Consider the following 72,089-nt stretch of genomic DNA (forward strand, 5'->3'; position numbering starts at 1 on the left):
AGTCCAGTACAGAGAGTAAGAATAATTTTCTTCAGTTCGTGCAACGTTATCCCGAGTAGGCAAGGATCTGTTTTTTAAGCCTGAAGGGGTTGGAAAACAATAAATAGCTGCTTGGAGATATTCATCGGTCATGATTCTTCATAATTCAGAAAACCGGCACGTGCACTATTTTTTGCGTTTCTTAGCGAGTATATCAAGCCTTCAACACCGTAATCATGACATAACTCTTTGGGTTGAGATTCAGTTCGTTAGTTACGATAGAAATTCGGGGCGGAAAGTCGCCTTCGAGTACTCTGGACAGTAGTCTGCGCCGTTTCTTGGTTGCGTAGCACAAACCTTCTCATTGCATTTGCACGTGAATAAACGTACGCTTCGAATATGCACCTTCTTGTACGCAGCCATACCGATAGCCAATTTCTGAAGAAGGTAGTGTATGCCTTACAGCTTGAGGAAAATATCCGCACGAACTAAACACCCCCAAACCTCCTAATAAGACGTGTGTGGCGGTGCAGAAAAATTAATGCGTTGGGCATAGAAAAAAACATTCACCTGATACAAGTCAACGCAACAACGAATGAAATAGAAGACAACCGCTTTGTTTCCTGCTTTGAGTCTTCATAAGAGCATCTCGAAAATACTTTAGGGTGGCCTACGCATTTTACGTACTTATCGAGGAAGTCTGAGCCCTGAACCTCGCAAATAAGCTAGAAAGGACGAGTCACACATGATTATCTGACCGATGCTCTGAAAAAAGTTGGTCTCGCTCTCCTCGTTCGTTGCAAACGTATTTGTGCGGTATACAGCTTGAAGTTATTAGAGTAGTCAGAAGCTGAAAAAATAACTTATTCACCGGAAGAAAAACTCTTTTTATGCCCTAACAAATCAAAGCGGGTGATTTTTTCGCTTAGGCCTTGCTGCCCCTCACAAGCAGACCACAGCGCCGCGAGTGTAGCAGCGGCGCAAGTGTAGCAGACGACAGCGGCGCGAGTCCCTAAGATGACGTCAGAGCCAGGGGGCGCCACTCAAACATTTCATTTTTTGGGAAGTGATAATTTTTGGTCATCACCTTGTAGGGGCGTGTCTTTCTCGTTGCGAACAAATCCTGCCGCGATTACGGCGACTGCTGGAGCGTTTTTACAGCCAATCTGGGCCAATCTCCCTAAGTTGGCACGCTGGGATTGACAAACGTGCAAAGGGCACGCGGGGCGGTCGGCGCGAAACGCGCACACGAATGCTCCTCAATGTCTTGGTTTTTTAACTACCGGGCGGTAGCCGCAATGTTGGCCATTTTCTTTAGCTGGGTGTAGTTGGCTTGACAAACGTGTACAGGGGACGTTTTTCGGTCGTCACGAGGCACGCACACAGGCGCACTAAGTATTTTTCCTTTTGTGTTCTCTGCAGGGCGGTCGCCGCGATGCCCAGGCCTACGAGCGCCGCTCGTAGGCCCGGTTCCGCTCAGGCGTTCCGCTCGGCAATTTCCTTGTTTTAAACTGCTGACAGGAAAAATGACGAATTGCTCAGCAGATAACTTGTGAGAAATTGTGTTACAGCAATTGCACAGTTCAGTTTCTTCTTGATAAATATCGCACGTGCATTGTGCGACACCGCTGTTACGCACACTGCTCGTTTCGATTTCGGGCCAACGCCGGCTTGTCTTCATCGACGAAGCTGTTAGCGGAATCTGTCAGATAATTTAAGCATACAAACGGATGAGTTTACTCATCTTATGAGCCGCTGTCTAATCATAAAAGCTGGCTTCGTGATATTATTAATGGTGGAGAACAATGATGAAAAATGTGTTTATTAGTGCAGATAACCGCCATAGACATCGTCCGGCCATCTTGTCCTGCAATCAGGGTACGCACGCATTGATGATGCCTGTGTGGCGCACGCGCAGTTTGGGAACTTAGTCCGCATGCTTTACTGAAAAAAAAACACGTCTTGACATTTGGCGCATTTCTTTCCTGTGATAATGGTTTGTGCAAACACGACCACATCACCGATGGTGGGCACAGCAGCTGTGACATGCTTTAGAAGCGTTACAAAGCAAGTATTTCACTCCAGTGCGTCTCTCCATGCACCTACCCCTACAAGTTTCCCTCTTCCTGCACCTGAACACCACCTACTCCCTATTCTAGGAATGCCCCTACGCGACAAACCCTCTCCCATTCCCTCTTCCTGAGTCGTGCGAGCGCGAGCTGGAGAGCTCAGGGTGCGAGTAACAGGAACGCCTCATCGCTCTCACCCAGACTGTTGCACTGTCTCGGGGCTTTCTCGACTGAGAGAGCCGCCCATTTGTAATGCGTGGCATTCTTTGCCGAGTGCCCCCATAGCCTGGACCATGCAACGCACTGCATTATCACGAAAATGCGGATTTTGCAGAAGTAACACTTTTAATCAGTACAATAGCCTAAATGGTAATGATGGGCCGAAAAAAACTTTGAAAAATAACAAAATTAGAAAAAAGAATAGTAACATTTTCCGGACCAGAATTGACAAAACTGAACATATATGCAACTTCTACATTAATCCAAAGTCGAAAATTATACGAAAAAAGTTCTCGAAACATGGTTTCACAAAAAAATTAAATGACAGCGAAAAGGGACAAACCATTTACCCCCTATTTCCACAAACATGTAGATTTTGAGATACTAACAGCTTTATCCTTACAATAATGTAAATGGAGATCATTGATAAAACATAAAGTTTAAAAACAATACAAATATTAAAAAATATTTAAAAATGATTTCACAAAGTCTAAAATATGCATAGCATACCTCTCCCGCAAAAACAAAAGGCAAAACAAAGAAATTCGCGAAAGAACATTCGAAATATATATATATATATATATATATATATATATATATATATAAAATCGCCCAAACGAACCAACACTGCATGCCGCATTGCATCATAAAAAAAACTAAATTACCAAAATAACGACCCTTCATCGCTATAATGGTATAAATATGCATGATTTCCGAAAAGAAACAAACCAAACCTAAATAGAATACAATGATCGAACACCATTCGCTACCGATACCCGTATTTGACTCGAAACAGCTCACACTTCACAAGCGGCATAAAAATGCGACGGATTAGTAGACAATACTCTGAATTTCTGCAGATTTTTTCGCTCAATAAACGTTTTACAGTCCAATTCCTGTGTAGTAAGAAAGCACAGTTAATGCAAAAATGGCGTTCGGCAAGTACTCGTTAAAATTACCCAGTATAAAGATGATGCTTGCGGGCAGAGATTGCACAAACATTCTGAAGAACTTTATTTCATAGGATTTCCCCCAAACAACCAAGAGATTACGCCAGCCAAGTTGAACTTGGGCATTTGTGCTCTGCCTACAGATTCTCGCCTGGAACGAAGACTTCTAAGTGTATTCGTAAGGTGCCAGGCCAATTGCATAGCTTGCTCACGTGTATTGTGCATTACGTAATGCTCTAGTTAAATTGTCGTATGCCATTACTAGAGTGGATTCGCCAAGCTATCAGATGTTTTGTTCTATATCTTTCGGCGCCTTTGGGGCCTGTACTGAACCGGTATGCTTGGTAAATGCGCTTTTTTGCATATTTTATGAATCTGGTGCCGCAGGTGAGTGTTTTTTTCATGAACTTTTGGTTGCATTGCGATGAACACGTTCTAGCGTAACGAACTTTATTAAATCGCATTGCTAAGTTCTGAAGGAATCCACCATTTTCGGATTTTTACAGCCCTCCTTCCCCAGCAGTTTCACTATACCTATAAACACCCACCTGATGTACGCTCCCACCCTTGGCCTCACTGAACACCAAGGAGCCCCCATCTGCCAAGCAACCGCTCTTTATAACGACGGGACGACTCCCTACGTTCGAGGCAACCCTCATAGACTTCTTGCCGTATAACCACGACAACGCGGAGGACTTTTTAATGAAAGAGCCTAGTTCCATTTAGGCACACCATTAAAACTGCTTTACCCCATAGCACATTCAGTCCCAGTAACGCATCTTATCTTTCTCTGCAGCCCAGCCCATTACACCGCACGTGGCGAGACCTCAGCCTAATCTTAGTTAGAATTTTACTTTATTAAAAACCTTGGCATGCTTTCTGCTTGTTCGTAGAAATTTTCAGAAAAAACTAAATTAGCATTTACAGTTGTTCAAAATAATGAATTCTCGAATTAGTTTATATTCCCGTCTGGCGTTCTGTTAGCGTTTCTTTCCTGTTGTTTCAGATACCAGAATTTCGGATGTTTAGCGACGCTGCACAAACTGTGTGTCCCAAGAGGGCCATTGGAATCTTGTTTCGTCTTCTTTCTTTCTACTTTATTGTCATTATGGCCCTACATTACATATCTGCTTTGAATATCCGTCTCCATATGTAATAGCCCTCGTGGGGGCCTTTGATGTATTGGGAATGAGTGAATAAATAAATAAATAAATAAATAAATAAATAAATAAATAAATTAGTAAATAAATAAATAAATAAATAAATAAATAAATAAATAAATAAATAAATAAATAAATAATTAAAAAAATAATAAATAAATAAATAAATAAATAAATAAATATTATATAAACATTTCTTACACTTGATGTTTTCAGAAAACTCTTTACATCTTCCCGGACGTTTTCTAATCAAGCATATTGTGTGACCAAGTCAACTCCACCTATTGCTCCTGGGTTCACATGCTTTTAAGAGACTGTATCGTGTTTAATTATAAAGTCTTTTTGTCCCGGAAGCAATCCACAATAACTTCAACAAAGGAAGAAGACAAACAGGAGACACGCGCCTTCCGCTCAGATCGCCATCTTGTTCGGGATTCAGAATCACCGGTATTTCTTAGTCTGGATATACCCGCGCCGACGCCTGCCTTCTAGCCTGTCGCCTGCATCACGCACAAGCGATTCACACTCCCGACCCATTGACTAACTTCTTGTCGACTACCAGCCGACCGTGCCTTCGATTACGCCTGTGGCCAACCCATGGGGCGTCGAAGGAAGGGCAAGGGCAAGGCGCACGCGGAGCGCCAGGACCCGCAGCAGACCTCCCTCTCTACTGCTGACCAGAGCACTGCCAAGCTGCAGCGTCCAGCCTCCGCCAAGAAGTCCACTTCCACCGCTGCCGCAGTCGCTCACAGTGACGTCGTTGGCGACGCCGTCACTGTTGCTCCAAGCGACACCATCGCCGCAGTTGCCAGCAGCAGCCACACGGACTCATCGCCGACCGCATCCCCAGAGAGCCCAGCTCCCCGGGTAAGCGGGAGTCTGCCTACAGCCTGTCTTCGCGGTTTCTTGTTCTTTTTAGTTGAGTGAGAAGGGAAGGTTCAAATACTGCGTTTTTATGAATGTCGCTACGTAACAGACTTGTTAATCCTTGTTGAGCGAAGCAATTTTGAAGGACAGATTATTGGCATCCTAAATTTTTTAAAGGGGCCACGAATACAACAACAAGTTTGGTTTGTTAAAAAACCTGCTGCGCGCCGACAATAATGGTACGAATTTTATCTCAAACACCCCAAACATGATCGAGATGTTAAAATGAACATGAGGCAGCGTGACTCCAGCCACATCCCGTCGACTTTTCGATGACGTACTTAATCTTCTTTGTGTAGATTCCGCACGCCGATTTCAGCCACCACCAAGAAACATGACTGGGCGATTGCAGTGCTCCCTCCAGTTAGGTTTGACCGTAGCACTCGAATGCGAACGCGCGGTTATACCACTTATGTACTGGATTTTAGCGCCGGCCCATATTGCGGCATCATGACGCAGAATTTCAGCGGTTTACAATATTACTTGCGTTTTTCTTTTTGACGAAAAATGCAAGAAATGTTTTGTAGGTGCAGTGGAAGTTAGTTAGCTCAGGAAGGCTAGTTATTCTCACTTGAAAAATACCTCTTTGTGGCCCCTTTAAGCAAACCCCGCCTGGGCTGGTGGATACAATGTACAAAGTAACGACACAGCCACTCAACCTACCCCGTCACCCAGACGATGGACTGTTTTTGTCCTAACCACACCTAACACTGAAGAAACCCTATTTAAAGGGACACTGAACTGATTTGTAAACATTGCGGGATTACTAGCTCAAATTGTAGTCCGGAGTTTATAGGCCATGTTTCGACCATTCTGAGCGCGTTTACGCGAATTTATTTAGTAGAAAAATAAATTCTAAAATGCCACCCTCCTCTCTGCACCCTCGCCCAGTTTCTGTGGCGTTTTCTGTGACGTCAGGAGGAGATGAGCTTGCGATTGGCACGGCTCGCCGACCTTCCGACAGAGGCAGTAGAGCCAGTGTTTAGTCCGCCAGCCGCCGACGGGTCGTCGCAATTCGCTCGCTCAGTCGAAACTAAGCCACTACACGTTTCTGAACGGAAGAATGTGCCTGTTTTTACTTTGTTAGTTTGTGCACTATCAAGCTCAGAGTCCGGGTCGCTCCACACAAACGCTCAAGTGCACATACGACGCTTCGCTGAATGGTACGCTAGTAGAAAAATCGAAGGCCACTTGAAGGCGGGAGAAGAGTCAGCGAAGTCAATATAGGTACGGAAGAAATAAAATTAAGTGAAACTTTTACCGCACAGCGCAAAACTAGGGAGCAGGAAGTACTTTTTTTCGCTAGGTGAACAAGCACAGCGGTCAGCAGCACGACCACACATCTGCGAACGATTTTCCGTCTAATAAATGCAATTGCTAGACGTGAGTTATTGTGGAAGTTGGAGGGACGCTTACTGCACGAGCGCTATAGAAAAAATTGTCACCTAAGGTACTTCAAAGGCTAAGAATAAAAAAAATATAAACTGGTTATACATTATATACCTTATATCATATTATTATATACCTTATATGGCGCATAACCCGGAAAATAAGCAATACAATTCTGGGGTCTGCGTTATTACTCGAGCGCACAGATCTTTGCCGCTGTTATCGCTATTCGCCCCCGCGGACTGGTTACATTTTTGACGGCTTGGAAATCTATTTTTCCCTCCCTTGCACCTACAGTCGTCTTCTAAGCCCAGCTACATAGCCATCGGGATTTATTTTCTCCGTTTTTTCCTCCATCCCCTTGAGCAGCTTGCGTTCTGGTTTGGCTGTTTCCCCCCCATCCCCCACTCAGCGGAGGGGAGACACCGACGACGCACGAGTTGTCGCTGAGCTGCAAAGTGGCAGCTCTTAAAAAAGACCTGAAAACTCGGCCTAGCGCCCCGTTTTCGGAGGGCGCCAGTCCGGAAAGAGAACAGTGGAATTGTGGCGGACCGTTTCCTTCTGCACGACCACAAAACGTCCTTTAATTGCCTCAGCTCCGGGAACGGGCCCATAAACGGGCTGTAAAATGCCTTGTTCGCACTTTCCGAACATATGGTGGGACACTCGCTTTCAATCAACGGAAACGCGATCCCTCCGAGCGTCTGGGCGTTTGCATAGTGACGGCTAGCGGCGGAAGATATATTGCCTTCTTTCCTTTGTTCTACAACCCCACTTTCGGACGCTGTTGTGCGTTTCGCGTTTCCGCCACCACTCGAATTCCTATTCAGTGCTCTTTCTTCTCCCTTTCTTCCTTTTAGATGCAGAGCATTTGATTCACTCGCCTTGTCCCTCCGGCATCGTCGTCGTTGTCGTCGGCGTTGTCCACCCCTCCCCCATTCTCCTCGCCGCGCCAGCTGCGCTCTCCGCCTCTAACCCCCCTCTCCTTTCCCATAGCGAACACTCTCTCGCGAGGGGCATTGATTGGATTGGATTGGATTGGATTGGCTTGGCTTGGCTTGGCTTGGATTTGGATTGGATTGCATTAAAGTGGATTGTTTGGATTGTGTTGCGTCATAGCCGCGGCAGACGCGCTGGGGCCGGCGCATGTGCAGTACTCTCTCTTCCGCGGTTTCCTCTCCTTCGGGCGCGCTGCGCATATAACCGGTGTGCCGTTCTCCCGCGAAGCAACATCCACGCTTTGCTCAAGCACCTAGAGTCCACGCCGCTTTACAAGTACGCCAATGTCGTCATCGACTGGGACCGGCTTACGCAGTCCCCTCAACGTTATGCGCGCTATAAGAAGCGGTCCGTTCGCCGCTCCGCCGATGCGTCGCATCTACACAGGGGTTCCCGCGAGGGGACGTTGGAGTTCCCCCCCCCCCCCCCAACTATCTTGGCGTCTCTCTCTTCGTTGTTCATTTTTAAATGCAGAACATTTCAGTAACTCACGATGTCACCCGCGTTGACGTCCTTAGTCCGCACCGCACTCCTCCCTACTATATAAAAAAATACTATCCGGCGCCCGGTTTCGATCCTTCGACCCTGCGGGTGGAACGCTATGTACATGGTGCTCTACCCACTGCGCCACAAAGCCTACACAGAATGGGACGCTACGAACGCGCCTTATATCGTTGACTCATTCAAATTACTGCTGACGAGCGCTATCTCGTCAGCAGTTGCCACAAGTGCAACAACATTAACGTAACGCAAACTACTTAACGTCGTGCGCCCCCTGAAATGCTCTGCATTTGATCGTGCCCCTCGCGAGGGGGATGTTTCACTGCGTCTTCTTTCGGTCGCGGGACCCGTGGCGCCATCTGGCGGAGGCGCGGCACAACTCGTAGCACTTTCTTTGAAAAAGCGCCTCGAAAGCGCGGCAAATAGGAAATAGGGATGACGCTCTTTTTCTTCATTCTTCTAATAAGGAAGATTCCCGCTTCGTGTTTGTGTTATTGACGTATGTTTGTGTGTGGTATCGTTGGCCATTCCTAAACCCACTTTCCACTTTCGACATATATGCTCTCTTCCGAAGCGACCGAAGCCATCATTCCCGTAGAAGACTTGTCTCGAAGTTGAAACGTCGAAATAAACCCTCCGCTGTTGCTGTTACCGAGGTTTCTTACTTTGTGTTCACCACGCCTTCGGCCCCATCGCCAGCATGCCAGTTATATCTATATATAAATTCCCGGCAACGCTGGCTCGTTGCCGAGTGGTCTGAAGCGCTGGGAATAGTGTTTTTCAAGTCGCAAGTTCGAATCCCTGAGGGCACATGCTTTTTTTATAAGTGTATTTTTTTGTTTGCGGCCGGTGTGTTCTAAACTGAGCTCTATATTTTTGGCCGTAACGTTCACTGCTCCCCGAGCGAGTTCGCAGAACGCGCGCATGACTGACACTGACGCGCTAGCTAGTTCTCGTTGGCGTGCTGTTGCCACTAGCACCGACTACTTGCGGGCAGTGGGCACAGGCCAAAATTAGGAGACCTTTGGCCTGGTGCGAACACGCTTTTTACGATGCAGCATGAGTGAGGCGTGCTCCGAATATGCGGGAAAAGCGCATGGCATTTGAGCGCCTGCGGTGACTCGGAGGACGTTCATGCTCTGCGTAGGCCTCGGCTAGTGATTGCAACGATTTCAAGCTGTCCTGGGCGGCTTATCTTAGGCATTTTTACAGCCAAAATTATGGCAGAAGCACGGTACGACGATTACTGAGATATCGATAATGCCAATCCAACGATGCCGTCGAATGTCAATCATGTTGTTTTGCGGAACCGAAACCAAAACTTGTTTGAATGCCAACCTTGGACACCATCCAATCAAGGTGCAGCTCTTCCTGTCATGACAGCCTTTAATTGGTGCGGCCGCCACAGACCGAGCATGGTAGTTTTTCTTTCACGCTTTATAATGTAATTACCCACTTGTAATTACCCACTTATCAACCCGATAAACGATGAAAAGCCTGCTAATTTGAGCCAGTCTACGCAGTGCAAGAAAACCCGGGAGCTTGACCAATTCACACAGTGAATTTAGCTATGTAGCGATGTAGTAGGGATGTAGTAAGGTGGGGTTAGCAAAAAATACCAACTAGGGCTGAATCGCATGCGAGCGAAAAAACAATACTAAGCTTGTCACACATAATGAATACTAAATAAACGATACAGATAGGATGAGCGGGGGGGGGGGGGGGGGACTCCACGCAACCCTCGACCTAGTTGTCAAAAAAAAGCAACATATAACAGTGCAGCGCAGAGCAGCGGCGTTGAGCTGTATTTGATCATCAGTGTGTAATGAAGCCAGTTGCCTCAACAGAACTACACAGCGTCGTACTTGGCTCCATCTAGGCGAAATTCTGATGGCGGTTTTGGTTCTTTCTATACTTCCTCTGTCGAAATTTTCTGAAAATTATGTCAAATAGTGTTTAAAAAATTCCAAAAAAGAAGCTAACCATTCAATAGGCTGACTATCCCTGCGCAGGGGATTTATTTAAAAGCAGAAAATATATAAACGCAATATTACTGCGAGTGCGGACTGCGCATAAGGCAACAAGAAACGAAATAGCACAATTATCGCGGCATGGTGCTCCACAAAGTACATCGTAAACCGCTACGGTGTGGCACCACAAGACTAACGTGGGTTCGAAATAAAATGAGGGCGGTTTGTTTAGATACGCTGCCACCGCAATCCGAGGAGGAAAACCTTCGCATCTGGAGCATGCTGCGATGTTTTTATAGATAGCGTATGACTTCAATATAATCCACGATCGAGCGACCTGATTATTATTCAAGAGCGTTGCAGTGCCTGGTTGACGGCCGGGATGCGCCCACCAAACAGACAGTGCAGGCGTATAAGTGGCTGCATGATGAGCATAGACTATGCGCACAGTACCTGAGACGGCGTTTAAGATAACGGCCAGTATGGACGATGTATGGAAGCTCGCACAACGGCAGTTTTCTGGACGACTACACCACCTTCTTATCGCATGACGTGCATCTTCCATATTTCGTCCTGGGGTGCCTGCGAATTGGTCTTCTTGAAGAGTGTGGTCAACGTGCTGGGAACAGAAAATGGGGCACAGATGGTAGCATTCTCGTTCACGTTTTTGATCCTCTGTGGCAGACCGCGCAAGTATACGCCCACTTAACGGCATGACAGCCGCATGTGCACGAGGAGGTACGCAGGCTGAGAGCAATGCTCGAGTAAATAGAGAAAGGCCGCTAGGGGGCCAAGCGATGCATACGCGTGTGACATCGGCTCCGTGTTCGACCCTTCTGTTCAGCGGCTAAAACTATCTACCGCTGGCCTGACCAGCGCCACGGGATCCGCGACGTTCCAGGGAACCTCGCGATACCACCTTCATCGGTTTTGGCGCACCGCAAGGTCAGTTACCAATCGTTGAACGTTTCCCCCCGCCGAACACTTGGCTAAGCCTACCTAGGCTTGCCACGCCGGCGATCACCCGCCGGCGGCAGACCAGCACGTGCTCCTCTCGCCGGTTGCAAGACTGCACGTGACCGCGCGCTGGCTCTGGCGCACCGCTCTGGATAATACCCCGACATGGAGTACGCCGTTCAAGGAGAGGAAATTTCTCCCGAAGAATTGCAAGAACCCGGATGGGCCGCCGTTCGACGACGACAAGCCGCTCTGCACGCCACCACTGGATCAGCCGAACCTGCCGGCTCACTGAATCGGAAAAAAAGTCAACGCCCCTTCCACCGGCAACCACCTGCCCTTCCGTTGCCAAGCACTGACATCAAGATCGTTCTTCGCCCTCATGGCGGACTCGACCTCAAGTCTGTCTCCCAAGTTACTCTGGCCGACACCGTGATGCATCAAGCGGGCATTGCGCCAAACCCCATGGACCAAATCCGCATTCATCACGTATCGAACTATGTTCTGGTAAGCACCCCTTCGGAAGAACGAGCCCACAAGTACGCTGCAATTAATTTCCTTGAGCTCTGAGGGAAGCGCTACGAAGTAGCAGCCCACGTTTCAGCGCCTGCCAACACGGTCACAGGCGTAATATTCAATATTCCGGAAGAAGACACGCCCGAGCAAATATTCGACAGTGTCCACAACTACAACCCCGACTTGAAGATCCTCAGTGCTAAACGCCTAAACACTTCAAACATCGTGCAAATCTTGTTTGATGGCCAGAAAGTTCCTTTTTGGGTCCGCTATCGTTCTGCCGTATACCGATGCAAGCCTTTCCGTCGTAAAACAGAAGCGTGCTCCCTCTGTTGGCAAGCCGGCCACAGGCCGGATGTGTGTCCCAGTGCCCAGTCAACCACCCGGTGTTCCACGTGCGGTACTGTGAACCCGCCAGATCCCCACGAGTGTTTCCCTCGCTGCATTGTGTGTGAGGGTCCGCACCTGACGGGCTCAGCAGACTGTCCTCGCCGTTTCCAACCGCGCAAACGGAATCCCACCTACGCCCAGATGGAAGCAAAAGACCAGGGCCACGGACCCCCCGGCAGCAGCAAACCCGCTACCCCTCAGAACTCCCGACAAGAGGGGCTCGCAAACACCCCTCGATCACAACCCCGAGAGGTTCGGGACTCGACCTACAGCCCGCCTGGGAGCTCCAAGGTCCGGAAGCAGCCACCACCAGAGCAAGCGAACTCCGACAAAGAACTCAAGAAGGTGAGCTACTCTAGCGCACTCTCTCAGAGCTCGTCACAATCAGCCTTCCCGCCCCTTGCCCCCTCTACCGATATACTAAAGGAACTTGCTGCCATACGAGCAGAAATCACCATACTCCGCCAGGAAAACGCGGCGCTTCGCCGAGAAAATGCATCCCTCCGACTTAAGCTCGACACTAACGCCGCTGAATCCTCAATCAGTAACCCACCGCCGCCGAAACGCAAGGCGACAACGGAAGAATCCCATTCCGCCCCTGCGATCCCTCGCCAAGACGAGCAAATAGATGCTCGATTTGAAGCTATCGAGAATTCTTGCAGAGCGGCGTTACTCGAGCAAAAAACTGAGTATACCAATATCTGTCAAACCCTCCAGACCAGCTTCTCGACGCTGCAGGCGAACATCGAAGAAATGCGCTCGTACATTCGCGGGATGGTCACTGGAGTTAATAATCCAATTCCGTATGCCCCCGTTGTCGCCCAGCAGTATGACGAGACCCTTCAATAACACCACAGAGTCCCTACGCGTCTGGCAGTGGAACTGCAGGGGCTATAAACAAAAGCGCAGTACCTTGCAAATGCATTCCCAAACGCTAGAGAAACCCCCAGAAATCATAGCATTGCAGGAAACCGGCACGAACGTTAAACTCCCCGGTTACAAAGCTTTTCAAAGCTCTCATGACCCTAAAACGGCAGTTTTAATTCAACGAAATATCCCAGCCGAAAGGCTTGAATTCGAGAGTATTAATATCCCTCATGATTTTGTTGTTCTGTACCCCACTAAGCGGTCCGCAACCAGAGTTTACATACTGAACGTATACAGCAATCCTAAGGCCCACAGCCACAATTTTAATCTCCTATTTTCCCTTGCTAAAAAAGAATCTCAAAAACATATGCTCCTAATCGTGGGTGATTTCAACGCGCCTCATACTGCATGGGGATACTCGCACTGCACCAAGAAAGGCCGCCTCTTGTGGGATCAAGTACAAGCGCATCGTCTCACTCTAGAAACGGATCCCCTCGTCCCGACCAGGGTCGGAAACAGCGTCCAACGCGATTCCACTCCTGACCTCACCTTCACTCATCACGTCACCAATGTTAATTGGCACTGCACGGACCATTCGCTTGGTAGTGATCATTATATCATTCAGATTGAGCTCACTCTCGCTCAGCGTATGAAGCCGCACCCCAAGCAGTCATACATCACCGACTGGGATGAATTCAGGCATATTCGCACTCAAGATGAGAATACCGTACTTGAAATAGATACTAACGACCTCGAAGGCTGGGTTCACCAGTTACTGACGGACGCGCGCAATGCCAGCAAACAGGTGGATCCTGACCTTCCATCAGACGCTGTGGACTCCCGTCTGCAACACTTGTGGGCGGCATACGGAAGCATACAGCGCCGGTGGAAAGCAAGAAAGCACAATCGCAAACTTCGCCGCAAATTGGCAGAATTAGATATCAAAATCCGCGATCACGCTGACCGTCTCGCCCGCGATCAGTGGGGACAAGTATGTGACCAAATGAGAGGGAACCTAGGCATGAAGAGAACATGGGCGCTACTTAAACACCTCCTTGACCCCGGTCGTTCTAAAACAGAACAAAATCACCGCCTCACCACAATCATCCACAACTTTCCCGGCACGGATGAGGAACTCGTAGACAAAATTTGTTCCCTATACGTACCTACCGGTGAAAAACAGCCCCTACCAGAGTATAAAGGTCTCATCAATGACAGTCTGGACTCTGATATTACTGAGTCGGAGGTGCGGGGGGCTCTCCTCCAACTCAGACCCGGCTCGGCACCGGGGCCGGACTGTATCACTAATAAAATGCTTCGCAACCTTGACGATAGTTCAATTTCGGCCCTTACAGTGTACTTTAATCATTGCTGGAAGCAGGGAACCCTGCCTCGGGATTGGAAGCATGCTAAAATCACCCTCATCCCCAAGCCAGGAAAGCCACTTTCCATCGAACATCTCCGGCCCATTTCCCTTACCTCCTGTTTGGGAAAAGTCCTCGAACACGTCATCCTCACGCGTCTCACCAATCATCTCACTTCCACAGACGCGCTTCCGCATTCTATGATTGGCTTTCGCCCCGGCTTATCCCCACAGGACGTCCTCTTTCAGCTATCCCGCGAGGTGATAACTCCCCCCAGTAGGCTCGATTCGGCCGCCATCCTGGCCTTGGATCTCACTAAGGCTTTTGATAGAGTTTCGCACACCGCCATTCTGCGCGGATTAGAATCTGTAAACCCGGGACAGCGCACATACAACTACGTTCGCAGCTTTCTCACGGAACGCACGGCAATCCTCCAAATCGGACACATCACATCAGACACCTTCAATTTGCCATCGATAGGTACGCCGCAAGGGGCTGTGTTATCACCCATGCTCTTTAATCTGGCCTTGCTAAATATCCCCAAAGAATTACAGAAAGTTCCCCGTCTACGCTTCAGTATGTACGCCGATGACATCACTCTCTGGGTGACAGGTGGCAGTGATGCGCACATTGAAGAGACCTTACAAATAGGTGCAAATATTGTAGTTAAACAAGCAGAGTTAGCAGGCCTTACATGTTCTCCTAACAAGTCCGAGCTGCTCGTTCTGCCACCCAAAAGAGCAGCCCGCATAACGTCAGATATCTCTATCTCTATTAGTGGTTATTCGGTCCCGGAAGTTCAAACACTAAAAGTTCTCGGGCTCCTTATACAACGGAATCGATCCAATACACAATTCGTTACCCAGTTAACTAAGCATGTTGTCCAAACAATTGGTCTCATAAAAAGGATTGCCAATCGCCGGCATGGGCTCTGTGAGAGTGAGAGATCGCGACTCATTCAGGCCTTCGTGATCAGCAGAATAACATACTCCCTCCCCTACCTTCATGCCAGTGCTGCTGAGTTTCAAAAAATCAATTGCCTTATCAGAAAAGCCTACAAAGCGGCACTTCAAATACCCCTGTACTCTTCCACTGCCAGATTAGACCGTCTGGGTATCCATAATAATGCCGAGGAGCTTGTGGAGGCGCACCTGACAGGACAAATAGCCCGCCTATCCACTACCTCAACCGGTCTGCACATCCTAGACCGACTCGGGATTCGTGCCCCTACTTTGCCCGCTCATAAATACCCCATTCCTCGCGCTATTCACGCTCGACTTGTAGTCCGTCCTGTACCACGCAACATGCACCCTGTGTATCATGCGGGACGCAGAATGCAACGAGCGCAGGCTCTTCAGCGACGTCTACCTGTAAGACCAGATATTTTATACGTGGACGCGGCAGAATACCGTCACCGCGATGCTTATGCTCTGGCCATTGTGAATCGGCCTGACGACCCCCCGTTATGCTCCCTCACAGTTCGCACCCCTTGCCCTGCCACTGCGGAGGAGGCGGCAATTGCACTCGCCCTGTCACAAAGGCCGACCCCCACGATCGTAATCTCTGATTCAAAGACGGCCGTTCAAAATTTCGCACGTGGTCTCATTTCGCCACTGGCACTCAAAATTATCTCTCAAAATCCTCCAACTTCCCCGGTAGAACTGCTATGGACCCCGGCGCACTCGGGACTCGGGGGGAACGAGGCGGCCCATGACGCGGCTCGAGGATTCACAATCCGAGCGGGAGCCAGCCTAGTTCCTTACCACGGGGCCCGATCCGCCAGAGACCGCCTAATTGCGTATCATGACATACTCACACATTACCGCCTCGCCCGCCGAAAATACCCCCCGGCGCATCCCCAGCTCAGCAATGAGCAAGCGCGTACCTGGCGACTTCTGCAGGTTCAATCCTTTCCCTGCAGGGCGGTGCTCCATCACATCCACCCTTCCCTCTACCCCTCACCTCATTGCCCCGCGTGTGGCCAGCGCGCCACACTTCCCCACTCTATGTGGGCCTGTCCATCCAATCCCTTCCCTTTAATCACCCGTGACGAGCAATGGGAGGGTGCGCTGGGTAGCTCCGACCCGGGCGTTCAGATCGCCTTGGTGGAACGAGCTGCCATCGTCGCCGCCGGCCTCCAACCGGCGGCCACCACGCTTCCCTAACCCCAGTCGCTCAATAAAAGTTTTTCTCTCTCTCTCTCTCGAGTAAATAGACGTTGTTCGCCATCCCCTTTCTACACCCCTTGAGCTGGACATACTCCACAAGACCTAATCGCTGCATGGAAGCGCATGGAATAAATAAGACACGCTTTTAAGTGCAATGCACTTCTTAAGCGACCCTGAACCTGCGTCCACCGGCGATGTCCGCGCACGTGGAGATGGGCGCGCGCAGCCTGGCCGCTGACATAGCACATACCCACTTGGGGGATTGGCCAGGAATCTCCTCGTCTTCCTTGGCAACGGGGGCAGATGGGCGCGCGCTGCCTGGCCGCTGACATGGCACATACCCACGTGGGGGATTGGCCAAGAATCGGGCGTGAGAAGGGCTAATGCACCTGCTTAAAGGAGTACTGACACGAAATTTCAAAGCTGAGATCCGCTCTAGCAATCAAGTACAACGACAACACAAATAGGTGTCTGTGAATATATGCATCTTTCTTTCTTTGTAGCTGTGTGTGTGTGTGTGATCTCTCTTTCGCGAACATTACCGAACCGCGCAAATTCAACTCGTGCATTCGCACTTTCACATTCTTCCCCTCGGGGAAATGCGGGGAATTTTTTATGGAGTCCTTCAATCTGTGTGTCAATTAATCAATATATCAAATCAACCGTTTCACCTCGGATGCCGACCGCATATTATAGTGAGGAATGGTTTAATTATGGCCCCAGCGGAGCTGGCATTTTTTGGCTTTTTTACCTCTTCTATTCTCGGCCTCCAGAAAAAAAACTCCATGCTGAAAGCATTGGCCACTTTAGATATACGTAAAAAAACCGAGGTGTTTTAATGGTTTGCATAGCTTTGTTCCGGGTCAACGCACGCTTATTTCAACAGTCATGCCGTGTTATGTCATTAGTGAATCTGCTAGTTTTATTGTGGCGCCCGCCATGGTTCAAAACCACAGCGTCAGGTTTAAAATTTCGGGAAAATCTTGCACAAGCGGTGTAAATTCTAAATTTTCCGCACACGTGGTTCTTTCTCCGCTTATATGCCGCTGGATGTTTTAAAATTAATACACAAGGGTTGCAGCCATCTACTCATGAACACTCGTTTCCTCAGCAAATGACCAGATACCGCTACTTCTCGCGGCCGCATTGTGAATGGAAACTTAAAAACGGGCAACAGATTTCTCCCGAAGAGGGAGTCACAGAGCCGCGATTCGCCCAAGGAATAGCGTCGCTTGATTTGCAAAGAAGAAAACAGTATTCGGAAACAAGACCGATTGAAATCTACGCCAACAACCTGAATGCTATTCAAGGAACCCTGATAATTGCTTCCGAGGCTTTCAGATTTTGCGTTTAATGCGCCAAAGCTATACCTGGGCTGTTCGGTGCACCGGTGCCAGGACCACTTAAAAATTTTTAACGTGAGCGGAAATCTCACTAAACAGGCGTTTTTGCTTTTCGCCTCCATCTGAAAATTAACCACCGCCTCCGGGAGATAACCTGAGTCCTTGATCACATCATTTGTGGTGGTCTGGAAGTGTTCTTTTAACGAAACCTGGTCGCACGCATTAAATAAATTCATTATATTTCCCATACCAACTTAATACCCTATGCCCACTTCAGACAGTTATTCGTGGCGTTGTCCTTCTCTCCAGTTATCAAACATATTCTTTTCAATCTTTTATCGTGCGGGTTCGCGTTGCCTCTCAGATGCGAACGCATTTCATTCACTCGCCTTGTCCCTGCATCCATCCGGCGTTGTCGGCGTTGTCGGCGTCCACCCCTCCCCAATTCTCCTCGCCGCGGCAGCTGCGCTCTCCGCTGCTCACCCCCTCTCCTCTCCGATAGCGAACACTCTCTCGCGAGGGGCATTGGATTGGATTGGATTGGATTTGGTTTGGATTAGATTAAAGTGGATTGTGTTGGATTGTGTTGCGTTATAGCCGCGGCAGACGCACTGGCGCCGGCGCGTCCCCTCACCGTTATGCGCGCTATAAAACGCGGTGCCTGCGCCGCTCCACTCCATCGTTCCAGCGCCGTTCCTCCGCTGTCCAACGCTGCAACGTGAACCCCCTATGCATTGCATCTACACAGGGGTTCCCGCGATGGGAGGTGGGAGTTTTTTACTACTTGTTTTGCACGTAATCCGCACCTTATTTCAGTTACCATTTTTGGTATGTTTGCAGATGGATATTCAGGGCCCTTGAGGCATGTTCAGAGAAAGAAAATTTGTTTCCTCTCCGTGACACTGCCAATACAATGCTACAAAAGATAATACAAATCCGCCTAATACAGGACGTCAATGAAAAACAGTAGTACGTAGGGTAACCTCAAGTGACGACAATTGCTCATTTTTAACTTTATACCGGGAGTTTTACATTTACCGGAAGTTCGAAAGCATTACTGGCACACAAAAAAAGTCACATTGAAGAAAGTAAAAATAACACAACCCTTTCGGATAGGACGGGCGTTGACCCGCCGCGGTGGCTCAGTGGCTAAGGCGTTGCGCTGCTGAGCACGAGGTCGCGGGTTCGATTCCCGGCCGCGGCGGTCGCTTTTCTGATGGAGGCGAAAAGCAAAAACGCCCGTGTGTACGAGATTTCGGCGCACGATAAAGATCCCCAGGTGGTCAAAATTAATCCGGAGCCCTCCACTACGGCGCGCCTCATCGCCTGCGTTGCGTCGGCGCGTTAAAACCCCGCAATCAATCAATCAATCAGGACGGGCGTTGCATGCCGCGCACACTGCCATGTCCGTACCAGTTGCCCCTTCGGCCATCCTTCAAACCGATTTCTGGTAGTGATCCACCCAGCGTGCACTGCTTATAGACACGTAAAACACCCTCGCCCCATGTTCGTAGTTGGGTTCAAGTGTCTTCATGAATCTACCTGGCACTAGGCCTGAGGCCGCTTCATAGGACCGAAGAAGTCACTTATTCCAAGTGCGAAATGCTTGTCACTTGAGGAGACGTCACCGATTACTGTCTTTACAGAACCAACCAAGGACGAAGCGAAGCCAGGCAGTGCGGTTCTATTCTTCCGCCGGATATGCCGCTGAAGGAAAATAAATACTGCACTTGATGGGACCGCAATGGTAGTGTGGTGACACTTCTGTGCTATCATTCTCCTTCGTCTCCTTCCTTGAGCCACAATATTTATTGACCTTACGTTGCAACATCGTTGTGTTTTTCTCAATTGCGCGAAGTGTGAATCCCAATTTAATAAGGCACAAAAACGCTTATTGCCCCTTTTGAGAATCGTGCAGACGCCGGAGTTCCCGGCGGTGGAGAATACCGGGTCACCCCAACCGAGCATCCCTGCGGCTGCCCCTGAAGCTTCCCCGCCGTTGAAACATGCGTCGCGCTGGGACGCCGCCATTCCAGACACCGACCCCGCCACGCCATCTGCCGTCCGCGAGCCCGGATTGCAGCATGACAGCGGATCTCCGGCGCGAGCTGCAACGTCGACTTGCACGGCTGGCGCGTCTCCGACTCGCGAGGCAGACGGCAGAAATACCGGGGCGGTGCCGAACACGGGTGGTCCACTACGCAACGAGCCGTTTGGGAGGACTTACGGGGGCACGTCTGCAGGCCATGGTTTTCTGGAGCCTACGCGCACAGGAAACGAAAGAGAATCGAGTGGCGGGTCGGTTGCCCACCGCAGTGACTTAAGCAGCGAATTCAGGGGTCAACTCGAAGCACTCGGAGCCATCGAGCCGACCGGTGCGTGACCCTTCATTTAACGAACCAAACACAGATGAGGGGAGCGACCCTTTGTTAGAGGGTGTTTGTGAATTTTGTTGCACCCTGATTCCCTATGGTAGAGTGTGGCGACTTGGCTGCACTTGGGTCACAGCTTCGGTATTGTGTTTGTGTAAACAGGAGAGTTGAGGGAAAGGGTTAGTTTATATTGAAGAGAGTGCTGTTTGATTCTGTATGTGTAATTTTGGATGAGGATGTGAGAATTTATTTCGGGATGCTTTCGGGTAGTTTAGAATGTCACAATATATGGGCATATCAGGAATAATAAATTCTGTTTGAGGGCTCTAAGCTCGAGGAAGGGAGGGGCGAGCCCAGGCGTCAGCCTGTTGATTGCCCTCTAGACTTTAATCGCCAGGGGCTTGCTTGTATGATTTTGATTGGATTAATTTATTTGTAGCCGATTCCTTGTAGCCGCAGTGACTTAAGCAGCGAATTCAGGGGTCAACTCGAAGCACTCGGAGCCATCGAGCCGACCGGTGCGTGAGGCTGCGTATAACGAACCAAACACAAATGAGAGGAGCGACCCTTTGTTAGAGGGTGTTTGTGAATTTTGTTGCACCCTGCTTCCCTATGGTAGAGTGTGGCTACGTGGCTGCACTTGGGTCATAGCGTCGGGTCTTGGGTTACATATAGTTTGTGTAGACGGGAGAGGTGAGGGAAAGGGTTCGTTTATAGTGAACAGAGTGCTGTTTGATCCTGTGTTTGTAATTTTGGATGAGGATGTGAGAATTTATTTCGGGATGCTTTCTGGTAGCTTAGAATTTCAGAATATATGGGCATATAAGGAACAGGAAACTCGGGGGGCTGTAAGCTCGGGGAAGGAGAAGCGAGCCCGGGCGTCAGCGTGTGATTGCCCTCTAGATTTTAATGGCCAGGGCCTATATGATTTTGATTGAATTAATTGATTTGTAGGCGATTTCTAATCTGTGGGCTGTCTTGCCAATCTTCCCTCTCGCCCATTGCCTTCAGGCGTTTTGAGAGTCAGAAATAATGTTCATTCGTGCATCCTGTTGACCTGAAATGATATCCAGAGCTATCGCCGCTTCTTTTGCTTCAAGAGGTGATGTCCGCACGCTAGCAGTTATGGTACGTTGCTGTATTGGGTTGTGCGCCCAGATGGCGGCTATGCCACCGGTACTCGTAATGGTAGTAGCTGTGTGGAACGTGTACGATGAATTCCCGTATATTCTGTTGATATTACGGCATCTGTACAAACTTTTGCGGTGGTGGACTCAAAGGTTCATGTTGTTAGGTATGGGTGTTACTTTGAGGGTGATGGATATGCAATCAGCAATCTCCTGGGTGGTTGCGTGCATGGTGTCATGTATACGGTAGCCCAGTCGCTTTAAGGTATCCCTGGCAGTATGGCTAGTTTTTAACCTCTCAAACTGGCCGCTTCTACGTGCCTCGAGTATTTCTTCAACGGTATTCCTGATTCCGAGTTCATTTAAGTTTTGTGTCGGCGTCCATTGAGGTAATCCAGGAGCCATTTTGATTGCCTTTCTAAGTGCTGCGTTGAGTGTTTTGATGCTACCGGCTGTCAAAATGCTACCGGCTGTTTGTTTCATTAAATGGTGTAGGGCTGTTCCGCAGCCGTTGACCTACTGTAGTATCATCGCCAGCATATTTAGTGTCTTTACTGTTGGGATAGGTCTCCCGTCTAGGTTGGTTGTCATTGGAGTGAGTGTTACGTATGTTGTTCCCGGTGTTCTTTTTATGATTTGGGGTAACTCTGATTTTTGCAACGAACATTGTAGTCCAAACATTTCGGAGATAACAGAAAGCCGACCTCGCTGGCGTCCACGAAAATTCTGCAAAGCAGCTTAGGTTCGGAATGCGCGCAACGCCATTTATATAGTGCGCATTTCATAGTGGTTGTGTAAAAACGTCACTCACCAAGACGAGTGCTTGCATAGCAAATCTCTTCCGCACTCTCGGTCAGTCAGTCTTAAGATTTTATATAGGCAGCGACGCAGCAGGACAGATGGATGGTGCTCCTGAAACAAGCCGTCACAATTACTTCTATCTTGAGGTTGTAGGCTAGGGCGAGATCATAGATTTGTCGAACATAACCAACGTAAACGTTGCCGTCGTCTCGTCTAAAAAATATGCTGTTTTCTCCGAAAAATTGTTTGTCCGATGTTGAATCCTGACGAATGTGGCCTCGCTAAATAGGTGGACCCTGCAAAATGTGCCGAGAATAGCTTTCACTGTTTCTTTCGCGCCTAGATGCACTCACAAAGCTACAGTTATCGTCAGCACAAACTCGTAATTCGAGCTTTGATTGCTGCAGAACCTGTCTTTTCTATCCTCTTTGTTTTCTCCGCGTTGTTATCAAAAATGGCTACATAATTCCTTCACTGCTGTCAACGAGAGTAAGGCAGCAGAAAGCAAGGAAGCCACTCAATACCGCACTTAGCGCCCACAATTTGCAGAACAGTAATATTAATTATTTGATTGATTGATCGATTGATTGAATACTTCATTGAATAATTGATTGATTGATTGATGAATTGATCAATAGATTCCCTGACTGACTTGCTCACTGATTGATTGATTGAGTGATTGTTTTATTGAATAATTGATTGATTTGAAGTGATCAATCGATTGACTGACCAACTGGCTCACTGATTGATGTATTGATTGATTGATTACTTTATTAATTGAATAATTGATTGATTGATTGATTGATTGATTATTAATTATTTCAATGAGTCTTTATTATTAGACTTTTCGCAATTCTGGCCGGCTTTCCTCATAACATTCAGCCATGTCCATAAGGCACCCACGGCACCCTGCTCGCTAGCCAGAGCTAGACTCCCAGGTATGGTTTCGACAGCAGGGCTTTTCATAGTGGTTCAGGTTATGGTAGCGGCCACGGAACGAGTCTGGCCTTAGCAAGTTTCTAAGTCTTCTGAAGTGTCTAGAGTAGCAATATTTGCCTAGGATATATCACGGTTGCCAAATCTATGCATTGGAAGCCCTTGTTTCGGTCGCTCTAAAAGCATTTCGAACCCGAAACAAGTCTGAAAACTGTCCCACAGGTCCTTAAAGCAAAACTCCAGCCATGTCTTCTTTTGTCGTAGTCAACCCGGCTAACAGTGCTCGCTTTCGCAGGCCCGACGGAACGTCAGGGTCCGGCCAGCGGACATCTCGAGCGTCTGCGCTCCGTCCTGGGCTGGGCGACGTGGGCTATGGTTCACGCATACACCGGCTGGATCGCCTGGCGCTTCTGGGTGCAGCACGAGAACCTGTCGCTGGGAAGTGGCTCGTGCACTGACCCCGTCCTTCTCGTCATCATGCTGGTCGCCATTCATTCGTACTCGGCATTCCTCGTGCTGCGAATAACTGGCCTCTGGGCGCCCCTCGTGGACACTCTCGTCAGAGTGGGCAACGTCATCGGCGACGTCATGAACAGATACGCGTTCATCAAGCCGTGAGCTCTTTTTCCCCTTTATGAACTTCCCAACCCACTTGGTATTGGAATTTTGTGTGCTGAAAGACAGTAACTTAAGCGCCGATGCGTGCATTATTGGAGAACCACAAATTAATTTTAACTGCTTGGGAATCATAACATTGACTGGAATCACACTGATGCAGATGTTCGGCCTGCACCCTTATGCAAATCCTTAATGGGGCCTTGAAGACAAAATGCCATTTTAATTTGAAAGGTGTAGGGTAAGTGCCTCACACAGCTTCACTCCAGCCTTCTCTCGTGCACAAAATAAGCTTAAAAAAAAACCGGAAGAACTATTTAAACAATTTCAAATTTCGCGATTCATTACCGTGTTAAGGGTAGAAGTGACGTCATATGTGTCAGCACTAAAGCGTGATCTTCAGTGGGCGAACTCCACGTTAGCATTCAAGGGACGCGATCGAGCGTAATTAGAGGCCCCACTGCAACCGTAATGTCACGTGGCTTAGCGATGGTTTCGGCGGCAGCCAATCGCTGAAACAAGATTCTGTGGCGTCATAGAGAGCTTGCCGGAAAGTGGCTAGAGCATCGCCACTGGGCTTCCTAGAGTTACCAGTCTTCGATGGTCCAGGGGTAGTCCGAGGACTGCGTCAGGACCGGAAGCCCCATAGAAATGCACGGGAAAATCGAGCGCCGGATCGCATCTCGGGAAGCCCACAGACTATCCGGGACTGGTAATCGAGGTGGCCTACTGTTTCACATCTTTTCATGTCTTCATTATATGTTTGAAGTTTGCGATATAATCGCTATTACTGTTATAGGGGCAATGCAGGCGTATGAACCAAACTTGCAAGTTGTCTTCACGGCACCTTCAATGATGAGAATTGAATCCGCGATTTATGCTAAGCAGCAAAATGGTGTAGCCACTCAGCCACTTCAGAGGGCCCGTTCTAACTCTTGATAACTTCTGATTGATGGTAGGGTTTAACGCGCCGACGCAACGCCGGCGATGACGCGCCATAGTGGATGGCTCCGGATTAATTTTGACCACCTGGGGATCTTTAATAACGTGCGCCGAAATCTCGTACACACGGGCGTTTTTGCTTTTCGCCTCCATCAGAAAAGCGGCCGCCGCTGCCGGGAAGCAAACCCGCGACTCCGTGCTCAGTAGCAGAACGCCTTAGCCACTGAGCCACCGCGGCTGGTTCTTAAGAACTACTGATGGCGAAGCACGCCAAATTCGTTTCCTACATCGTTTGGGTCGCCCTTCAGAATATGGCGGCCCATACGCCACAACGCTTTACCTTTAGATGCAGCGAGGTTGGGAAATTCAACTTGCATGCACTGTTCTTAGAGACATGGACAAGCGATAAGGAGAAGGACATATGGGCAACCACCCTGAAACTTTTGTGCAAGTTTGCAGTCTGTACTTGTGAACATCACGATTTGTAGTTGGGCGTGTTACTACGTGTCAGAACTGAACATAGCAACAGTGGTTGTCGGATGTTTTTCGTGGTGGACCACTTATTAAACCACTGGCTTGCGCGATAGTGCTGCAACGTGATAAGGACCAGTAGACTAAACAAGCGTGGCCTTAATTGCAAACCCAGTTGCGACGTACGGAAGGCCACGAAGAACCGGTGATAGTGCTTGCTACCAGGTCAAGCAAGAGGGCATATGACCCGGCTTTGTCGGCTTCTCTCAGGCATAGCCGATAGTGCACGAGATGGGGACGTGGCAGATATCCTCGAGGTGTGTTCACGGCTGGGAATAGGGCGTCGGGACAAAGCTTGCGTTACCTTGATGATTGCGCCCCGGTCGATTCCATCTGATGAAATGGGACAGTCTGACAGCCGGAACCCCGGAATATCGTGCGGGAGGACATTTTTTTGCAAGAAAGTTTTCACCACTGCCACCATCAAGGTTTACTTCCTCCTCTGGCCCAGCATATACCGCGGGAGCCAGCATCAGAAACACGCGCTGGAATTCAATCCAATGCTTCGCGAACGGGTTACGTTCGCCAGGCGTAGCATATACTCGGAAAGGCAAATCGCAGCCGAGGAACCTGGACGCCGGCTCCGGCAGCGGTCGGTTCTTTCCCATTGAAAATGAGAAACTTTATCCCCACAGAGCACAAATCCATGTTGTAAGACAGCGCACTTAAGTATGACGATCACATTCGCCTGCTGAAACTTGTCAACAAGCGCTTGGGCTTACGTAAATTTATTCGTGCTTCGTGCATGTATTTATTGTACTACACATACGCTTGACTTCAATTCTACTTTAATATTTCCGTCATAAACGTACCGCAAGCTAAAACAACTCCGTTGCGACTCGGGCCGCAAATAATTCCTCTCCCGGCTGGTATTCTGACTGCAGTACACAAGGACGCCTTCCCACATGTTCTGCTACGCCTTCTTTGCTAAGAACGGGATCTCGCGATTGTGTTCTCAATACGCGCAACCTGTTGGCCAACAAAAAACACCTGTGTTGTTTTTGTTTTTTAATCGACAATGCAACTGTGGCGCCCAAAAGGTGCATTTAAAAAGATCCTGTGACACTTTATCAACGTTTTCCAACCCACCAAATTTCTGTGTTGGCTGACCACTTTCTGAAACCATTTGAGTGCCATCAGAAAGTGGTCTGCCAACACATAAAGCACTTAAAATAGCGGATCACAAAGTACCAAAGCAAAACTTACTGCTTAATACCTATCAGATCACTTAGAAACTTGGCAAGAGATTTCGCTCTCCTTCCCGGTCTTTGTGCTCTTGGGCCGCTCGGGTTACGTCATTACCGAGGTGTCTGCCTCGCAAGCAGCTGCGCCATTTTTGATATCTGTTGGTTCAGGGCACCATTTATATGGCGAAAGAAGCCACGCTTATCACGGCCTCGGCTTGTAACGTTGAATTTACTTAAGTGTCGGCGCCCTGTCTCAGATACCAAACGCTGGGATTATCACTAATCGAGCACTGACGCCTGCATAAAGAAGGTATTTAGAGTAACGTAATATAAGAAATACCGAGACGAAAGAACAGTTTCAGTGGGGCAAACGAAAAGACGTTACCCTTCGAAACTGCCGCCCGACCAATTAAATTGGAGATAATTAAAAAGGCCGGGAGGAGCCGAACCATTTACTACGGCTGTCTTTCCTTACGCCATGTCTCGTTGGCCCCGTGGGTCGCCGGAACGCCACACTGCGGGCAGTGGTGCTAACTGGTCTAGAAATCGCCCCTCCTTTTCAATGCGCAAGCGTGCGCAACGTGCAATTTTATTGTGGGAAAATGCTGCGCTCACAGCCGCCTCTGTCCGGCACGCCGTGTATTTCCTTCAGTCGCAGCAATGTAGGCATTCGATAGCAACTTTAAAAAGAAAGCCACAAACGCAAAACAGAAACGGAAGGCACATTCGCTGGGACGAGCAAATTACGCAGTGCTGCTTGAGGCTGGCGTTACTACAGGTTTCGCAGTGCTTCCAGACACGAAGAAAAGAGTGAAAGCGTTCATCGGCAGTGCTGCAGATTCGCTTTAACGGCAACAGTAAACGACCACGTCTCCAGGTGCTGGAGGTGGCATTCCGTCATGTACGCCAAGTCCTGACGCCACTACTGCGCAGCCTTTATTTACGTTTTGAAGACGATAGTTTTTCTTGGGCTTCTTAAATGCAGAAATTTCGATCTGTCTGTACGTCTCCCTGTCTGTGAGTCGATTCAACCACTCGGCCAAAGGAAAGGAGGAACTGCGCAATTGTCTTATATACCCACAGCCAAATCTAAGCTTTTAATTACGGTGTGAATGTTCATACTTGTCAACAATGTTTAACAACAAGACATTACGCAAATATCAGACAAAAAATTAATACATAAATGCAGTGTTCATTTATAAAAAAATACTAGATTCTTGATTTTTTTTAAATGCTATACTACGTCCACTCATGAAAAAAAAATTACTCCGTCACCTGTTGTTTCCCGCGCCACTATTGGCGGTGAGATGTTTGAGTGGCGCCCCCTGGCTCTGACGTCAGCTTAGGGACTCGCTCCGATGTCGTCTGCTACACTCCGCTTGTGACGGGCAGCAGCGCCAGTGCTAGAAATTTCCCGCTTTGATGCTTTATGCATCAAAAAGAATATTTCTAGTAATTCAGGTATTTTTACCGGCTTCTGACACATATTAATAATTTCAAGCTGTATCTCCCACAAGTTTGCAACACACGAGGAGAGAGCGAACAAGTCTTATCAGAGCATCGGTAAGAAGATGCTGCGTAACTGGTCCTTTCTAGCTTATACGCGAGGTTCAGCGCTCCGAGCTCCTCGAAAAGTATTCAAAATGCGTAGGCTTCTATACAGTATTTTTGTTATCCTCTTATGAAGACTGAACACTCTAGTGCTATGTGCCAAGGAGAGGGCCCCTATACCCAAATTGCATAGCAGGAACCAAAGCGGCTGTCTTCTATTTCTTTAGTTGTTGACTTGTATCAGGTTTTTCCTACTGTGCCCAACGCATTATATTTCCGCAACGTCACAAACGTCTTATTAGTAGGTTTCGGGATGTTTGGGAGGATCACAATGACCGTGCGGATATTTTCTTCAGGCTCTATGGCATACATTCTATTCTTCACAAATTCGCTTTCGTTATCGCTGCGTCTAAGAAGATGCATATTATCAGCGTACGTTTTTGATTTACATGCAGATATAATGAGGTTTGTGCTACGCCACCGCGGTCGCGCTCCAGACAACCTACGTTGTCCAGAGTACTCGAAGGCGGCTTTTGTGCTCCGAATTTCTACCGTAACAATCGTTATCATAACGGACTGACTCGCAACGATACACAAACAATTATGACATGCTTACGGTGTTGAAGGTGTGATATACTAGCTAACAAACGCAATAAATAGTACATGTGCATATATTAACCGAGGAATATTTCCAAATATCTTTTTATTGCTGCCACCCATTCTAGGCGTAAAGAACAAATCCTAGTCTACTCGGGATGGCGTTCTATGAATCGAAGAAAATTACTCTTGCTTTCTTGTCCTGGACTGAGGACCTGGCCACTAATCAATTCGATTTTACTGTTAACTAAAGTTGTCGCCTCCTGCTACTCCTGTTTTTCCTCCTCTCTTGAGCGCAGTTTTCCTATGACGCATATCTGAATATTGGGGAGATAAGGCTGTGGGAAATGTACCAAATTTCCCTCCAGGACTCAACGAACCTAGTGTTACTGTATCTTTACTGTAGACGTTACTCGTTATGCTCAATAAACCTCCATACTGGTTAGAAGCCTGGTATAAAATCAACACGCGCCTATACACACAATCGGTATTTGTAACCGAACCTAACGACTTTGCGGCCAATAGTGCATGTCGCAATACTTTCATGCCATTAAAACGTAAAGTGGTGTGATAGAATACTTTAGATTGTTCGGCAAGGTTGCAAAAACTGATTTTCGTTGTAAGTATCCCTTCGCTTCCAATGCGTCACTCCAGCGAAACACACAAGGGAGGCTTGGGGTTCGACCGCCGAATCTTTTCTTGAAGAGGCTGTGTACTCGATCCTACGACTTCGTCATTACTAAGAAACACACCGCAGCGGCCGTTTATTCTGCTGAAAAAGCTCTCATCTCAATGCTTCGCGATTGCAGACAGGCAGACAAGCACATACAAACAGAGACGCAAAACCTAACAAATAAAAGGAAAACAAGCAAGGACAAGAAAGAATCGTGAATCTGATTTGACAGAGCGGGATAACCTGGCAAAGCCAGCACACGATCAGAAAATGTGAAATCAGGTGAGGAAACAAATCCAAAGTTTATTGACAACGATGAACTGTGCGAATATTTTGTTAAGATTGGTATCAGCAGTTATGCAAGTATTTGTGGTTGTCTTAAACTACGGACGAGAGAATTTCTGATCGTGTCCTGCACCATTTCGCTCCTTCATACCGTGAATCCCAAACGTGCGTTTCGCTCTGCATACCCCAGGTGGCGCCGTCGTTTCAAGATCAGCTTTCGCTGGCTCGCACTTCCAAATCGGCTGCCATTTTACCATACGCGAAAACCGTTTCTATTTTTTTTTCCAGAATAAACGGTAAAGCACTTTCATTGTTCCCTGTGTCAAACAAAATAGACAACAAAATGCGACTTTCGTGTGTAGTTTGAGCGCGAACAGAGGGTGGTTCGTTCAGGAAAAATATTTAAAAGGTTCCAATGATCGTCGCACCACCCGGAACTGAGTCGTATTCTGAGTTCCTCCTCTACTCCATTTGCGCCCTACACTAGGCTGTGGGGACGATTCCACAGTGCATAGGCAAGGGGAATCGATTTCAGGGATATGCTTCCCTCGAGGCTGTGGCGGAGGAAGGACTCAGAATACTAGGGTATGTCTCTGCGGACGTGCGTTGCTGCCGCAGGGTGCTCTGGACGGCGTGCTTCGCTGCGCTTCTGGCCCGGTCTGCGCTGAACAGCACCGCCGCCATGGAGGGTGTCATCTGCGCAGCAGGGCAGTTAGTTCTGGTGGCCGGCTGCTGCGTCTACTCTCGACACCCGAGAAGCATCCGATGGGCGATTCCGCTGTCCGCCCTCTTCGCACACCACTTGATGGCGCTCCTCTTTATTCACATTGGCGCTGGATACGAGTTCCTGTCCTGCGTCGAGCACCTAATAACAAGGTACCCGCGTCATTTGAAAAAACGTGCTTGCGTTGAACCCACGTCCAAATCTACGGGTCTTTTTAAGTGCAGAGCCCTTAGGGGCTCGCCATTTCGTCGTAGCTCGCTCGCTGCACCCAAGTAGGGCCACATAGCGTTCCGTCGTAGCGGCTGTAGTCTCGGCGTAACTCGGAGACTTCGAAAGCCAAGCGGTTTACATAGTCACAAGCACTCGAAGCTCCTCAACTGCTGGCGGTTGTCCAAATAAAAGGCTCACTGTTGTAAGGCGCAAAGAAAACTGTAGGTACATTACGATACTGCCTAATGAGATATTTGGGCAAAGCAGCAGTGCGCTGAGGCAGCACTCAGTTGTAGGTTCTTACGACGGCAGTGATGATAAACCCCTGCGTCGGCTGCGCGAAGTTAGTCTCTGAAATGGACCGCGAAATGCGTCTTAAGCGAACGCACATTATAGTCACGCGCACGCCCCCCTTCGATTTTTGCCAAGGGTCGCACCGCCGATCGCCTCATGCATACTGGCCGCTCCGCTTCCCCACCGCACACTTTTGGGCGAACCGCCCTCCCTTCCCAATTTTGTGACATTCTCCTCGTTTCCTTTCTCTCACCGTTCGCATTTTCTTTTACTTGCCATCGTTCACTCTGTTACGACGACAATGCTGCTAAGCCCAGAGACGGCCGCCAAAGGGATGCGCCCTAAAAAAGTGGCAGTGCAATTGCGGCACGTGCGAGTGGAAAAGCAAGCAAGGAAAAAATCACGCCATATCCACGGAATGAATGACGATTAGTGGGGCGAAGCTCGAGAGGGGGAGATCATCGGTAACCGTAACTCTCCCGTGAAAATTCGCCCATTACATCATTAAGAAAGACGTAAGACGGTGTGCGTAGATTGTACAAATCAACTTTTATTTTCGGAGTCAATGCTCCCAGGCCCCGACCTGGTGAAAGACCCCGCGCCATCGAGAACTACCCCCCACCTCCACCACAATTTGTCACGTAGGATGGGACACAACGGTAAAGAAAGAACTTTTATTTAGGGCGAACGTGTGCCCGAACAAGACGAGAGGAAACGAGCAAAGGTCCTTGCGTCTCGTTCGATCTCCGAGAACGACTGTCTGCGTTCGAGGCGTGATCTCTTGCGTGATCTCCCCCTCGCAGTGCACGTGCGCTCGCGCCTCCGTTGGCGAACACAGACAAGCTCGCGCTCCCGGTGCCGAGTTTGCGCTGCAGGTTGCAGCCGGTTCTTGCGCGTGCAACGCGGCCCACTTTGCGACATCTCCGAAAGCATGCGGCGGTCACGTACCACGAGACACAAGGAATGGACAGACCCATGGCTTTAGGAGCTTCGCGCCTAAAAGAACTCCAGCTGGTGCAGTTTCAGGCAGGTGGCGCGCGAGCACGACGAAGGCAGGAAACTTGAATTGCACTGGGTGGTAGCAGTGAGCGGGTACCGGAGCTACAGCCTATTATGACGAATTAGTGCTCTGCACTTCCGACAGCTTTTGCACTGAGTATAACTGCTTTAATTTTTTTGAGCCCGTCTTCTTATAGCTTTCCTACAGCTTGTTTCAGCCGCTCGCGTAGACCATGTACATTCGCATTGTGCTGGTTGAGGGACGAGCTACCGAGAGACACCGGGAGTATTGAAGGGCCCGTGAAGAAAATAGAACTTTGTTCTGTTTGAAAGAACTAGACTTTGCTAGCTGACTCACTTCTATTCAAGCCACGAAAGACGTTACTTTAACCAAGAAAACGCAACAAATATTGGACAACATTTCAATGCCTGCAATAGGGACTCCTACGGGCGAGGGTGACGGGCTGTGGACCGGCATTAAAGCAGTTTGATAATTCGGTTAACTGCGCATTAGAATTTAGGTGAGATGAAAAAATGGAACTTGAGGCCTGACTGCAATTTCCCAAGTCGCGTTTTGTCGGTAGACTAGGTCGCCAGCCGCCAGTCGCAGATGATTCTGTGACGTCTTGGCAAAATCGCCGGAAAGTGGCTATGGAATCTCCACTGCTGAATACCTTTCCTTTGATGTCTCGATTATTTAAGGTTCGCAATAAAATTGATTTTCCTGCGATCGGATCAAAGCAGCTTTTTTGATGAACGCAACTAGTATTTGGTCTTCAAGGTACTTTTAACGTTCTCCATAACAGTTAGGAGTAAAACACGGCTGGCAAAACTGCGAGTGGTGCACCGATAACCAGTGGGCCTCCTTAGTAAAGAAGGAGGCTCCTGAAAAACGTTTGGTGTCGGGCTTTGTTTCTGGTACATTCCTTGAGGTATCGCTTTTCGCTCACAGAAAGTTACTCAAAGAAGAAAATGTGCACAAATCGCAAAACCTGTCTTTACGACAAGTGTGCATTCCGTTGTTTGAAGTACGTCGCGGTGTTTGACCAAAATGTTGCACTTCAAACAATGTGCCACGAAAAGCGTGTAAAGTGTGATCGAAACATGAAATCAGTGACAAATCCGTTACCTATATCCCAGGAAACATGCATTATTACGGCACATCGTAGGGGCCATTAGGGACTAACCGAAGAAACCCTTATTTATGCCCGAACACAGGCAGAATAATTATGAATATAAAGGGTAGACATCTGTCCCACCTTCCTTTGACATTTCGGAAGCAGGCCTGAAAAAACCACCTCATGATGCCACTTCGGGCACTTGTAGTAATAGTTCCTATAAATTCTTTTGGTTGCTTTGAGGAAGCTCTGACATTATAAAGCCAGAAATTTAAAGTGGAGTTAAGGGGGTCCTGAAAGCATTTTGAGCAAGCTAAATGAGCAAGCGCGGTCGTTTGGCTGGGAGGTCAGCGTCATCTCTGCTAAGCATGACTTAGTACGTCTAGCGAAAAGCTTACACTTTTGTTGTAAAGTTTGTCGCCCCTTTACCACCTTTTCTTTCGTCTTTTTGGACGCCGCAATTTGAACGCATGTACGTCATGGGTTCCCTCATTAGCGTCACGAAGCAGATATCCTACTACTGGATGGCTTTTCCTCGCAGTTCCGGCGATGAGAGGCGGGGCTGCTTGACTTCGGCGGCTTGCGGGTGCACCCTTAGTTAATTAGCGCTTCCCGCAGCATGCTTACACACTATGGTGTTTTTTCATATTTACATTTTTTATTCTATTACCACGCTTCGTTACCAGACCTGGGTGCAGCTTGTCTGAACACGCATGCACCCTGCGTGAGTGCGCCGGATCCTCGATTTGTCTTCCTAGGAGGACCTTTCATCGCGACGAATAATGTGGTCCGAACCGGCACGTTTCGTCCACGGCTACTCTACCGGTTTTAAGCGTTTTTTTGACATGCTGCTGGCAGAAATATCCGCAACTCCTCCATGCCCCGGTGGGATGGTATGGAGACGGTGCTTTTCGGATAAACAGTGCGCGCGCTGCGTGAAAGAAAACAAGGTAGGTACGATCGTCCCCGTGCGGCTTTGGGGGTACTGCGAAAGTAATGGGTATTGCCAAAGTAATGGATAATGTTTTCTACCGATTTTAGTTTATATAATACCACTATCAATACCATATCAAAACCCATAACAATATCAACTTAATATAATATCACCTTTACTAATTGCTTTTGGTGAATTAGTGCCATGGAAACTCGCCGTGGGGCTCAGTTGGTAAGGGGCTGTGCATTTGAGCACAACGACGCGGATTCGGTCCCGGCCATGGTGCCTGATTTTCTGGTGGAGGCCAAAGAGAAAACGCCCGTGTGTCGAGATTTCGGCGAAGGTTAAAGGAACACTGAAGCTGTTTGTAAACATTAAGGGATTACTAGCGCAAATTGTATTCCGGTGTCCATAGGCCATGTTTCGACCACCCGGAGCGCATTTGCGGTAACTTGTTTATTAAAAAAATCAATTTGAAAATGCTGTCCGCGTCTCTGTATCCTCGCCCATTTTCTGTGGCGTTTTCGTGTGACGTCAGGGGGATATGACTTAGCTTCACTGCGCTACTGCAGGGCTCGCCGATCTTTCGACAGAGTCAGACACCGCAGCGTTTAGTCCGCCTGCCGCCGACCGGTCGTCGCTATTCGCTCGCTCAGTTGAAACTAAGCCACAAAACGTTTGTGAATGGAAGAATGTGCCTTTCTTTACTTTGTTCGTTTGTGCACTGTATCAAGCCGCGAATCCGCGTCGCTCCAGAAAAGCGCTGCACAAGTGCGCATGCGACGCTTTGCTGACTGGTACGCTAGTAAGAAACTTTAAAACCACATGAAGGCGGGAGAAGAGTCAGCGAAGTCAATGTAGGTAGTAAGGAAATAAAATCATCTGAATCTTTTACCGGACAGCGTAAAACTAGGGAGCAGGAAACATTTTTTTGCGCTGGGTCAACAAGCACAGCGGTCAGCAGCACGACCACTCATCTGCGAACGCTTTTCCTTCTAAGAAATGCAATTGCTTGACGTGAGATGTTTGGTGGACGCTTACTGCACGAGCGCTATACAACAAATAGTCACCTAAGGTACTTGAAATGCTCAAACTAAATAAAAGTGTAAACTGGTTATACATCATAGACCTTACATATTCATCATCGGCATCGCTGGCCCGTGGCCGAGTGGTCTGAAGCGCTAGGAATGTCATTTTGCAAGTCGCAAGTTCGACTCCCCGAGGGTACGTGGCTTTTTATTGTAAATTGGTTTTTTCGTTTGCGGCCAATGTTTCCTAAACTACGTTCACCCTTTTCGGTATGTAACGTTCACTGCTCCACGAGCGAGTTCGCAGAACGCGCGCAGACTGAGACTAACGCGCCAGGGAGTTCTTGTCGGCGTCCTGTTACCACAAGCACCGACTATTTGCGGGCAGTGGGCACAGGCCAGAACCAGCAGACCCTTGGCCTGGTGCGAATACGCTTTTTACCTTACAGGCATGAGTGAGGCAACCTCGGAATATGCGCGAAAAGCGAATGTCATTTGAGCGTCTGCGTGGACGCGGAGGGCGTTCATCCACAGCGTAGGCCTCAGCTAGTGATTGCTACGATTCCAAGCCGTCCTGGGAGGCTCATCTTAATATTTTACAGCCGACAACATGGCAGAAGCATGGTATGACGATTATTGAGATATCGAGAATGCCCATACAACGATAGCGTCGGATGTCAAGCATGTTGTTTTACAGAACCAATACCGAATCGTGTTTGAATGCTAGGCTTCGACATCGTCCAATCGCGGCGCATCTCCTCCTGACGTCACATTTAGTTGGTGCGCCCACCGCAGACCGCGCATAGTAGTTTTATTTCGGGCTTCATAAAATATTAACCTGTTTATCAGTAGGATACACAATGAAAAGTGCGTTAACTTGAGCCAGTCTACGCAGTGCAAGCAAAAACGGGAGCTTGGCAAATTCACTTCAGCATTCCTTTAAAGATCAACAGGTGGTCAAAAATAGTCCAGAGTCCTCCAATACTGGGAATCTCATAGCCCTGGTGTAGCATCGGCACGTTAAACCTCGCAGTCAATCAATTAGTGACATAAACGTATGTCTGCGTGCAGGTTGATGAGCTTTTCCCAACACGGCGCTGCGGGTGTACTGGGATACCTGAGCACTGGACAGATGGCTGGCTGGGCTGTACCTGCCCCGATCAGCTTCGCCTTTGTTGTAAGTTTCCTCATGCTGTCTTTTTCTCTGCAAAATTGTGATGAGATCTTGCTTAGTTGAGCATTTGTAGTGAACTAAACAAACGAATTTTGAAACAAGACGTCTACCTATGTCCAAATCCGGGGTATTTATATGAAATGCTTTCTTTATGCAAGTTGGATTAGGTTGATAAAAATGCAGATTGAAGAGTAACGTCTAATATTGCAGCAACCAATAAACCACTGGGGTAGTTCGTCAGGCCACTACAAAGTACTTAAGTGACTGGAAAAAGAAGTACTAGGACACCGAAGCAATCCTTCCAAAGTAGTGATCGCGAAGGCATTAGTCCTACATCCCGAACCTGCCTCCTCAACATGTATTCTTATGGCTGTCAGTATTTTTTGTTGTGCCTTTCCTTTCTTTCAATACTGCGATTGAAGTTCGGACGAGTACATTTCAGGCGGCTAAGACTACAGCGCAGAAAACACACACAAGTACAAAAAAGATTGTGTCCCTTTCTTTCGCTACTTATGCCTCTTTGTTGTTTTTATGTGGCTTTTCTTCGGTGCAGTCTGAGCTTTGTTTCTCTTTTTGTTACTCTGACTGGACGCATAGTCACGTACGCCTAACTTGGCAAAGACGACATTTATTGAAACAATACTTTCAACTCGCCCGATACTACTTCTGTCATTCGTATAGTATAATCACTCATGTGGGTCTCAGAACACGTCTCCAACGCATGTTCCTTGGTCGAAGACCCTCAACGCATCCAATTTCAGTCATGTGCGATCATCGGATGCTGTAATGGTTGTCACTCACCTTCAGTAAGCTAGAGCAGAGCTGTAGGTAGCGCGTGCTCGTTCGCGTTCCTCAATTGCGGCACTCGATTCCTACACCTAATAGCCATAATTTCTCTCTAACCAAATTACTTTAGAGAGCGATAGAAAATACTTTGAAAAATAAACGTGGAAAAGAATCGTAGCGCGCGTTGCAAGATTAAGAAAACTCGATCCCAGCATCTGCTGACGGCTTACTAGATGAAGCTCGCGTGTCTCCAAATCTGTTGTAGATGAGGTGAGCCGCTTAACAGTGAGTGAGTGAGGGAGTGAAAAACCGTTATTCAGAGAGATGGAGAGGGCAAGGGAGAGAAAGAGTTAGGAGCGGTGGGTAGCCATCCTATTCCGGTAGGCCGTGCAGATAAGCCGCCGCCTTCGCCCGAGAGATCAGGGCTTCCAGGTCCTCGAGCTGGCAACTGCGCAAGGTGCTCTCCCATCGCTCTATAGAAGGGCAATCCGGTGGGGGGTAATTCAATGTTCGCATTCACACATGGTGCGGGGTCATATTGCGAGTGTCGCAGGGGAGCAGTTGAGTAAATTGTATGTGGGGGAGATGAGGTGGAGGGTGGCGTGGTTGCAGTAGGTGTGAGTCAGATGTCTTTACCAGATGTGGACGTGGGAAACGGAGAGCGAAGGGTGCGGAGGCGGATAGGGGTGTCGGGAGGCCCCGTAGTGGTACAGGATGTGGTGTGGGTTTATGGGAGAGGGGGTAAGAGCAGGTGACCCGCCGTAGGCGATGTTGGTGCGGCCGGCCTCATCTGGGAGTGGCCGGTAAGGAGAGCGTGGGACGCGGCGTGAGCCACTTCCTTCCCAGACAGGAAGGCGGGTTGGGTGTCTTCACGATTTGAAGTCTTTTTAATTGGGTGTATTGGGGAACTCTCAAAAGATTTATTGTGGGTTATTCGCAACTTTGCATTGTAAGTAGTTCGATGTGTTATTTTACCATATCTGTGATAACGCTGCCGCTCTGGAGCGTCGACTGTTCCAACTGGTATTTGTGTGTATAGAATTTGCTACTATCGTGTTAAGTTGTTGTAGGGTGCTGGAAGCAGACGCATCGCTCGTTCGCAGATATGGTTTACGGCGAAGTTGTGGGTGAATCGGTACCTCAGGTGTCAGAATTTGGATCCGTTGCTGAGAGTCCTGATGGAGGCTTTGTGGGCGAGCTGATTGTCCCTTTCGTTTACCAGAACATCGGCGTGAACAGGAATCCAGTGAAGCTTCAATGTGCCTTTAATATGTTTCAACAGGTGTGCCACCTGGGGGCGCGCTGTTTGGGCCAGATGTAGAACAGCTTTGCCAATTGCGTATAATGCCACTTCCTACGCTGAGATGAGCTGTTTGTTGCGTTCTGTATGAATATTTTCTGCTCTGTCGGTTCCATGCGGTGCAGCAGCCAATGAGATGCATTTTCCTGCTGCATCCATGTATGCCCGCATTTGCTGGGGTTCTCTTTCCGAGTTCTAGTTCGTGTATTAGCTCTGATGGCTCTTCGTTCTGCATGTCTAGTGGCGTCGATATCGTCCGGAATAGGGGCTGTCTTAAGCGGTTGTCTGTGTGTAAATTCTGACTTGAAGTACTCGTTCACTATTTCTTCGGCATCATCGATACCAGGAGTGAAATCCCGGCCTGGTTCCCCTTATTTTCTTAGGTGTGTTGTATTTGTGGACTGCTATGATTTCCTCTGTTATACCTGTAGTGTCGATGTATTTAATGCTCTTATTTCTGGTTGTTACGGGTAGTCCTAAAGATATTTTGGCAGCATTTCTAAGTGTGGTGTCTAGTTTTTGCCGTTCGGCTTTGTTGGTGTTTATATAAAGAATAGCCTTTTTTATCCGACATGTTAATGAGTATGCCCTTATGTCAGAGTAGACGGCGTTCTTCAACCCCCTCACCCGCCGCGGTGGCTGAGTGGCTAAGGCGTTGCGCTGCTGAGCACGAGGTCGCGGGTTCGATTCCCGGCCGCGGCGGCCGCTTTTCTGATGGAGGCGAAAAGCAAAAACGCCCGTGTGTACGAGATTTCGGCGCACGATAAAGATCCCCAGGTGGTCAAAATTAATCCGGAGCCCTCCACTACGGCGCGCCTCATCGCCTGCGTTGCGTCGGCGCGTTAAACCCCAGAATCAATCAATCAATCAATCAATCAATCAATCAATCAATCAATCAATCAATCAATCAATCAATCAATCAATCAATCAATCAATCAATCAATCAATCAATCAATCAATCAATCATCTTTAACCCCCCTCTGCGTATTGAAGACTCGTTTGATGCGCTGTTTCGCTAGCGGAAAATTCAGTGGACGGTGGTGCGGCTCCCATCGTCGTTCCTAGAAGTGTTATCCAAGGATCGTGAGAGTTTGCTGAGAGGGATTGTTGATCCCTGTCGACAAATTGGATGGGCGGGGTAGTTTCTCTCTTCTCTTCGCGACCATGAATACTTCCGATTTTTCTGATGATCATTTCAGGCCAATTGCTTTGGCTGCTGCTTGCTTTTTATTGAGCGCCACAGTAATTGTGTTTCAAAATGTCTGGAAGCTTGCATTGAACCAAGTGGAGGTGCAAGCTGTGAACATGAGGTAATGCACGTCTTCCATCTGTTATAGCACCCTGTTAATCATTATGGCTGCATAGTTGATAAGATGAGAGATACTAAGGATTCTCACTGTATGCCTCGTTTCAGATGGGATAGAGATGGTTTCTAATGTTCACCAATGCAAAGAATGCGGTAACGTCCTCGTAGAAAAATTGCGCTCTACTTCTTCAGGCTTTGTCCACAGTTGTTGGAGTCTAACTCCCCTAATATTGCGTCCACGTACACGCAATCAAGTGGCTCTTCGAGATCGACTGCTGGTATGGCCTCGAGTTGGGCCAACCATAGTGCAGCCGTGATATTTTACAGAATGATAGGAGGCATCTTGTATTGATGGATGCTTTATAATCCCTATCATTTTGCACGGCATGGCACCACCTTCTTCAAGTAGATCTTGAAAGCGCTGTGCACCATACGCTTCGTAAGACTGCCCATGTATGCGGTGGGCGTGATTGGTCGTATATTGCTTTCAGCGATCCTTTTTCCTGCTTCAGCAATGAAGCTCGCCCTGTTTTCCAGGTATGATTCAACGGTTTTTGCACTGTCCATACTGCGTGCATCTCTCAATGAAGGTCTCACCCTGGAGGTCTCACCCCTAAGTTATCTAAGCAGGGTGTCGCCTGATCTTAGTTGTTGACAATTCTTCCTTCTTTCTCAAATTACACGATGCCAATCACCATCAGCTTCATCAACGCCAACTAAGCGGTGGCCGACGCTCGTATATCGTGACTTGCGCTCTCCGCTCTCTCAAGACTCTAGGCAGCCGGTGGACCTCGAGATACACCCCATTGGTATTTCATTTCCGTACATTTGGCAATTTCTGCATTCAGCCAAGCTATATTCAACTCCACACCAATGGGGGAATATTTTCGCTACTGCAGTCATTATATTGTGGTGGTACATGGAACAAGATATGCTTCTTTGACGGTTTTAAGTTCTGGATCGTCGTCATACCCTAGGTTCAGTCGGTGTATCTTCTGTGCAGTCGTGGTTTTGGTAGTGGTTGGGTTTATAGGGCTCGGAGTAGCGGCAGAGTCTCCTTCATACACATCGTTGTCTGAAGTTGGTCGCAAGCTCGATGCCATTTTCTGTTCTGCCTTGCGCTGTGTTTCATTGCTCATTTTTGATGGGCTTTGCGATGTGTTAATTAAATTTGCGGTTGGCTTTGGGTGGCTTCCACCATAATTCGCGGCACGTTTCCCAACAGTGGATAATTTGCACATCTATTGGTATGGCACCTTCATATATCGTAAAATATTTCGTGCGCATCAGAACGTAGATACTTAGTCCATTTGGATAACCTCAAAAAGCTTTTCAATATGCACGGGGCGTATTTCTTGCCATTCAGGTACACGTGCAGTTTTTCATTTGATGCATTGTGGACTGGTGGGGATAATTAGCCGACTAATTGCATGATCGCACTTAATATATGCTCTTGTGTGCTCTGACAATGTAATGTGCTTCCATCGTATGCTAGAGCTGCAGAGACAGCGCCAAATCGCCAGGAGCATTGAACCTGTTGGTAATATGCCTCTTGCACCTGAATATAGGAACCGGGTAGCACGGCCAGTCGACAGACGTACCATGCCCGATAGATGGGGGCTGCAAATGATCGTACAATAGATGCAGAAACTTTCGAGGCAGGCACTTCGGCTTCAATCATGTGTGAGGCGGGTGAGCGATTGTGGTTCGCCTGCACGATTCGCCTTGTAGGCGTTTGTTTCACAGTGTCGTACCAATGGCGTGGAGACGACTCCGATGGACTCATGTGCAAATATTACCCTACCGAAGAACGCCCGGAAAGTGTCGACTTGGCTATTTGCCATTTTCCACGCTGATTACGAAACAATCGTGGTAGCACTCACGAAGTCACTGGCTTCGTAATGTGATACACAATTGTGGTTTGTATTAAGCGGTTCTACCGTAATTACTCAAGAGATTGTGCGTTATTTTGTCTACCGAACAGCTGCCTTATTCAGACGTCATTGCAGAGCGGAATGCCGAAGTATTCTCCGGAGGGGAGGGCTTTTGTTGTGCGTTAGGTGTTTTGGAAGTATTACTGCTTTTCCGATTAGGACTCTTAGAATTGATACTTAGTTTGTTCAAACGGTCCATGAAATAAGCAAGGCGAATTCGTAAGCCTAAACCCAAAGTTTTCCATTTTTCTTTGCATTTATGCCTTCGATTCGGCACGAAAATAGTTTAGTACAGTTGTTTTCGTTATATAGGGATCGCTACATTCTGATACATTCATTCATTTATTTAGAAAAAATTTACGGGCTCCAAGTAGTAAGGCGGGCTATACAAAGAGGAGGAAATTTGAAGACATATAGCCAACACATTGGAAAAGTAAATATAAGCAAGATTCTAAGAAGATCATTATATATTTCTTAAAAAAAACACCCTAAAAATTTATAAGCATTCAAAATATAGCAAAATTGAAAGACCAAACAAAGATACAAAGGCATCGATATCAAGTATGTTGGAAGCGCTGATATGGAACAAAAATGTTTAGGAAGGATGAGCATTTATTTGCTCGCGGAATCTGTCAAGGATTCATAGAGAAGTGATATCGTCACGAAGATCATTTAATGAGATATGGCTCGAGGTAAAGCCTTTGAATCGACTGCAAGTGTGTTTTTATAGATAGGCTTGAAGCTGAACTGATTGTGCAAACGTGACAACCTACGTGAAGGCGATTGGAGGGGAAGCGGGAAGGGGTTATCACTATGGACGTATTTGTGAAACAGACACAGAAGAGTGACCACGCGACGAAATTGTAATGATTGTAATGGAATTTCAAGGTTTATCGGTTATTCTTGAATTGCGATTATAGTGGCGAGAAATAAAACGGGCGGCTCTCTTTTCGATTGATTCGAGCAGATTAACTAAGTAATTGTGATGAAGTGACCATGTCGATGATGCGGTTTCTATCTGGTAAACACACCGAATTCACGGAAACTTAACGTTAGAACGGTGGTTTGGGCTAGTTAGTGGTGCAAACTGAAATTCGAAACAGCGCAAAAAGACGGGACAAGGAAACGACGACACAAGGCGCTGACTAACAACTGGTTGGTTTATTGCGCGGGTTGCGAAATATACCCAGAAAGAAGGCGAGAAGGAACACGATAAAGAAGAGGGAAGCACTGAAGGTTTCGAATTTCAGTAAACTTAACGTCTGTGCCTGTTATTTGGAACTTTACAAATTTGTTGCATTTTTTTGGTATTTCTGAGCGCTCTAAAGAACCAAAAACTAGGAAGAAACCATTTTGCGTTGGTTGAATCTACTGCAAAAACTAATTTTCTCAGATTATACCTGACGTCTCATTTCTTTGAACTCGCTTGCCTTCTGCATGCGCAGGTGCTTCCGGGAGTCTTGTTCCTGGGCGCCCTGGCCATCCTCCTGTTGCACTACGGCGTCGTCTCGCCTGTCATCGCCAAAACGGGTTGGCTGGTCCACAACCTGTTCGGCATCACCAGCTGCGAAGCTATCGTCGCCCTGGCAAACGCCTTCTTCGGAATGGCGGGTCCCTTCTTTATATCCCCGTGCCATAATAGCGGAGGTCCAAGTTTATCCCGCGAAAAACAATGCACCGGGAAGTTCTAGACAATTAGCTAGGGGGGACGCACCTGAACGCATTCATATGGCACTTACTGTATAAACCATTTTGCTTCTAGAGAAAAAGGTTTACAAGTTTACGAAAATGTTTTGATCGCGTAGTTTGCTTGTTTTTTACTATACATCACTTCTGTACTAAAAAAACTTGCTTCCTAGGGAGCGAGCGCCATCTAGGAAACTAACTGAACTGTAATGTTATTCATATCAGCCTATCTACGTCCACTGCAGGACAAAGGCCCCTCCAATAGATCTCCAATTACACCGATCGTGTGCTGTTTGCGACCAATTTATTCCCGCAAACGTCTTGGTCTCATCTGCCCATGTAACTTTCTGCCATCCCCTGCCATGCCTGCCTTCTCTAGGGATCCACTCTGTTACCCTTAATGACCAATGGTTATCTTGCCTTCACATTACATGCCCTGCCCACACCCATTTCTTCTTCTTAATTTCTGCTAATATGTCCTTAACACGCGTTTGTTCCACTCCCTTCTCTTCTTGTCTCTTAATCTTACACCTATTATCTACCGTTCCATTGCTCACTGAGTCGTCCTCAATTTAAGTTGAACCCTTTTAGTGACCCTGCAAGTTTCTGCCCTGTAGGTGAGTTCCCGCAAGATGCAGCTGTCATACATTGTCTTCTTCAAGGACAATCGTAGGCTGCCATTCATTATCTGAGAATGCCTGCCGAATGCCCTCCAGGGAGGCTTGCTCCGTCGGTAGAGCAAGAGACTACAGTAATGTATTACATGCTTATTTTTTAAATTTTAGTACTGATGTTATGTATGTATGACATAAGCAAACTGCGCTGTGAGGACAATTTTTATATATCTGCGGAACCTTTTGTATTGGTTCAGGGTGGTTTTTAAGCCAGTGGTTCATGAAGTATTAAATCTTATAGGAAGGTGATGACGTGAGTCCCCCTCAAATAAACTGGTAACTAAACATAGGAAAAATGCAAGCCAGCCAAACGTTACAGAAATCGTACAAACAAGAGAGTTAACAAACGAGTAATACAAATGAGGAAAAATAACTACAACATAAACAATCCGATGCATAAGTAAGACACGCAAGTCTTACGATATTCACCGACCAGGCCGATTATACACCAGTGTATGGGGTAAGTGGCCATCTTCGAAGGGTTTCTTCGGTGCCAGCCAGGCTGTGCGATGTCGAACACAGATTTCGAATACTCTAGAGCCCGTTGCAGTTACACCAATGCGGGTCGTCAATGGTGCCGTGCAAACACACATGGAGTAATACCACAGCAGCATCACGGCGTTGCAACGCGACTGCTTCATCTCTGCTTTCAGCGCGGGCGTGATTTCTAGAGCCGTGCAAACACCGCAGAAAAAAATCGCCCACCTTTCCAATTGAGATGCGAAGACTGAGAAAATAGTGGAGCTGGTGGCCTTCAAGAGCTCTAACATGGCTTTCCTTAGGTCGGCCCCTTCAGAGAAAGATAGTTAAAAATCGAAGCTTTCTCTTTGCAAAGTCAGGTAAATTAAAGCCCACAACCCGCCCTCCTAAAGGCCAAAATCTAAATTGTCAAAGTCCACTTCAAGTCAGCCAAAGTCCAAAAAAGTGCTGGCGCTATCAACCCAAAGGATATGTTGATAACGGAAACGGAAAGACGTCTATTTCATACTTCGAGGTACCCAGGTTCAATTTCGACCACGGGAAGTGTTCCCTGTTGAGGCTGACACTCCCGTACCTGCTCGTGGGCCCCTTGCCTCCTAGAGACTGTCCTTCACACTTCTTGGCATAGCATCTTCCTCCTCTTCACATAGCCGAGCCGAGTTTTCTGATAACGTTCGGCACAGCCCGAGCTAAACCGCTGCCCTGTTAAATCACAACCAAAAGAACGTCCGCCGAAGTAGCATTTCTATCTTTCTCGTTTCCCGAGTCATCCGTCGCTGAACAGGCAGAAAGTTATGTAGCCTTCCAGAAAGTACTGTAATTTTCTGATGGCCGCAATGCGCTTGGCGTTTCTGGTGTACTTTGGCAGCGAGATGGCGCTCCTTCAGGCGTGGATGCGCGGCTTCTTACTCGTCCCGTAGTGCTAATAGGGACATCTGTCGCTGCGGCTCGCTATGGCGGCGCCATTGCCGTTATACACGTTCCTTGCGTACTTGGCTTAGCTAGCTTTACGGCTTCTTTTTTGTCTCGAAGGCAAAAGCAACAAAAAAGTTTGACATTTTTTTTGTTCATACATGAAGCTTCTGCAGCATCACTGACAAATGATTTTTTTGGAGGTTCAATTTTATAATAAAAAACAATCTTGAATAATCTTTTCTAGTAATATCGTTGCTTTTTTGCAGCCACAGCCAACTTTTCAGATTGTTCATGAGCCATTCCAAGTACAAGACAAACATGCCTTCCCGGTACATAACGGAACGCTAGTCGAAGCGTGGCTCGCCTAGAGAGTGGCGCCAGATTTTCTTCCAGTATATATATAAAACTCTGCGGAAACGAGGCAGCTCACGAAATGGCCCGATGCCTCACCATCCAGGCGGGAGCTAGCCTGTATCCAAACCACGGAGCCAGATCTGCAAGGAACAGAAGAGTGTTCTACAATGAAATCACGCAACATTACCGGCTCTGCCGCCGGGTCTACCCTCCGGCCGTAAAAAAAAAAAAACCTAACTAACGAGCAAGCACACGTCTGGCGCCTCCTACAAACGAACGCCTTCCCAAACCCCGCAAGGCTAACACGTATTGACCCGTCAATATACCCAACGCCTGATAGCCCCCTATGCGGCGCCCCAGCCAATCTACCTCACATAATGTAGGCCTGCCCTCAAAATAGCTTACCCCTCATCACATCGGAAGAGCAGTGAGCGGAGGCACTGCGTAGCCCGGACCCAGGCGTGCAAATCACACTGGTCACCCGAGCTACCGACGTCGCCGCTCGGCTCATGCCTGCGGCCACGAGTGTCCCCAGACCTAAGGAGATGCTCAATAAAATGTTTTCTCTCTCTAAGGCGTAGGCCACCAAATGACGAGTGATAAACGCCCGTACAACCAGATGGTTCTAGGGGCCTTTCCGGAAGCATTAAGGAGAAAGCCAATAAATCAAGTGGCTATACAACAATGGCACGCTCTAAGGGTGAATTTGTGACAACGCCATATAACTTTTCCATGCTCCCGCTTTGAATTTTGTACCACCTGCACTTGGCTACAAAGGGCCTACAAGATATAGTTTTGTGACCTTGCAATGCTCATCCCGCTATTCGCAGGCGGAGGCTCCGTTGCTGGTGCTTCCGTACCTGGCGCGCATGACTCGGTCGGAGCTGCATTGCGTCATGACTGTCGGCTTCGCCACCATCTCGGCCGCCCTTTTGCCAACACTGACACACCTCGATGTGAGCAACAGCAATGCGCATTGCCCACACACATCGTTTTATCGCGGAAGGCTTCCCTATACCGGTGGTAAAGCAATCTTTGGAACCCCAAAATTGATGAAAAGTGTAATAATGGAGTTAAGATGACCAAAAAAGCGGTTACTTGCGATTTGATAGCAAGAACAAGAAATGCGAAGACAGGTTTTGGGCGCATTTCTGGCATGCGCAAACACCCGCGCACTCAGTTTATTTCATCATATCCGTGAGGAGAGAATTGGGCCCCCTATTTCATTGTGAAGATAGTGATCAGTTTCCCGCCCTCTAGGAAGTACCATGTCAGATCATTGCTCTTTATTGCCTCCACATTGCCCCAGTATGCCGCGAGAATAGAAAAATCGATGTTAGTATTTGTTACATATTTAGACCTGCTAAGAAAAAGGAGACGGGAAACCAAGGCAGGCTTAACAAAACGCATTAATGGCAAACAAGGAAGGTATCAAAAGAACCCACCCAAACAAAACAAAGCAGTAAAAAAAGTAATCAAACCCAACATGAACCATGGCTATTTAAGAAAGCTTAGACAAGGTCCTACACTAAAACGCCATAAATATGCATACCAAAGCAGCCGTGGCTTACGTGGAAGAGGTTTTGATGTGAAAAAAGTGACGCAGCGCTAGCGTTGCTTCTTTATGATTCTGTGCAACCGGTTTAGGTGGCGTATTAGGGCGAGGCGTAATTTTATGTGTCCTTTCTTGTTGTTTGGTAGCCACAGAAAACACGACTCAAATTTGGGAGTGTTGCCGTTGTGGTGGCCGTCGTAGCGAAGGTCAACGGTCCTCCGTCCGTCACTGCTAATACCGCCAACGCGTGAGTTCGCGTTGGGTCGAGGAGACTAGAGCCGTGGACTCGCCAGCCCGCTCCCGGGAAGGCTGGAGTAGCGAGGTTGGCTACCTGGCCGCGTCACCCCTGGCTCAGTTCTCCGAAACCTCATCGTCTTGTTGTGCCATTCATGATTCGACCTCTCGCCCGTATTCCGTGAACTATGAGCTGAAATATTCTCTTCCCGCATATTTTGGACTGTCTTGATTGGTTCTTGTAGGAGCAAGTCGTGCTTCCCTGAGCGGCGTTGTCCTATTCGTTATGGCATTGACGCCGCACTCATAATTTTTATCTCCTTCTTCTTTTCGTTTGAGCTCCTCTTCTTTGATGTCTCGGGGAATTCATGGCATTATCCTGTTTCCCCAGTCACAATTACGGCCTATCGTGAAGGACATGCTCATGTACCAAAAAATGTCAAAAGCCAGAATTAACGAGTACAGAGGTTAGTTTCCTTGGCCTGTTTTCTATCAGGAACCCCGCCATCCGAGTTCCAGTTGATTCGGTAGACGACTCAGCACTGTGACGGAGAATTCGGTTAAAATGACTGCTTCGTGGCGTGGTTGATACGATGAGAACTATTCAGACAATGGCACTACTACTATCTACACTGCGTTACGAGTACACAGATAATGTAAGAAAAATTTCTAACCGCAAATGTCAGCCCTCTTAGCTCCAAGAGTGCTCGGATGAGCCCTTTCTGCTTGTCTCATTGCATTGGGGAGGACCCTAACTTCCCACTGAGGTGTCGCTGAGACGCCTAACGACCGATTATATATAGCCACCACTGCGTACGAGGTGTATGTTTCTTTTTTGAAAGAAATATGATGGAAAAGCACCAGGCGTTAACTGCTCTGTGGTTGAGGATACCTCTGTCAACACTAAGTCCAGGAAGAGGAAAAAAACCGAAAACAGGATAAAAAGGGAGAAAAAGATGATGTAATACGGGCCGCGCAGCAAAGATAGCCCTGGCGGAAACACCAGGCCCGATTGTTGGGTGTCATTAAAATCTTCGGCAGGACATGGAAGGCGGTTTCTCGAAGGGAATGGTTACAGTCCGTGAACAACCGTTTGAATGAATGCACGAAGGCATTCCGAGCTTCCCGTACGAAGCTGTAGGCGCAGTTCAACGCTGAGAATTGCGGACATGTGCACAGTGCTTGCGCGAGTGTACAATGTACAGGTTGTACAGTGTTTGCAAGTGTGCACTCTAGAAAGGCCAAGCCTAAGCCTTCTTTAGCCCCAGAAGTGACACCGATTCGTTGACGGAGTGCGGTCAGCTTGGTTTAGTCCAATAAAAAATCTGGTGAGGTGGATTGCCGGATGCAATTGGGGGGTCAGGGGGCAAGGCTTAGAGATGCTTTCGGATAACGGACGTCCCGAGGTTCGGATAACGAACCTCGGGACGTCCAGAGGCCTGATCGCCTTACTCATCGAGGTGGTTAAAGACGCCGACCTTTTTTCGCAAAATCATTCCCCCATTTTTTTTGATACCCAAGTCACCTGGTAGCCACTGCAGGTGGATTAAAAAAGTGTTGTCGCTGGGGCAGTGCAGCTAGCATTGTCCCACAAGAGCCTCAGGAAGGGTATTTTTGAAATTGGTAGTGTGGCCAATTTACAGTTGACCTGAGTCAGCTCCCCAGCCCTAATCATGTCCGTAGCCAACTGAAGGCACTTGAGTTCGGTAATTGGGCGTCTGCTAAACACGAGAAGGCGGCATTGTCTGCCTGAGGCGAAGGCAGACGCAATGGATGCTGCGGCTACTGTTCTCTGGTCTGGAACGAAGGACCCATCGGTGGATATCAGCAGGTGGCCCTCAATGCTCTCCCCGCAGCCGCTGCTTCATGGCTCATTTCACACACTAGTGTAAACCATTTCGAAGGGCAACGTGTACATAGCGGCAACGAAAGCGATCACTCGGCAGGTGCGTTGGAGGAGCCACGATGTGATGTTAATGGCGAGGGCAATAACTGTCTCGAAGGTACAAACAATCTCATCTATTTCGGAGTGAGGGAGTTCTCGCAGGCCTGCGAGGGGAATGCGTTCTTCTGGAGTCTTATGGAGCCGTTCGACGTGGCCTAAGACTCGTTTAAGGGTGTCACGGAATGCCAGGGGCCAGGAAGGGTGCCTTCACATTTCAATGATTCAATTTGCATTCCGTGGCACAATGGTAGGCCATATATGAAGGCACACGGTAGTTGCCGGGGAGCGTGTACGCATCCTTGAATGCGGTCATTTAGAATTTTTTGAGTAACCCGTACGCGAGGTCGGAATGGCGAGGGCTTCAAAGAACGACGATTTTAGTGCATAATGTGGACGCGCCATGGTTCACTGCAGTACCTGGAGGTTTTGTGCTGCTTGTGGAGGACCTTGGATTGCCACTGGGGAAGCACGAACTGTGGCGATGTTTAACAGAGGCGACTTCCTGCGCGTTACGCGCAGACGCGACTCTACGCCGAACCTGGGCGCAGAGGGCCGAATACCACAGTAAAGCACGTCGCAAAGTGAACGTTCCGCCGTGATTCGATAGGAGACAAAGCTTACTTGCCAACAGACATAGTATTCCCTGTAGAACTCGTCCGCCCAACTGTAAAATCACTGCATTGAATGGGTGCAGCTGCAGTGGTATTTTAGGGTGACAATTTAACCTCGTTGTCCGCGCGTTCCTGCATGTCTGAAGACGGGATGATCGCAGAGCCAGATTGAAATATTTCATGCTCGTCACAAATATCGCAAAATTTAAGGCGTCTGCAATCGCCGTACCCAATTCAAAGCGACGGTTTTCAGCTTCCCAATTGCCGGCTCCCGAGCAAAACTACAGTCGATCCCCATTCCAACCCGATACGGGGTAAATAGTGAATTACCTCATGACTGTCGTTGCACGATGTATAACTCGTTTGTTACAAAATTATTCAGGAGCCATATTGTTATCCTACAGAAATGAATGGCCAGCGACGTTTTGGTGTATGCCGGAATTTCACTTCATCCGAACTGTGACGAGAACCGCCTTGTGGTGAATGTCTGCGCCCAGATTTGAACGTTCAAACGCGCAGTCATAACATGCCCTCTTATTAAAAATGCGCACTACCATGTGTGACAACGACTGCTCACAAACGGAAGTCGCAGCGCTACTCGCCTCTGCGAAGCTGTTGTGCTCCGGCAGATTTTCAGATGGCTTTTCGGGATGCGCGCAGAACAACGCCTTGGGAAGAAGCAATATTTCGTGCTTCAGGACCCCACATTGTTTTCTCGAGGCTCCCTAAGAAGGGGGCGGAATATAAGTGGCTGTACCACGCGCATTATTTTTGTTTCATTTTAGTTTTCTTGCTCTAAGTAGGATAATTAGAGGCACAAATATCATTATACCACGAGGGCGTCTAACGGCGCGCCCTTCAGTACATCTAAATAAAAACATCATAGGTTTGCATCGACGTAAACTAGCGGTTGCACAAGAAGTAGCGCGGACTTTGCGATTGGTCTTTAACTGCCCTTATGCTGTGCAGGTGGAGAGGCAGAGGACGAAACGGAGTGCTGAAATAAAAACTAAATGCGTGGGCTTGTTCTATGGTTTGTTCTTGGCTTGGCTTGTTCTTGGCTTGTTCAGTGGGTTCAACATATTCCCGCCGTTGAACACACATTTTGTTGTCTTCTTGGCTCTCCAGTTACTGCACAGTCCCTTTCACAGTATGTTTTAAAGAAAAATAACTGCGACGCGCCACCACGGCTACTTGAAGGGACCTGGCATCTAGAGCCACACCGCATGCTTAAATAAAGTTTGTAAACCTAGTCAGGCCTCTACTCCACGCTATGTCCAGCGCTGGCGAACCTTTCCCAGCTCCGGAGCAAGCTCAATGTCTAGGAAGTTGGGGAAAATAGTAAAAAAAAAATAGGAGGCGCTTTGACTTCTTGGCGCCGTCTTGCGTTCGTTTCTCCACTGACGTTCGGTGAATTCACATGGTCTCGCACTCTATTTTCGTTCTCTGATGTGTGGAGGAAGTGATGCCAACATTTAGCCAACCTATCCTATCGAAATATTAGCCTAAAGACGCAGCTTCATGCAACTGCACCACAATTTTTCTTGCCACCGCAAAGACGGTAAATCCTCTGGAATTGCAATGAAACAGCTTAATTAAAGCAATAAGCTTCCTCCACTGTACACGTGCTTGGTCCGTCCATGCTCAGTGATTGTTCGTTGCAGCTTAGTTTGGTGGACGTGACCATCTCTTCAATACTGTCGACGCTGGCAGCCATTGCCTCCTCCAAGCTACTCTACCCGGAAACGGAGCACTCCGTCACTGCGCACTACAACCTGCACGACTACGAAAGGTACAGAACGTAATGCCTGTACGCGTCTGTAACAAGTCTGTAGGCTTCTCACAATCCCGTTTATGTTAGTGGAGCAGATTAGGTTTTACTACTGCATTTACACCGAGGAATATTGAAAAGAGCGAAAATAACCGCAAATGATTAAAGTACTGTTCAGGGTTGATTATTCCGGGTACGACAGAATCTTTCAAAACAGACGGTCTCTGAAAGTTTATTTCTGTTGCTTCAACGGGACGAAGCCGACGTTGCTTTTCGAAGATTACGACAGCCATCAGCTTTTTTCCCCTTATTCTAATTGCTAAACAGACTCGAGATAGAAATTTGGAGCAGTTGGACATTAAGCAAATACATCTGCATTTCTGGAAGCCTTGCACCCACCAATACTAGTCATTGCGTAGGGATTGAACTCTTCTTTCTGGGTCCATACTGCATCAAGAGTAGAGTCTTCAATCAAGAGACCACGCGGCAGTATAGACTTCTCAACTTATTTCTCCCGCGTAATTGGGTGACTTAAACTAAAATATGAGGAAAATGTGTCAATTGCTTTCTCTTAGAGCCCACTGCAAAGTTTTTTAAAATTTGTAATCAAATCTTAAAATATTTTAGACCGTAGTCAACAAGACTGTCTATAACTTATATTCAATACTCCATTACTCAAGTGACGAACGAAGTAACCAAGAAATAGCAATGCTCTACGCACATCAAATAGCTTAGAAACTGACTCAAAATGTAGTTCTTGTTCTCCGTCTGACAAATTTTCTGCGTGTTTGATTGACAAGACGTATGTGCTGTGAGGAGCAGCAACATCTCCAGTGCCCTCTGTGGTGTCGATGGCAGGCTGTATAAAATACCCCAAGTGTGAAAACTCCTCTATTTGTCATGCTGTAGTCAAAATATTTCGCTGAGATTGCGCCTGCACCAACCCCTGACTATATACGATCTCTATCCCCCCCAAGTGGTACCTCAACTTCAAGAGTTATCTGGCTTGATTTGCCGCAAACAACTGCTTGCGCGTAGAAACAATGAATGAATCCCGATGTCCATATGTCAGAGGTAATGGTAATGAGCTCATTACTGAAAACGCTCAGAACGCGATGAACACGAAAACATGGTTTTGTAATGTAAACAGAAGGAGAAAGGTGCGTTGCACGTACTGGGTAGGCCGCAGCTGTTCAAAGACGCAATGCTTAAACGTAAGATGATTCATCGGCTGTTTCATCTTTAAGCAATATGACGTAGACCGCGCATTCGTCGGTGACTGATTGCTCCAGTCACCACGCATTTACATTTTTTTTCTCTCGTTCCTCCTCTTCTACATTGCAACGCGTTCGACAGAACATACACAAACATTTCCAAGCACTCTACAGACAACATACGGCCTTACCTATCGTTCGTTTCATCCGGTAAAGACAAAAAAACTATTTGGTGAGGATGTGGCTCGAAGTTAATTGAAGTCGTGATGGTAATGCCGTCCAAAGGGCTGCAGGCCCACCCCCTCCCAGACTTGTTCTCCTTGAGTTAGGGTGGGGGTCCCGTGTTGGCCGTTGTCCGGTTTCTTCCGGCGAACTCCTCAGGGGAACCTGTAGGTTCGCGCCGAGGCTGCGAAGCAAGGCCTCCCACCTTCTCACGGAGGTAATTTGGAAGAAATGGTCCCCGGAGCATGCCGATAGGCTGTAAGCAAGTTGGCATTGATGCAATATAAAGGGCAAACAAAAGTTGGGTAGATATGGGGTGCGGTAAATATGAGCCATGGGGGCCGGATGGAGGAAGACACCCGTCAGGATTAACGTGTGAGTTTGGGAGAGGTGGTACTGCAATGAATTAATGGTTAGGGCGCGAACAACTATACGAAGGACGAATAACGAACTGGCCGTGACCGTGTAGCTACTCTTTTTCGTGCTTCGTCAAGTTGTTCACGCAATAAGCATTACCCTCTGGAGTTTGGGCCAGACGTGAGATTCTTTCGAGTGATTTATACCCCTGGGGATAGATCCGGCAGGAGAGGAGGTGACGGGTTGTGATATCGAAAAATCCAACCAGGCGGTCTTGCGAAGAGCGGGTTCCGTGTTCGGCCCAGAGCGGAGGGTAAATCATAGTGATGCGGCATTTGTCGCCTTGTTTCCCTCGAATGCTCATGTGTCCAGATAAGTTGTACTGGTGAATTCGGGGAGTTCCTGCGCAAACAACTGAGCGACATGCCGTGGTTTCATTTAGGTGTTTTTAAGTACTTCTGAGGGATTCATATCATATGCAGAATCGCAAACTGGCTGTGTGCGCCAGCAAGTTACATTTTCTTTTCATTTAACTTTTATCCTTACTAACCGATATAAGAATAGTTACCTTTAGAGCACTGTTGTTTACCCAGGTTTTGAAGCTCTTTGCCCGCGTTGAACATGCGCCATAAAAAACTTATTCATGATCATTTTACGTGGAGTAGCTTGTCAGTGTTTTTACGATTACCTCTACGTATATTCCTCGTTAAAATTACCCTTTACTTTCCTGACCGGATGCCCCAGCGATATTCTGAAATTTTGAGGTACCCCGCCCAGTCTATTAACAGGTATTATTTTCGTAATGGGATTTTTCACTAAAATTGGCGTGCATGCTTTTGCTTGCCCTGCTTTTCTTGTGCCCTGAAAATGCAGATTGCTTGTGCGTTCGCAGTAACAAAGTCAATATTGTCGCATTGGTCTTTTATGTAGTCTTGTCGCATTCAGAGACAAAGCAATTAAGTGTCAGCCTATTTCGTCGCACCGATGGCTTAGTTTCTGAGAGACCTGGTGCCGAATGTGCTAAACGCAGCCCAGGCGAGACATACGTGGAGGCCTTGGAGTCCGGCACGGTCATCCTGGTGGCCATCGTGCCAGCCATCGCCTACACGTTGGTGGCCTTCCTGTCGGCCGCAGCCTTCGTGAACGACGTGTGCGCTGAGCTCGGCCGGCTTGTATCCGTCCCTGGCTTTACGCCACTCGTGAGTGTCTCCAGGCACGAACATGATCCACAAGCTCTTTCTTTCGCAACTTCTAAAGCGCCCGTGTTCCATCACTATGTGGTAATGCCCATCTGGTGTCAGCAAGCAATTCAAACGCACTGTTCATTTAGGGGTTCAAGGCGTCCTGGTATTTGCGTAGGAGCCCCGTGGTAAATGTGGACTAAAACAAAGCACAAAGTATAAAGTCTGTGGTGTTTTACTCGTAACGTACGTGTCTCTACTGATAAATGTGTCTCTTTAGGTGCTGAAAAGCTTCGAACTGTCGCCTTTTTCGCACAGGGCTCGTCAATGCGTAAAAATGTCGGAATCGTATGCAGAAAAGACCGCTTAAACATTTTTTGCTGAATTAGTCTCAGCTATTCACATCATCTGACAACTCATACAGATTTCGGTTGCCTGGCCTTCCGGCAGGCTGGTTTTCCGGCCGCCTCTCCAAAAGGCGTTCGAGTACTTCGTACAAGCTCCCCTTAGTGATGAAGGGGGTCGCACGCAAACACACGCAAGCCTCGTCACTGCCATCATCCTGACCTCCTCCAATGAAACGTTGCAATTGTAACCCAAAGCAATTTTAAATGAACCGTTCTAATTAAAAATATGTTCTTCTGATAATTCTTCTCCCACGCCACATGGTGCTGAGTTTTTTAAGACAACCGCCAGGCTTAATTTCTTCCTGAATATTTTTTTTACAATCTTAGACAAGTGCGCCTGACCTGGGCTTGATGGCGCTGCTAAATGTTCTGTATGTGAGTGATGAAAGGCTCAAGGCATTACCATGGGTACACACACTCACATTACTAGGGTAATTTCATAGCAGAATGTGCGTGGGCCTTGCTCCGCGCCGGAACTCAGGCATCTGCACATATGTCCGCTTTGCATGAAAACACGCACATTTTTTTCAACGGAGACATGCATGCGTAGCCTTGAAAATGCATCACCATCGTCTTCATCGCCGTTGTCATCATGTGCTCCCACTAACCACTGAGAAAAAATTAGCTACGAGAAGGCCGGTCATGACTGGTTTTTTAAACCGCTCGTCTATTTTAGGATTTGCATGGAGCCTGCAACCAATATTCTATGCCCCTGCGCTGTGCCTTGCCGCTTGCCGTAGAACAGCAGCTGATCGTGAGGGCGAACACACGAGAAACTAATTCACGCCGTGAAAGTTATCGCAGGTCACCGTGGCTACAAAGAAACACCAACGCTCCCTGGACGTTCTTAGTAAGAAGGCGTGGCTAAAATAACGCAACTTCCGCTATGCTTTTGGATATGCAGTGGGGATCCTAGGGGCATTTCCTGGACATAATTACTCTTCCGTGTCATCAACTGGGGACGACGCATGATTCAGTGATCTAAACCGAGGAATATACGTTTGAGGTCACGATCCCGCTGGCCATATACGATAGTGCGTGGATGGGGGACATGCCTATCTGAACAGTGGGCACATTTGCGATCCCGCTCACTGTGACATGCGATGGCGGTTGAGTTAAGTCTCGGACAACAGATCCCCGCAGCAATTCGATCGAAAAAAATTTCTATATCACGCAATGCGAAAAAACGGCCTTGGAGAAAATAGTCACAAGTCAAACACAAAAAAAAAATTTGGAAACTCCCTACCGAGAAGCCGTCGTATACTTCATAGCATTCAGAATTAAATTATGTGTTCCAATTTCATTTCAACCTGACAGACGGAGCTGAACCACCAGCCCAGCGCAGTTGTGCGTGCGTGATTTTTTTACATGGAGAGTGCTTCTGAGATTCCTTCGTGCCTGCAGGCCTTTCGATCGAAGCATTACTACAAGGCTGCTCAGCCTTCTAGCATCAAGCCATTTAGCGCTAATTAAATTAATATACATTGTTCAAAGCTGACCATAAAGGAAGAAATCAATCAAGTTCAGCAAACGCACTTTGCTGTGTTTACGAGCAATGCGTAGAAATTATAATGCCCGGACGCAAAAAACTGAACGGGTGAGCTAGCAAGCAGGCATTGCATACAGGCACACGTAAGGAACTAAGCGAGAAGGCAACGCGAACAAGTGAGTGACTTGCTTTCGAGCACTCTGTGTTTCAGGGAAGAGTGCCTTGATGCGCTGATAGTTCATTATGTGTGGACGTTCCACAACATATTGATTCATCCCTCGTTTTCAATTTATATTCAAAACACACTGACCAGTTATTCAAACTAAAACCGCAAATAAAATATGCAGCCAACCTAAATGCTTTAGGTCATTGTCGTTTACGTTATTAAAAAAACACCTTCCGCAGTATTATTGTACAACGAAAAGGCCGCGTCCAAAAAGTACGCTCTGCATGGCGTATGCACTGTATCTGCGGATTTGGTAGCTCAAGCAAGAACCCACGCTGACCAAGGCAACAATAAGGTGCAACTTGCCATGGTTTCTCAGTGGCTAAGGCGCTGCGTGGCTGAGCCCAAGTGCACGGGTGCGATTCCCTACCGCGGCCTTTTCAGATAACACGAAAAGCAAAAATGCCCTTCGATCGACATTTTGGCGCACGTTAAAAATGTACAGGTAGTATAGAAATATTCCGGAGCTTTCCACTAAGATGCTCCTCATTGCCCAGGCTTCGTTTCTGCGGTTTAAACAAGAAAAAGTTTAATACGAACGGCAAGTTCCTACTACCTATCCGTGTCCTGAGCTCTAACGATGGTAATGACATCGCTTAACAGGCGTCACACTGCATCATACGCTTTTGTAGCCCTCTCGGAGCTTCTTTTTATTGGAGGCGGAGTGATACGGGAAGGGCGCCACACGAAGTCGCCTCCTCTGACGCAGGGCATCCTGACGGCGCTGTTGAAGCCCATGGCCCTTCTCATGGGCATAGGCCTGGACGAGATGCATATGGCGGCTCGCGTACTGGCCTCAGCATTGTTTTTGAGCGAAATCGACGCCTACCGGGAGCTCACGTCGTACGTGGCCCGTGTTGCCTTCTCGGTATGACGTCATGTTTGGGCCATCCTGTGCCTCCTTAGCAGTTTTGATAGCAATATGATTTTTTGCTAAATGCCACATATGCATGCAAATAGCTGTGAATGAATGTGGGTCTACGGGATTGGGGATGTGGCATACTGTTGCATATATCTTTGGCGGCAGCACCTTTTTCACCTTGATTTAAATGTGAAACGCTTACAGAACAGAGCCAGCTAGCGCATCCAGTCTAGGGCGAAATGTTGGTGATTTATGCCCATCGGAGAACTCGCTGAACAGATTTTTCATATTTCCGGTTCCGGCGTTCTCGAGCGAAGTCGCTGCTGTTGTCCCGCTTTCTTTAGATTGCAGCAGTAAAGGCATGCGATAGCTGTTTTAAAAAAAAAACCAACAAAGGCAAAGCAGAAACTGCAAGGCGCACACAGCAAAGACAAAATTGCACAGTGCCGCAGGGTTTCCAGGTGTAAAGAGAAGAGTTGATGCGTTCATGGGCACTGTTGAAGGGCCACTTCAATAGCACCGTGCATAGGGACCCGGCACCGTTGGGGATAACGGTGCATGGGCGCGTGCGGTATATTTTCTGTACATTAAAACTTTCTGTATGTTCGGTTTGTGAATGTTTCCCGGATCGGGTACACCCCTGGGAATCTATTGGGGATTAATACGGATTCTGCAGGTGAACAGCTGTACAGTATAAGTCATTCACGGCGAAAACCTTTAGTGTGCCTTTGTTCGTAATTCTGGCATTGTAGTGGTTGTTGTAATAGTGTAGGTAAAACTACCACCGCTGTAAACAGCAAACATAAACACATTTCATTTCGCATGTTAGCCACGACGGAGCAAACGTTATTCGGTGAAAGTTGAACATGATGGAACGGGAGTAGAAGAGAAGCACCTTAACCGCGCAGAACTGATTCCGAGGAAGCCGGGACAACGTGTGTCAGCAGTCGTGCTCTTGAAGTACTTTGAGCCGGAAGTCGAAGCGACGACAACGAAAAAGGCATGCAAAAAGGATGTAGCAGTAAAAGAGCGAGGGGAAGTATCATAAGCCTTAAAAAAAATCTGCTGCCCTCTCGCGGCCGCCGCGAGCGCTGCCGCCATGTTGAAAAGTTGAACCGGAAAACCCAACTGTTAGGCTGTTGGACGAACTAGCATGTGCGCTCGCCGAGGGTCCCCATGTATACTGTTGTATGCCGTGCTAAAGAGTGGAAGCAAGGGTGCTCAAGAGAGAAAAGGAAGAACTCTTGAAGTCAAAGTATTGTTTATTGGGTCACACCAGTTGCCGCAACGACCGTGTACGTTGCACCTTCTCCTGTATGCGTGTCTCGTGCGCTGCGAATCATATCTGCTGTTCGACGCCTTGATGCGTCGAACAAGAAATTATATTCGTGTTGTACAAAACGTGTTACCAAAGAACCCGCGGCTCGTCTCAACTCTGCCAGTTACTACGCGCTAACGCAGCGGCGAGTGTAGACTACTACTGCGGCGATCGGCGTGAACGAGATAAAGGCTCTAAAACGTTTGAAGCAATAATAAATATAATGGCTACGTACGGGTGTCCAATACTGATGGGTTAGCGTTCGTTCTGGAAAATTCGCTGTTTAAAATATTTCACCCTTCGGTAGGCAGAAATGACAACTGACGTTTCGATTGATTGTAGGGTTTAACGTGCCGACGCAACGCAGGCGATGAGGCGCGCCGTAGTGGCGGGCTCCGGATTAATTTTGACCACCTGGGGATCTTTATCGTGCGCCGAAATCTCGTACACACGGGCGTTTTTGCTTTTCGCCTCCATCAGAAAAACGGCCGCCGCGGCTGGGAATCGAACCCGCGACCTTGTGCTCAGCAGCGCAACGCCTTAGCCACTGAGCCACCGCGGCGGGTGACAACTGACGTTTCAATGGGAGGCTGCAACCACTGTGTTGATATACATGCTTGGTGAACTGAAGGGAAACTTAGCTACTACAATTCGTGGCTGGTGTTCTTTATGTGTCGTTTGCAAGAATACGTCTTTTTAGGTGCCCACGAGGAAGAAAATTTATCGCGGTAGGTTTTTACCACAACGTAAACACTCTCTCCTATAACCAAATGGCATTCGTAATGGACACGTGTGTTCGCGTGAATGAGCTATGTACCGAACCCGAGCCATTGCTCCATCTGTGTTTGTTTTTGCCTTGAATGGCGATTACCTGGCGCAGTTAGCCAAGACCGCTGAGTGCAAAAAAATACCCTGTGCAAAATACCCTACAGCAGTAATGCGCGGGTACAGGAAAAAAGGGGCACTTTCGATATATTTATACGCAGGTAAGTTTGGACAATTTTGTTGAGTTATTGGCGCCACAAATGATTTTTGAACAACGTGTCCAGTGCGGAGTTAATGAGGTAACGCAAAAGGAGGATGGAGGGACCGGGGAGGCTTTCTTGACCACGGTGTTCTGTGTGGTGAAAACCGTCATATTCCTTTTCTGTTTATAAAAGATTCCTTTTCACAGCCTTGAAAAACGCCACCAGGGGGCTGCGGAGCTCACACCCGCTTCACATGGGATACTGCTTTGCACAGCCCTGGCTTTGGACCTCCCTGCAGCAGCGCTCTATAATTAGTATCATCGTGTTCGCTAAGTCACCAGCTTCACCCTGATAACCGCCACAAAAGCATTGGACCGTTTCTCACCTCGGCGGACCAACCCGAAGTTTCAAGCGGTGAGCGTCTCTGCTAACCCTAACGTCCCAAAGAACACGGCTCAGCTGCAATCGTGCACGCCTTCGGGCGCCCAGCCTGCCTCACTACCCACGCGGTGTCTGGAAGTCGACATGCAAGAATCGCCCCAAGCCCCACCGACATACGACCCGGACAGCGGCCGCACGCTCCCAACCTATGAACCCCGGCGTCAGATCTTACAGTCGCACCACAACCAGCGCATCACTCCTTCCACTACCGACGTGCCAGCGTCCGTCTCTGCTCCACGCAGGGCAATCCAACTGAAACTCCCCATGAACGACTACAAGGTGATAATCCGCCCGAGGTCCCGCCTACGCGTCGAAGCCTGACCGGCGCGGCAGCTCGCACACAGCCTGCAACAAGCCACCGGCGTCCCACCCTCTACGTTCTCAAGTTATCACCTTCCCGCAACCGCAAGAGAATCTTATCACGACAAGCACCCCTAGCGAAGTAGGCGCCGAAGCTCTGCGCAAAATCACCACCCTCCACCTTGGCGACATGAGATATGATGTCACAGCGTACCTCAATAACCCCGCGGGAACTTCTCGCGGAGTAATCCAAGGCATCGACCCTGGAACACGTCTTGAGCAACTCCTCGCCATAATTACGTCCATTGCACCGCCCATCATTGAAGCCCGCATGCTCGGCACCTCGGACTCAGCAGCACTCATGTTTGACGGTCCTCACGTGCCATTTTACGTGAAAGCGTACGACACCCTGGTACGCTGTCGCCTTTAGCGAAATACCTATCAATGATGTGCGAAGTGCGGCGGCCTCAGACACCGACCCAATGTCTGTCCCAACCCTCAGCCCAACCTGTGCTCCCGGTGCCATACCCCCAACCCAGCTCCTGAGCACCCCTGTCAACCTCAGTGCCAGCTGTGCGGACTCCCCCACCTGACGGCCAGTCGAGAATGTCGCCGCAAGCTCAAGCCCCCACCACCGCCCGCGCGCACCCGCCTCCAACGCCAAGCACAAGAAACCCGGCAACCAGCCCTCCCCACACTCCGAAGATCGTCCGGTCCACCCTCCACGCCCTCTCAGGTGAGCTGGTCAGCTGTAGCCGCCCACAAACCCCACGATGACCGTTTCCCCCCCTTAGCCACCCCTGAAACCACCATGTTAACTGCTGAATCTTCCGACCTAGCGACTCTTGCACAAGAAAATGCACAACTTAAAGCACGATTAGCCGAAAACGCCAAGCAAATTGCTACCCTCCAGCAACAGCTCTCGGAGCTTAAGACACTTCTGCCACAATCACCCACTCCCTTCGTCCCACCCTCACCACCAGCAAATCCACCAATGTTCGAAAATTCCGCACTGGCACCCATTTTCTGTGCCCTGGATGACCTCAAGCTACTTTTTCAAACCAATTTCACGGCCCTGCAGGAAGACATCACCTCGCTCTCGGGCCGCATCGAGGTTACAGAAGACCGCAACGCTGAAAAAGTAAAACGTAAAAAGCACCGTCCGCCCAGTTCTACCCCTTCACCCCCTACAACCGCTCCACTTGAAGCAATCGAGGAAGACTCGGACTGTTTATAATACCTAAATGTACCACCTCCCCGTCCCTTCAAATTTGGCATTGAAACTGTCACTCCTTTCGCAGGAAAAATTCGTCCCTGCACCAGCTTATCGCCCCTAACCCCCCAGCAGTACTCGCCTTACAAGAAGTAGAATTCACCAATCCCTCTCTCCGAGAGTACACCACATTTAACAATCCCAACTCGCCGCGGACCACCACGTTCCTGCACAATATCTACCCAGCGCAACATCATCCGCTGAGCACTGCAATTGACTGCATATTAGTAGGAGTCTTACCTACCAGCAAGAAGGAACCAAGTGTTTTTATCCTCAACGTCTATTTCCCTCCCTCTGGCAGCCTCCAGGAACTTCCTCTACCCCTCCGGAATGTCATTGAAATAGCTAAGCACCACCGATTAGTAGTCCTCGGTGGCTTTAATGCACCGCATGCGCGCAATGCGAAATCAGGAACTACCCTCTGGGATGCAGCACACCGTCGCGGCTTTACTCTTTGCAACATGCCCCTAATCCCGACCCGCCTCTGCTCCAGCGTCACCCGGGATACCACCCCAGACCTAACATTTGTTCGTAACGTCTCCCAATACACATGGCGATGCCTCCCCATACTCTCGGAAGTGATCACAGCATCGTTCACCTCACCATTTCGGGCATAAAGAAGACCCAACTAGGCGTCGCCCGCCTCACAGATCGGAAAGCCTTCCGGAATACTCTAGAAGCTACCCCACCCGCCAATTCGGACCTCGATGAATGGACGACCACCATTGAACGTGCTCTTCAAAAACACACCAAACGATTCCCGCTCACGACCGAGTACCCCGCTGTAGATCCGCACCTTAACCACCTTTGGACAGCCAGGCACAGCCTGGTAACACGCTGGAAACGTAACAAAACAAACCGGCGCCTGGAATTATGCATAGCTCGCCTCACAAAGCAAGCGGAAAACTACGCCCAACAACTAAGTCAGCAGAATTGGCTCCAATTTTGCGCCCAGTTACATGGAACGCTTAGTACGCGCAAAACCTGGCACCTACTTCGATCCCTAGTGGGTACTTGAGAGAAGAAGACCACCAATCAACATAACATTCGCCGACTCATGCATGCCTTCCCAGGAGATGAACAAGGCCTCTTGAACACCTTACGACAAATGTACGAACTTTCTACACAGACTCCCCTACATTCTTATTCAGACTATACTGCTGTCCCTAACGCGACGCTGGACACGCATTTCACCTACGAAGAACTCGAGGCAGCGATCCGCAACCTCACGCGGAACACAGCCCCAGGTCAGGACAAAATTACGAATCGTTTAATACTCAACCTTCCTCCTGCCAGCCTCGACCAGCTCCTGAATCTTATCTATGATCATTGGACACAAGGGACGCTTCAGCTTGCCTGGAGACACGCTGACATCTCCCTGTTCCCCAAAACTGGCAAACCAATCGAGATACCCAACCTGCGTCCTATCTCCCTTACTTCATGCCTCGGGAAACTGCTTGAACACATGGTTTACAATCGCCTTACGGCGTAGATAGAAGATAACAACCTCTTCCCCACGACGATGTACGGCTTTCGGCCTCACTTGTCTACCCAAGACGTCCTCCTGCAGCTCAAGGAAGACCTTCTCAATAACCTTCCGAAGCATCACAAACACTGTATCCTCGCTCTCGACATAGAGAGCGCGTTCGATAACGTTTCCCACGACGCCTTACTAAACAGCCTGGCCACTCCCCATGTTGGGACACGACTATACAACTATGTGAGAGCCTTTCTTACCAACCGCACTGCTACAGTGGGGATCTCCCATTTACGCACACCCTCCTTCCCAGCGCTTTCCCGAGGAACACCACAAGGCTCCGTCATTTCTCCTTTGCTATTTAACATAGCTCTCAAAGATCTGCCTCCGCTAATTGACACCGTCCCATCCCTCCACCATGCCCTATATGCCGACGACCTTACGATATGGACCAAGTCAGGTTCCATGGGCGAACAAGAATCGCTTCAACGAGCCATTGACATCTCTACCATATATCTCTCTAAATGTGGTCTGACCTGCCCCCCGGAAAAATCCGCACTGCTAACCCTACAGCACAGAACTCGGGGACGACACACGGCGCCGACGCCGGACCCGGCTCTTACTATATAGAGACTCGCCCCGTTACTGTAGTAACCCATCTCAGCGTACTCGGACTCACAATCCCACGAGATGGCTCCGGCTCGCACAGCATCCTCGCACTTCAACACACAGTTACTCAATTGGCACAACTAGTTAAGCGCATCACCCACCAAAGTACTGGTCTCAAAGAAGCTGAAACTGCCCGTCTGGTTCAAGCTTACCTCATCTGTCGCCTTGCATACGGAGCTCCTCACCTGTCCCTCAAACCAGCAGAGCACAAGAAACTTGACATTTTAATTAGGCAAGCATACAAAACTGCACTCGGCCTCCTCACTAACACCTCTACTGACTTGTTTTTACGCTTGGGAATACATAATACTTGGACAGAGCTGTGCGAAGCTCAACGAACTTCGCAGTTCTAACGCCTTAAGCTTACACCCACTGGCTGTATTACCTTAGCTCGCCTGGGTTATCCGACCCCGACTCAGCGTCACTGCCTGGCACGTCTTCCCCCACTACTACGCGCTCGCATTAAAGTCGCCCCGCTACCCCCGAAACATGCACCCAGGCATCCACGATGGTCGTCGCACCGCGCGAACCAACTACATCCGCACCCACTACCAGCATCTGCCTTACACGCTTTACGTCGATGCATTCCCATACCCCAACCGATCGACTTACGCCGTCGCGACGGTAGGTAGTCAAAAACGTACCGTCGCCACTGCATCTACGCGAGCCTCAACATAAACTGAAGCGGAAGAGATAGCCATTGCGCTGCCTCTTACCTCCACTCGCCGCGACTACGTGACAGTAATCACAAAGTCGCAGGAAGCCTGCCGACACCTTCCAAAAGTTCTACTCCCTCGCACTGCCCTAGGCATCATCGAACACTCCAGTTACCTTCCCGAGGAGTGCCACATTTTATAGACCCCTGGCCATTGTGGGTTGGCCGGCAATGAAGCGGCGCACGACGCGGCCCGAGAAGTGGTACACCGGGCCATTGCCCCCGACCACCCTCCTACCACACTGGATGCCCACCCCCTACTCACCTACAATGACATACTCACACACTACAAGCTCTCTCGTCGCACCTTCCCTCCACTTCACCCGTCTCTAACAAAAGCCGATGAAATCACTCTCCGCCAACTTCAAACCCGGACCTTCCCTCACAATACACTTTGGCATTTCATTTTCCCCATCTCTCACTCCCAGCAGTACACGTTTTGCCCCGAAAGGGATACACTGTATCTAATCATAAGGGAATGCTCCCACGCACCCGACCTCTCTCGCAATCCCCACCCATCCCCTTCACAGTGGGTGGCGCAGCTGTCCAGCTCTGAACCCGGCTCCCAGCTTAACCTGGTGTGACGGGCCCTGACTGCCAGCCAGAGCCAGGGACTCCTGGACTAAGGAGTCTGCCCACTAGTCTGCCTCAACACATGGAGTCGGAAAGGGCCTTAATAAAAGTTTATTCCTCCTCCTCCTTTTACAGCTTTTGATGGATTAATCCATCATATTGTATTCGCGATTACAAGCTTGCGCAAGTTTTCAGTAACAAAAACAGGTTGCAGAAACAAGTTCATTTTATTTCCCCCTCATAGCAATCATCACGTCACCCTATTTTGGCAGGTGTAATTCCACTGTTTTTCTGATGATAAACAAACATGTGAGGCATGGTTGGGTGCCATGCCTTAAGTGAACAAACAGCCCGATGTTTGTTCACAGCACATGACTGAAAATGATTTCTTCGATTCACTAGCACACTTGTGAATCCGTTCGTTGTACTGCTACGATTCCGACTTGGACGCATACTGCAGTTAAAGCGCATTAATTCGATCTGCAAGTCGACGCCACCTCAATTCTAATTCATGGAAGTTGGAATTGAGGATAGTGAAGAATAACAACCGCACAATGCGATTGCAGAGCAGCAGTTGAGTTAATTCAACTGAGTGCTTAAAGAAATATACGAGTAAAGGCTGCCTTTCATCCTTGAAGGCGGAAGGCAGCATAAATTTAGCGGAAGGCCTACCCTTCTAAACTGAAGAAGAACCGGGCGGCATTCCATTCAGTCATTAATTACGAGTGATTGGCACATTGGTGCTTCGGCCAACTCCTCCTCGTGGTCACTCACAGTGACTGGCTACACACTTCTAACCTCAGGAATGACGCCATCTGTCAGCACGCCCCACACTTTGCATTCGTATCAACGTAGGTTGCAGAAAAACCCATTCCCAAACATTTTTCATGTGGGCTTTAGATTGCTTTTACCCGATTTAACTTCTAAGTTTTCCTGTAAGTTCTGGAGGCGACGTAGCTTTGATGTGTAGGCAGCGAGTCCTTTTCACTGACCGTGGCGGCGCGGTGTCGCGTACTTCCAATTCTCGGTGGGGGAGTTCGCTCGCGTTCAAATTAGCCGTGCTTGCTACACGTAGGTTTGTAAGGGAGCTTGGCCATACCAAATTGTACGGTTCGAGGTATCCATAAATTTCTATTATTGATGCTCCAATTAACCAGCTTTTCCTATATGTCCCCGCGAAGCCGTACGGGAACCGCAGCACCGTGTAAAGGTCTGCACACCATTCAGCAGTCATTATGTCCGATCAAACAGCACCAGGCGGGGAGCGAGTAAGCACGACACGAAAAAACGCACGTTTAGCATGCGTATCAGCGACCGGCGCTATCCCTTAACATGGCGTCGAAAGGAAAGTCTGCTGTGGCTCCGATAGAGGGCAGCACTTTTGCATAAGGAATACTTTGCGGAATACAAGGTAAAGAAGTGAACAGAGAGAGAGAGAGAGAGAGAAAGTCCTGTTTTATAGGACACTCTGGTTTTAGGGTGCGGGAGTCGCGGTGGGCGAGAGAGCCCGACCGGTGAGCAGTTCTTGGAGGGCACGGTCCGAGCACCCCACAGCCTGTTACTAGCGGTTGCGGAAGGTATAGGGGGGAAGAAAAAGAGACGCGAGTACGTAGCCATAAAGAAGGATTTCATCAGTATCACATGGGTTGCGCCTTCGAAGCACGTAAGCAGGCTTGTGTGCCTTGAAGAGTTTTTCGCTAAAATACCGCAAAGCATAGTTGTTACGTATCCGCTTCACCGAAAATTGGATTTGTAAACTGGTCGTCGTAAATCTCCTAGATGAAATACCCAGCTTGAAGCTGTAATACAATTTGTTGTTGGACGTTTCGCATTCCTATGAAACGCCGCTTATGAAGACTGGAATGGTTATACTTCCTTTGCGAAGGATTCTTGACATGACTCCTCATGAATAAGCACTTTGTTCACTAAACATTCATCCAGCCAGTGTACAGAAATGAACGCCAAGCCACAGAATGGCCACACTACCAAACGGGTTTAACATAGCGGGTAGCGACAGGTACGCCATGCAGCAACTGTGATATTGCGGCTGGCGCTCACTTTGAACTTTGTTAAAAATAATGAGCTCGCTGTTTGGTACCTTGGTAAGCAAGTAACAACAGTTTTTCTGCGCTAGACAGGTGTGCCCAACCTTGAGCTCTGAACTCTGACTTTTCTACATTTAGTTTCGCCGTAATGAATTTAGTTTTCCAGTTGGCGCACCCAGGGCAAGAGAACTTCAGTAATAAATGAAATGAGGAAACTGACGGGTTTGATTGGAGGAAACTAAGAATTACATTAAGAAACAGCCAAGCACTTATTGTGGAGTGCATTTCATCTACCTTAAAAGAAAGCGACCGTTTGATATAGTGGGTAACCTGAAAGACTTTGTAAATATTGTGAAGGGGTGCTCCGCATGAGCTTTTAAATTCCGACTATCGGAGGAATGATGGACGCTACAAAGTCACAAGAACGGGAATACATTACAATTGCCTAGGAGCAGGCATGGAAATACTGCACGAAGTAACGACGGAATGTTTCTCCGTCACGAGGACAGTACAGCACAGGGGCAAATACAAGGGAAACACAGAACATCCTAAGTGGGTCGCGATAGGCCGCCGGAGAATTTCGATGAAGCGCCGCCTCATTGCCGCTTGGGCGGAGCCCTACACTCGCACGAGTGGCAGCTCTCCCCAGCGGGAGCGATGATATCCGGGCTGCACTGGCCCAGGAGCGGTGATGGCAGCCTTGTGCTGGGGAACCCGATCCAAGGCTCGCACTTGAACCGCGGGCCAGACGCTGGGCCAAAATGTTTTGAGCCGACGCGGGAAGGTCCCAGCTCTGACTATCCGCTCAAACTGCTTCCCACCTTGTGGGGCTAGCCTCGCCTTCTAGCCTGGTAGCTCTGGAGCCACTTCCAGACATAGCCGTCCAGCCCGCGGCTCACCGGTAACTGCGTGTTCTCGGCCTCTTCTTTCCTGAAAATGTTTGTGGCTTAAGAAATTTTCGCCTCATAGGCAACATCATTGCAAGTATATCGGCGAAATTGGTGTTTCGTTTGGCACCAAACTTTCTGAAACCTTAACGGATGCGCCATATAGTATCAAAATGTGACACTACCTATCGTTTCCGAACACCTCTGTTTCTGGTTCAAAACTGTATAAACTAGTAAGAAAGACCACGTTATTATGGTTTTAGCCGGTGACAGGTTTCTCAACACCTCTTTGTTTTCGGGTATACTTGCTTAAAATATTTTCCGCGCGCTTCACTCTCATGGTATCTTCGTTTTGGCAGCTTCCGAACGGGTGGGGCATACAATAATTCTGCTTTGAAACATACTAGGGCCTTATCACGAAAGCCCGTTTGGTCTACGTCGTCAAGTGATGCACTTTCGTTTGGGATAGAGCGAATATACTGCAGCAAAATCGGTTGACTGTCCGTTTAATTTTGTGTGTATTGCCTGCATGTGCCATGGCCGATGTTCTGCATGCGCCATTCCAGGTGCGCACCAAGCGCGTGCTGACATTCGCGCTGTGTGGTTTCGCCAACGTGGGCTCACTGGGCGTGGCGTTTGGCACGCTCAGCATCATGGCGCCCAGCCGCACCACCGACCTGGCCAATATCGGCTTCAGTGCCTTGATCGCCGGATGCGTGGCGAACTACCTCACTGCATGCACAGTGGGTGAGCATAATCACGGCACCATAATTTTCCCTCGAAATTTCCGCAGTTTGACTTGATATGGACTCGTGACTACGGATGGATGTATTGGGAAAAGGTTTCGCTGGGACCTTTTATGAAGTATGGCAACTGTGTGGACGCGAAGGTACATTTTTCGAAATACTTTGTTAATACTTGCGAGAAAGATGAATGTCTCAAATTAGGGCGGGAATAATACAAACCGGAGCCCCAGTGACAATTATCTTGCGCGCTTTATTTTTAGAAACAGCTGTAGTGCTTCCAATATGAAATCAGCAAGGCAAAATCAGCCGAGTTATTCCTGTGCAGGGATAACATTGTTAGAAATGGCCAGTTTTTCTAAAGCAAGTATACATACAAGCCTTCGTATGGAGACAAATTCGTTCCCACCAACGAAAGATTCCTGATATCAAATACAAGTAGCAGAACCACTCGAGGCATGCCTAAATACACACGACCGAAACCAGTTCCATTGTTTTTTACAGGTACCATTATAACGGCCACGGCACGTCTACCTCTGGAAAACTTCCATGCTATTCACTTCGTCGATGGCTGACATGGCTGTGCACTACAAAGCGTACAAGGCTGCCAGCTGACTCGTTACTTTATAATATTGCAGACACGCGAAACCAGTCATAGTCGGAGCACATGTTAAATAACCATTTTTACGAATCGACAAGCTTTAAGACGCTGCTTTATTTTCATGAACTGTTCCCGCATTGGGCCTTTTATGGTGAACAGCAAATATTGTTTAAATACTCTTCAAAATACTGTTCAACAGCAAATACTGCCTGCTATTTGCTCAACATTATGCTGTGGTTGGTGATTTTCAACATTACTTGTATATAAATTTGCTGGGCCATACCGGCCAACCATATTTGCCTGAACACGTTTTATTTCTACATTTCACACAATTCCACCCGCATGCTGTAATTGCATACGTACATAACAACACCTTATTTGCTCAGTATCGATGCTGTCATTACGTAATAAATGCCTCTAGGTCAGTATTTCAAACAATGAAGCTGTCTAAAGCTATTTTTTCAAAGATCATTTGATGTCCAGACATTGTATTTCACGTGGCTGGACATGTATTTAACTTTCCATTGCACGAGAAATTTTATAACATGTGTTAGTGGCAAAACGCGTTGTAGAGAGAGCATCAGCATTATCAGTAGTTTCGAGAACCTTTTATTCAGGGTGGACGGGTTTGGACAGACCAGAGAGAAGCCATTCGAAAATGTAAAAGCGGAAAAGGATCGCGAAGCAAGTCGCGTCAAGCGGAGTTACGACTTGGCCCTTCGAGGGCGCGGAGAGGAAGAAAAGATTCACAGGCGCTCGATTGGTCGTTATTGCTTTCGCATTAAGGACACTCAAGAAGTGCTTAGGTAGCCTCTGACCAAGTCGTAGGTTACCTGCGATTACACAACCGTTATGTTCATCGTCGATTCAGTGTGGGCGTGTAGAGAATGAAAATGGAGGTGCTAGCGAACTTCGTGATGGAAAAATTTGGCCTGGGCAGACGCGGCTATGCGGCTGCTCAATTTTGCAATACCAAATAATGCATCTGCAGTTGATAGTGCCGAACAGTAAATATCACAGCAACAATACAGCCATTGTGACCGTCGTTACTATGTGAAAATGACATTACAGCTACCCCAGTCAAGCGGCATATCCAGGGCAGCTTGGACTAGAAATATTTTTTCGACTATTGCAGGTGAGGTAGTTCAAGCTTTATTAAGCGAAGGAAAAAGTGAGTGATGATAACGGTAGAGGAGGACGACATGAACCATTGAGAACCATGGAACGTGCTGTGCGTAGCAAAATGTGAACACAGTTCTTTTCCTTTACAGAAAGCGTTGCAGTCGAAACATGGTGGTTTTTAAAAGCTGCTTTGTACGAACATTGCAGTGTTTCCTGAAAGTGAACTCACATTTTATTTATTTATTTATTTATTTATTTATTATTATTATTATTATTATTATTATTTATTTTTATTTACCTATTTATTTATTTATTTATTTATTTATTTATGACATACTGTACGCCCCCCATGGGGCCCAAGCAGGAGGGGCGTAATCACCCAATTATAAACCGACAACCCAGGGTAAAATACAGTAACTAGTATAAAAATTCTGTCTCAATTTTCTATATGTTCAATCCCATCAATGCTGCCGACAACAGATACAGGCAGAATATTCCAGTCGGATATAGTGCGTGGGAAGAAGGAAAATTTGGAGACGCTTGGTCTGGTGCTGTAGAAGGTCAGGGATGCACTGTGTCAATGACGTGTACGCCGAGCAGTCAATGGTTGTATATACTGGTCAGGATTATTGCCACGTTTGTTGCTCTTAAGTTGGTAATGACATTTAACCCTTTCTATTTTACGTCGTGCCTGCAAAGTTTGGTTCCCATGCTCTTTCATCAGATTAGTAGGCGAGGCTGTTAAACAATAGATAAAGCGAACAGCCTTGCGCTGTATCAATTCAAGCGGCTGAATATTTTCTTGCTTGTGCGGGTCCCAAACTGAGCATGCCTATTCGAGTTTCGGCCTTATAATAGATGTGTATGCAAGAAGATTAACACTTGTTAATCGTTAAAAAGAATGCAATCATCAGCAAACAGTCTGATTTGTACTGGGCTGTTAATTATATCAACAATAACATTATTATATAAAAGAAACAATAGAGAGCCCAGTACACTACCTTGCGGCACCCCAGATGTCACGGGTAAAGACTTGGAACATTTATCATCAATACTAACATATTGCTTGCGGTCAGATAGATAAGAAGAAATCCAGTTTGTTATGAAGACAGGAAGTCCAATTGACTCTAGTTTGTGCGTGAGTTCCGAGTGTGGAAGAAGGTCGATAGACTTTCGAAAATCTAGAAAAACTACGTCGACCGGGCCAGACTTATCAAGGCGCCGGCAAAATTGTGGACACTAGAGGTTATTTGGGTCACAGTAGAAAATATTTTTCTAAAACCATGTTAGAAGCAGAATAATAAACCGGTATCGTTCAGAAACTTGGAAATGTAGTTAGCAAAAATGTATACAAAAATTTTACAACAATCTGGTGTTGAAGAAATAGGATAATTACCAGGAACCATGACATCGCCTTCTGTAAACAAGGGCACAATGAGTCTAACTTGCCAGTCAAAGTCGCCACATTTCGCTGTTTCTGAAGTTGTTCACGAGCACGAGACCGCAGGACTGTTCAGCGAGCTCTATGCAAGACTAAATGCTAAGGCCAAACTCGCCGCGTCAGTCTGGCCCAGTCAATTGT

The 72,089-nt window shown here is 48.0% G+C and overlaps 1 protein-coding gene across 1 annotated transcript; it reads left to right on the plus strand.

Moving 5' to 3' along the window:
• Positions 1-23,376: 23,376 nt before the first annotated feature.
• LOC144168241 (sodium/nucleoside cotransporter 2-like) lies at positions 23,377-60,423 on the plus strand. The gene is made up of 9 exons (XM_077697268.1): positions 23,377-23,618; positions 30,004-30,261; positions 35,764-35,869; positions 42,638-42,799; positions 46,132-46,257; positions 51,311-51,438; positions 54,241-54,382; positions 57,223-57,381; positions 60,277-60,423. The coding sequence occupies exons 1-9, from the start codon at positions 23,377-23,379 to the stop codon at positions 60,421-60,423; spliced, it is 1,470 nt and encodes a 489-aa protein (XP_077553394.1).
• The last annotated feature ends 11,666 nt before the right edge of the window (positions 60,424-72,089 follow it).

The sequence above is a fragment of the Haemaphysalis longicornis genome, unplaced genomic scaffold (assembly GCF_048455015.1).
Source record: "Haemaphysalis longicornis isolate Haplotype H1 unplaced genomic scaffold, Haemaphysalis longicornis Haplotype H1 scaffold_2, whole genome shotgun sequence".
Taxonomy (NCBI): domain Eukaryota; kingdom Metazoa; phylum Arthropoda; class Arachnida; order Ixodida; family Ixodidae; genus Haemaphysalis; species Haemaphysalis longicornis.

Excerpts from the sequence above, each read along its gene's own strand:
- LOC144168241 (XM_077697268.1), top strand. The coding sequence starts at position 23,377 with ATGGTTCACGCATACACCGGCTGGATCGCCTGGCGCTTCTGGGTGCAG. Across the intron at positions 46,258-51,310 it reads CAACACTGACACACCTCGAT|CTTAGTTTGGTGGACGTGAC; the intron begins GTGAGCAACAGC and ends TGTTCGTTGCAG. Across the intron at positions 51,439-54,240 it reads AACCTGCACGACTACGAAAG|CCCAGGCGAGACATACGTGG; the intron begins GTACAGAACGTA and ends TGCTAAACGCAG.